Source organism: Condylostylus longicornis, unplaced genomic scaffold, assembly GCF_029603195.1.
Source record: "Condylostylus longicornis isolate FDR11 unplaced genomic scaffold, ASM2960319v2 ptg000030l, whole genome shotgun sequence".
Classification (NCBI taxonomy): domain Eukaryota; kingdom Metazoa; phylum Arthropoda; class Insecta; order Diptera; family Dolichopodidae; genus Condylostylus; species Condylostylus longicornis.
The window spans coordinates 4904754-4976842 of NW_026577999.1; the positions used below are offsets into that span (position 1 = coordinate 4904754).

The window sequence follows — 72089 nt, forward strand, 5'->3', positions numbered from 1 at the left end:
TTTAAATATTTTTAATTTTTCTCTTTCGTAAATTGATTTTTCTCTTTCGTTATTCGGAAATTCAACATATTTTTTTTTTACTTTAATATTTTCGAATTATGTTTATTATTAATCATAATGATTCATTTAATTATCTTTCAGTTAACAAGATCAAATGTTAGTTATTATTACTTATGGTGATTGGTGGTGATCTTTCAACATATTTATATACAAAATACTACAATTGTATTTTCTCTTCTTCTATCATATTTTCATTATTTTTTTTTATATATTATTTTAATAACACATATACACAATATACATTCATATAAAGATAGTTTAATATAATATTCAAGTTGAAAAACAAGTCAATCATCAGTTCACATTTAATGTTCAAGGCGTAAAGTTTAAAATTGCGGTGAAACTACGAAACAAAAAATAAATAAAATAATTAATTTTTTTTTTTTTTTTAAATTAAAATTAAAAAAAAATACAGAAGAATAATTAATAAAAAAAAAATTAATTTAATTCTGTTATATAAAAAAAAAATTATTTAAAATTTTATTATTAAAAAAAAGAAGTAAGAAAATATTTTTTTTTTCATTACTGTAAAAAGTTTTTCTCTTTGTTCAATTTTTAATTTTTAATTAATTAATTAGTGTTGATATGTATGTGTGTGTATGTCCAAATTATTTTGCATATGCAAACATTCATACATATTTTAAATAATTTTGTTGTACGTATAATTTTTGTTGTACAAAAAGCGATTGAAGTTCCTAATTAACATTATTCGTATGTATAAGAAAAAAAAAATCAAGTTTCACATAAATAAATTTATTGTTAAAACAAAAAATTTCAGGGATATATGGTTGTTGAGCACAGAAAAAAATTATAATAATGAATGTATGTACGTATGTATGTAATTGCAATTTTATTTTTTCGGAAAAAGTAAAAGTTTCCTCTTACAATTGAAGTGGTTTCTATTTTTTTTTTGTTTTTTGGTTTGGTTTTGAACCTCATACATGTATGTACATATAAGTAACAATAGAGAAAAGAAAGTAAATTGCGAAAGGTGCTCGTTACTTGTTTTTTATTTGGTATTTTTATTTTATTTTAATTTTCTTGCTGTTTTAATGAAAATTAATAATATATTAAAGAAAAAGCAAATTTATATACCATGACTAAAACAGGTATTAAAAATTTATAAGGTAGATTTTTATTCACATTTATGTAAAAACAAGCGAAGAAAAGCAGAATAAAAAACAAAATGTTAAATTTAATATTATGTATGTGTATTATAAAAACAAAAAACAGAAAATGTTATAAAATATTTAAAAGAAAAACATTGAACGAATTTTTAAAATATGTTTCATAATATCTTAAATAATATACACACAAATGTATTAAAGTGTTGAATAATAATATTAAATAATAAAATTGTATACATTAGTATGTGCAGGTATAGCTACCATATTTATACATACATATGTATGTATGTCCATAAATTGATGTTCATAGTTTAAAAGAAGGTGTGACATACGCGATATTTAAAATTGTATAATGCAAATATTTTATTAACCCTTGAGTTTTAAATTTTTTTTTTATTAAAAAAATGTTGAATTTTAGCTTTAAATTAAAAATTTTGGCTAATATTATATTATGTGAAGTAGGTATGCCAAGAAAACAGCAAAATAAATTTGCCCTTTCTATTAAATTTCCAAAATTTACTCTATTTACATCAATATAAGTAAAACTGCGACATTGGTTTTGCAATTTAATAAAAGACCCATAAATTTCGATTTCCTTTTATACTTCGATAAATAGTTCCCATATTTGAAGTGTTAAATAATCAATTGAATTAATCATTTACGTGGAATATTTTGTAGACTAATTTTAAAACTGTTATATTGGTATAATAAAATATCAATTTGTTTTTTATGTAATCTTTGACAAATAACATCCGTCATGTATAGATAATAGGTCTTGTTATGACTCAATTTTTTTTTTTCATTAAAAATTGTAATTTAAACATTTAGAGTAATTAATTAAGTGTTTACTGAGTACTATATATATTTTAACTATATAATTGCAAACAATACTTTTACATTATAAAAACTAGTATTTTAAATAGTTTATATTGGAATAAATTTGTATATTTTAAATAAAGATGAAAATAAGAGTAACGAGATCTAAATGATAACAAATAAATAACTTACAATATAAAATTCATAATATGTATATATGTATTTATTAGATAGTTATGCAATTTTAGAAAAATTTCCATTGAAATAATCTTGTCATTTTAAAATAAATAAAATTTTTATTTCAATAAATAACTATAACATCTTAAAAACAGAAACAGAGGAACTCGAAATCTGTCATTCAATAAAAATTGACATGAACTGCCAACATTATACTCATTTATTTACTTTATAAAATAATATACAAACAGTATTGGTAAGCTGAAATTTCAAGTTTAGTACATATGGCATTAGTCATATCTTTTTGTAATAATGTCTTTACATATTTCAAAACGATTAATTTCCTATAATTTTATTTGAATGTAATCTGTTTTTTAGTTTCCTTCCTGCAATTGAACACAAGAAACGTTATATAAGCATTATGCGTTTAAAAATGCAAGATGGGTGACAGCACCTTACCTAATTATGAATTTATAAATTTAAAATTTTGATTAAATATGAAATATAAAAGTATGTATATAAAATATAAAAGCAAACTACATAGCTGCATATTAAATTCACTTCAAGGCAAGATGAACAGAAGTTCAATGTTTGATCACTTATGAAATTTTGTTTTAGAGAGGGAGGATTAATTAATAAGTACAAGTAATAAAAGTTCAATGACTATGACTTCAAATATATATTTTAATATTATTTTTATATCACGCTATACTCTTAATAGGAAACTCTTCCTCTCGCTTTATTTTCATTTTATGATTATTTTATTTTTCATAACCAATAAGTGTAAAGCAGAAACTTAAGCATTTATTCAATATATTTTCCTCAAATAAAATTTTTTTATTAAAATTTTTCACGTAAAAATCAAAATGAAGAAAAAAACATTACGTGATATAAATTTTAAAAAATTATAATTAATAATTTATAATTGGGAAATTTTATTTAAATTTTATTCTTTGTATTTACGAACATAATAAAAATATAGTAGAACTTTTAGACTTTGTATCGCATAATATTTATACTGTTTTTGCTCTTTTGAGGTTGTTATCATAAAATCTTATAAACAAATGAATAAACAGGCAATAGAATTATATTTTGAAGATGTAGTTTTTGTATGGCAAGTAGCTCCTAAACTTCTTAATAGTAAAAATATTGAAATACAAATTTCTTTTCTTGAATTCACATGTATAAATGTATGACGATCACAAATCAATTTCTAGTTCCAATAGTTAACACCAGAAAGGCGTTGATTTAATTATTAGAAAATATTTATTTTTTTGCTTATTTTTTATTTCCAATTAAACAGAATTCTCTTTATACAAAAAAGAAACAAGATTTCAATTAATTATAATTAAGTCACTTAATTATTTATCATTGTTCATAATGAGAAGACATTTTGAACAATGACACTTAATCATTCTTAAATCAATAATTTTTTTTTATTTTATTTTTAATAATTGAACATTTTGACCATAATTTCTTAATTAATTTACGAGTTATCTATATATATACAATACATGTAAAATTATAGTACATATACACTCAATTTTACAAAAAATACTCAATTATTATTTCTGATTTAATTCCGATTTTAAAAATTTTTTAGTCAAATTTCTATAGAACCTGAAGATTTAAATATTATGAATTTATTGCATAATTTGAATTGAAGATTATCAAAATGTTTAAACCCTATATGACCTTTAATATTTCTTAATTAAAAAAAAGAGTATTGATAAACTAAAATAATCAAACAGTAGTAAAATGAAAACAAAAATAAATTAATATTTTAATGAAAAAATAAAATTTCACAATATTATTATTTATGCATTTATTAAAATATTTTATGAAATTAAATTAAAAGAAAGTAAACGGTTTTAATATTATAAGTACTTTAATTTTAAATAATATAAAGTTCTTTGTTTAGCTATTCGAAATACCTTCTATCATAGACAAACATTTGAATCCCGTGTCGATAAGTTCACATTTAATACCCTAAGGCTCGCATGATGAATGTAGGTTTATTACAATTATAGTAATGGTTCTAGTAATTAACCATTACTATAATTGGTCTCGTCAATTTATTTTCATAAGTATACCATTTTAATTTGACTTTATTACTAGCGTTAGTTAGTCACCTGTATTTATGTTAATTTTCAACATTTATTTTATGTTGGACGTTGTTTATCAATTTTACCTTCACATCAATATTTTCCTGTTTGAGGATCCTTATTAATTGAGTGTGATTTCTTATATTACCCACTATTAATGACGGAGGGTTCTTTTGTTTTTTAAGTTCAACATTTTCCTTTAATAGAAATCTCTTCACTTTAGTGTTATTTATCCGACGCCTGTTCCAATCTGGTGAATTTTTGACTTTATCTTTGAGTTTCTTTTGGCTTTAAGAGTCCAATCGGTTTCTCTGGCCAACTAATCCTTATCTGTCCCACGCACCACAACATTCATTTTGTTATCCTCAGTTTCAGACTTTGGTTTGCAGATTTCATTTCTCAGCTCCTTGCATAAATTTCTAAATCGCTTATATGCGAATCGAACACTGATTTATTTTCCTTATGCAACACGCTTTTTATATTATCTTCAGAAGTTTAATTTTTGCCTTCTTCAGATTTTATTTCTTTACAACCTTCTACGGTTTTCTTAAAACTTTCTGCTAAGCCCTGCACTCTGGACCATGCAACCATGAATTTTGTTCGAACATTAGTGGACTGGTACCATAAGCAAATACTGTGTGCTTGTACCAGTCTATGGTTAAATACTGTGGGTATTTCTACTTCTCATTCTAGCAGGGAAAATTTTCATAACTATAACTATGCTTATTTCATTATTTTAAATTTGTTGAATTAAAATTTCAAAAATATTTCTTAATCTAAACGTAAATACTTTTTTTTAAGAAATACGTAGCTATTTAAAAGTTGTATGTGTTAAATTTTATTTTCGATCGAATACATAAGCTCGATTGTTAATTACCTAATAACTAAATAAAAAAGTCAAAAAATTAGAAAGAAAAAACGTGGAATTCTTCAAGGTCACGTTTGACCTTTTTGTTTATTTTTTTTTTTGTTATATTATCAGAAATTTTAATCATACTTTATAATACATCAGGTTCTTCGTTTGTAATATTTTAATTCAAGAAACATATTCCATTTTTTTCTGTCATCTATTTAAATAAATTACTAACTTACTAATAATATATAAAAACTTGTTTGGACCGAATTTATTTAAAATCAAAGAAAATATTATCAATTTCACACATTGAAGTATTAATTAATATTAATTGAATTATTGCTAATGTTATATTGAAAATCGCTTCGGTTTTTTAATAAATGATAAACACTGGCAACTAACGTCTTATAGTTTCAGTCTTGTAATACCAATGAATGTATTAGTATAAGCGTATTAAAAATGTACCAGTCCTTTTGGACGGCTAAGAAACAGACAACTGATAGATATGGACTTAACTATATTATATGTTTGATCAGAGGAGAAAACTCGATTTGGAGAAACTATGCCTGTCAACACAGTCAACTCTTATTTTTCTTGCTTTTTTTCAATATGTTATTAACTCTTGGCAAAAAACTCTTTTATTATGAAAATGAAATATTTTTAATTAAACTTTAGATTATTTTTGTATATCAAATACAAGTTCTTAATTCATATTAACTGCAATTGTAGTTGCGTGTTAGCCTAAAAGTATGCAAACTCAAAACTCAAAAAATTTATAATCCACCTCTCATGGTTGTATCACTATTTAACTCAATGGTATCACTATTTTACTATAGGGTCTAGCTTTATCACTAATTATTTTAAAATATATAAGAACGTGCTTTTTGAATAAGAAGAAAACTACAATAACTGGCAAGACTGCAAAGCATTTTTGTCAAATTAGTCATTTGGTATTTTTTTCAATATTTGCGAAAATGCAAATAAGATACATATTTTATTTATTTGTTATACATGAATGCAAAAACCAAAATGAAATAAGATAAAAAAAATAATCACGTTTTAAATTGTTATTCAACTTATTGGTATAGTTTCAGAAAAAAAGAAAAAAACTTAATAATATATACCGCAAAATTTCGAATGTCAATTTATTGTTAGCACAAAAATTTAAGTAAACACTTTGAATAAACTTAAGTAAGATATAGTTTATTTTATTTCATTGTTAGTTTAACACGATATAGCAATTTTATATTTGTATAAATCCTGCAGTATAACTTTTACCATCGCATTCAACTACAGAACATTAGTTGTCCGTGTTTCTTAAAAAGCCCAAGCGAGTTCCAATATGAATATTAAGCGAATAATGGCTTCTATTGCAATTTGAACAGAGAATTCGGATAGCTGCATTAACACTCTAAAATATTATTTGAAATATTTCAAAAACAAATTGGGACAACATTATGAAACAGAGTGCAGAATTATAGTTTTCACATACATACTTCAAAAATTTAATCCAGCTGACTCACTAAGATTTGATTTTATAATCTAATGCTGCCATAGTGTAGTATGTAATTTGCTTGGGCGAGGTCGCCTGAAAAGTTTTTACTTGTTTTAACAGCAATTATTGTGTGTTTTCTAATAATTATAGTAATGAGTACTATCAAAAAACAATCGAAATATAATTTTATAATTGCCAAATTTTTCTTCGAAAACTTTTATTAAAATATGACATACCTATATATACACAATGAATATCTATGTGTAATATTATAGTATCCATGTATGTATATATGAATAACACGATTAATTTTTAACACATTTTATTTTGTACAAAAAAAAATGACGTCATCTTAAAATACAATATTAAAACTGATTTCGAATTCTCTCTCTTGAATTTTGCATACAATACAATACATGTTATAATAGTTTATATATAAGATTTGCTCTTACTAATTGCAAGTAAGTTTACATTACTATATACGAAAGTAAATAAACCAGTACTATACAAATGCATACATATGTTTTATATTTACAAATAATATTTATTAATGGTTTTTCCATTTCTTCAAGGAACTTGTTTAAAACTAGTTGATGAGCATTTTTTTTTTACTTAAATATTTATTATTCAAATCAGCTTAAAGCACTGATAATAAGGGAAATTGGGAAAAAACTACAATATCATTTTTAAATTTTAAGATTATGAATCACGTCGGATAACGTACCATGTTGTCTGTAAATTTGTATAGTACGCACAAACGTATATGCAAAAATTGAAATGTCATTTCTAAAATTTATTACAGATTTTATTAATGTGGAACACTATTATATTTATTTTTTTACACTGTAAGGTTCAATCTTACAATATGTATTTAGCTCATAACGTCATTATGGCATAAAATCAATAATTTATTGTAATAAACCCAGATCACACCACAATTAGTTGTATTAAACGGTTTCTACATTTAAACGATGTTTAATTTACACTATTCTTATATGTCTTTCAATTGCATACTTTTAGGATGTGAATGAGGCATTATAGGAAACAATAATATAGCAGAGGAATCGGTTTACTAAGGTTTATTCATGTCTAAGAAACATTAAAACATTAGACTTCGACAGCTAACAGTCTATAGGAGAAAAATTTTACTAAAATTTAAAGTTTCAGTAGTAACTTTATTTAAGTAAGGTTTATACCTAGGTATACCGTCTTATAGGTAGGCCGTCTCGTGCTACCTATATGACGTTATTTCTGTTTGTGGAATTTCAAAGTTGTTTCAAGGTTAACTGCCTGGACATGAATGATAGTTTTAGAACTTTAAGCATTTTCAGAAATCTATGGACATATCTTGTATCCAAAGTTACAATAGAGCCAGCAAATTTGCTATGAGTATATGGAAAGTACACTTCAAATATCATACTTTCATTCATACTTAAATTTTGAAAAATATTTAAAAAATCAACCTTGATTTTTAAGATAAAAGTAAAATTTATATTAAATTTATTATAGGCTGGTATTGAGAAAAAATATGTCAAGTTAATTGGGACAAGTTTCTTCTTTTTATTAAATCATTTGCGTGCACAAGGTACACTTAATGTGTTATGTAAATAATAATAAAAGAAAATGTATGTAGCGTCATAAAATAATATTTATATTATATATTTATGTTTATTACTTACATAATGTAATTAAATGCATATATATATATATATTCAAGAGAAAATACCTCATGTACAATACACATAATATAGAAATATAAAACGTTATGTGAAAACGTGTTGTAAACTTTTAAAATATTCTGATTTTATCTATGCTTTTAATATAGTACTGTAACTCATTTATAAGGAACGTTAGAGCTATTATCTGAGATAATGAAATTAACAGATTTAAAAGAATTATTGAATGAGCAATAAAACATCAATGCCATTGTAATATTGCATATATGTGTATATTTGTATGAAGTCGTTTATGTCTGGAAATTTATTCACGCCTTGTAATAATGCAATTATTATTACAGCGAGCAATTAATCTAAAATTCAAAATGAGTTTTTTTTACAATATTTACGTAGGTATAGTTTTTAATATAAGGACCTATGTGTTCATACTTTAAGATTGAGTTCTTAAATCTACTCATACGAAAAATTTAATATCGTAAAAATGATAAAAAATTAACAGCAAATTTTTTTTTTATTTCAGGTATTGCAAACACAAAATGAGATTAATAAGAGGAACTATATCATCTTTGATGATAATTTTTATGGTAACCTCAACCGCCTATTCTCAATCTTTTTCTGAATCCAATTGTTTACTAAATCCAAATGAAGATTCATCAAACATAGTAAAAGCACAAAAGACCGATAAATCAAATTTATACCGAGGTCAACAAGATTTTACAATGTCATTATTAAGAGCAGTTAATATGGCAACACCAAATGAAAATGTATTTTTTTCACCATATTCAACATATCATGCTCTCTTATTAGCATATTTTGGTAGCGCAAATAATACAGAAAGAGAATTGATTAAAGCTTTACATTTGGATTGGGCTGCAACTAAACAAAATGTAAAATTTGCGTATACATCCCAAAAAAAATCACGTAATTATAAAGAAAATGATGTTGAATTTGCTTCAGCTGATAAAATTTATGTTGGATTAGATACACCATTACGAGATTGTATTAAAGATATATTTACAGACGAAATTGAAAATGTTAATTTCCAAGAAAAACCTGAAGAATGTCGTAAACAAATAAATAAATGGGTTAGTGATTTAACAAAAAATGAAATACCAGAATTTTTAAGTCAAGGTGATGTCAGCTCTCAAACTAATATGATATTAGCTAATGCGGCATATTTTAAAGGAGAATGGGAATCAAAATTTGATACAAAAAATACTAAAATGGAAGTTTTTTATACTGGACCAGAAAAAAGATCATTTGTTGACATGATGAATCATAAAGGAATGTATTATATGAGTATGTACCTCTTTTTTATTTTTAATATACAAAAATTTCTCCTAAAAACCATTTTAAATAATAACCTATTTTTCTACTAGGTATAAGCGAACAATTAAAATGTCATATTTTGGATATACCATACAAAGGAAATGATCAAATTTCTATGATGATTTTATTACCACCATTAGTGAATAATGGTAGTAGTTTACAAGAAGTTTTAGATAGATTAACACCAGAATCTTTAAAATCAGCAACCGATGATTTCGAATTAAGAGAGATTAAAGTTGGTTTACCTAAATTTACATTTGAGCAAAGATTACAATTAGTACCTGTAAGTATTTATTTTAAAATTAATATTAAAATATATGTTACATACATATATAATTATAATATATAATTTACTATTTTAGATTTTAAATGAAATTGGAATCAATGATCTTTTTACTGGCCGTGCAAATTTAAAAACATTTTCTGATAGCACAAATTTAGCTTTAGGTGATGCATTACATGTTGCCAAAATTAAAGTTGATGAAGAAGGTTCAACAGCAGCTGCTGCAACAGCATTATTTAGTTTTCGATCAGCACGTCCATTAGAACCAACAGAATTTATTTGTAATCATCCATTTTTATTTTTAATATATGATCATAAATTGAAAGCAATTTTATTTGCTGGTATTTATCGTAGCCCTTAAGTTATACATATAAATTATATAAGAATAATGTAGAAATTAAAAAAAAAATTTAATATATGTATTTGTTTTTAAGATTTTTAATTTAATTTTAGTCATTTATCCTTAATTTTAATTGAATAAATTTGAAATTAATTTTGTAATTAATATGTTAATAATTTTTGATAAGCATATGATTTGTATTTGCAATATGTGAAATTTTTTTTGGTTTTATGCAGCATCGAATATCTAATTGACACTTTTTCATTGTCATTAATGTTTTGGCAATTGTTTTAATCACAAAATTTTATTAATTTGCTCGTGTAAAATCTAGATACTTTAAAATCTAGCATTTATTTTAAAATGTAATTCAGTTTTTTTAATTAATCAATAAAGTAAAAAATTAATTTAAGATTTTTGCTTAAAATTTAAACGGTGCTGCTAGTAACTATGAAAAAGTTTGTAATCCTTTTTAATTATCAGACATTTAATTTAAGTAAAATGAAAGTTATTTTTTGTGATGTAAAAAATTTTTGTTAAGAAGTTCTCTTTTTTTTTTTTGTAAATATTATAAATGTATTTAGATAAAAAAAAGGTTGTATGTTTTTTTTAGTTTTCTTGTTACAGCTTGCTATAAAAATATTATAAACTAACAATAATTTTTATTTAGAACAAATATTTCAGTTTATTTGAAAATTCATTTGCAAAAGTGATCAATTAAAAAGTTATGAAGTTATCAACCCTAATTAAATCGACTGTATTTAAAATTGGGTTGCATTAGTAACCACTTTACAAATGATTATTTCCAATTATTACCAATAAGCAGAAAATTTTAATATTTAACAGAGTTTCATATTAATTCCATATAATTTTGTGTTTTCATTAGCCTCACTTTACATTCATATTATATATTTATGTATTGATTTCAATACATACGATAGACGTTGTATTGGAAAATCTCAAAATTTAAATTTATTATTTTAATAAAATTCTGCGTCTTCTGGTTTATCCACACTTGAAATATTATAAATAAATCAATGGTTTTTATAAAATTTTTTCCATTTTTTTTTTGAATTTATTTGAATATAGTATAATTTATTTATATATATTTTATTAAATTTACAGGAAAACTGTCTAACTCAAAATTAAAAAATTCAAGAAAAAAAATTCTAAGTTTAAAATTTAAGGATTTAGGAACATATTTCGAGTAAATTAAATTTAAATTTTTTTTGGAACAAATTTTAGATTTTAATATTTTTATTTCACTTCGTATGTACATATGTACGTCATATTTACTTTTATTAATATTTTTGGGTTTTTGAAAAACTTAGAGTCAATGGAATTTATCGGAATTCTACGGAATTATAAATTTGAATATTATTAATATTAAATTAATAATAACAAACAACAATCTCAAAAAAACAAAAATCCCAGCTTTGAAATGCTTCTTTAAAGACAAAATAAACAAATGACCACTTTATATGTAGTTCTTATTACTACAAAACTAGTATTAAAACTAGTCTAAATTAGTGATATACACACTTACTATCAATATGCTTCTTTAGCAATGTATGCATATACGCATAAACAAACTCGTAATTTATTTATAATTATATACTACATAAGTAGTATAATGCACCGGTTTTATATATACATAACTATTGATGTTTTCAATTGAATTAAATTGAAGGTTTGTAATGTAGCACATTTCATTTTGACAATTTTAATGAAAAAATGACCGTTTAAAACTTTTTAGAATTGAATTAGAACTTTATATAATTAAAATTAAAAAAAAATTGTTTTAGAATAGCATTGTTTTTAATTAAATTTTCCGTTTTGCACAAGTATATTGTAAACAACAAGCGTTCAAAAAAAAAAGCAAAAATTAAAATTTTAACCTGTTGGAGTACTTTTTCCAATTAGCTTTATATACACACACGTATCAGGAAGTTAAATTCTGCAACGACTTCGCTTACATATATTCGCTACGCTTAGATGAAGGGATAATAAACCTTGAAATGCATAGGTATGTGTGACGGGTTATGATATATAATAACACTGTAGTTCAGACACTATAAGACACAACGAAATGAAAAATATTTCGTTACAGAAAAAAAATTAATTTTTATTAACAAAATCTATTTGCTTATAATAGTTTTTATCCCATCATTTCGAACTCATAAACAAACACATAAACTGGCGAACGGACGGTTAGTCAATATGAAATAATTAAATTATAATTCTTTTTTTTTGAAAAAGAAAATGATAATAAACATAAACGTTAATGTTCTTACATTATATTGTGTGCATATATTATACATATATATGCATATATATACATACGTATATAATGATAAAAGTACCTACTTGTTTGATTTATTAAAAATTTTTACAAAGATCGATGATTCATTTAGAAAATACATGAACGTATACAAACTGCGGCATAATATATGTATATATAGAGCATTAAATGTTTATACCCATACGAAAGTATGTTCAAAGAGTAATAATATAAATTTGCCTCATTGTTTGTAACGCTAAGAAATAATGATCTGAAATATAGTCACAAGAAAGTGTTTGTGAACAGTGTCGAATTTTGAGTTGGTTTTCTCAAAATTCGACCCTGTTCAAAAGTTTGTTAACTATGTCTGTCCTTCCGTCCCACCAAAAACTCAAAAACTAATTCAACTAGATTCTCCAAATTTTAACAATTGATTTATAATAGTAAACTCCGGAACCCTATTTTATTCAGATGATCAAGGCAGTAGTTCGGGTAGGTGCCCAAAAGTTATTTGACTCTCAGAAATTATTGAACCTGTCATATCGAAAATTCGCATAAACGAAATTTATTATTCGGGGTGTTATGTGTAATAAAAGTCATTGAAATTTCTTGATATCTTGCGGTAGCCACGTAACTCCAATAGTATTATTCGGTTATTATATTAGAAACTATTCAACATAAATTAATATCGTAATACGACAACCATTATTTCCGTCAAAACGTCTGTTCGGCGGGTATTACAAATTCGCCAATAGAATATCAAGTTGGTATGGATTACACAGAGTTGAAATGATCAACTCAATAAATTTAGTGTTCTTTTTTTTCGTTCTTTTTTTGAATCGTTTCTCAACTATAACATTACGCTTTTTTTACACTGGACATGTTAAAATGTAGAGTATACGTGTACCTGTATTATATATATAAAAACATATAGTGATTGTATAGTTATGCGTATATATGTATAGTATCTATAAAGGTACAACAATCTTTATCGGAGAGAATTAATTAAAAAATTTATAAAATCAAAAAACTTGTTTTTGTTTCTTCTGTTAAATATAATTTTCTTTTCTTCTTCTTTTTTTTAAGTGTTGTTTTCTATACTCGGAATAGTTTTTTTTATTTTTAAATTTAAATTGTGTCTCATTGTTTATTAAAGCTCTAAGAAGTTAACACTCTCACTTGTCTACTTGCAAAGGGAAACGGAGGTTCAAACAAAAAACAAAACAAGGTACTCGTATCTATAATTTCATTTACAATGAAATTGAGAAAAACCTGATTTTTTTTTTATAAGTAAATTTTAATAATAATTATTATTTATTTTTATAAAATATATTTTGGTATTTTATATTTAAAATATAAGAACTTGATCTGGAATCACAGTTTATATTGCATTTTTGGATTCTACTAGCATCGAAATTCTATTATATAGTTGAGAAGATTTGATTTTATATGAATTTTTTTCTGAAAAATTGATGACGAGACTAAATTTTTGTTTATTTAAAAAATTAAATGTTTTATTGTATAGGATTAAAATTTGTATTTTAATTAAAATAATTATTACAGCAAAAAGTTAAAGTTTTAACATTTAGTTTTTGTTGATTTTGAACAGAAGAATGACACGGACACACAATTTTGTTAATTATTCAAGTTTTTTTAATGACATAAAGTTGTTAATTACCATTAAAAAAATGGAAGTTAATTAAAAAAATAACAAATAAACATTACACTTAGTGAATCAAGTTCATATCGTCGCCTCAAGGTTAAACTGCCGTATCTTACAAAATAATGGAAATTGAACTAAACCTCAAAATCAAGATGAAAAAAACAATCAAATGCGTACTAATGCCAGGAAAAATTATGAAACTATTTTTGGAATTTTGTAAGGTACGACAGTATAATTTGAGGGCGGCGATATACTAAAATAATGTTATTTAAATTTTAGATAATTGATATTTGTAACTAGCTTTGATTAATGGTTTGAAGCCACTATTTGTTTTTGTTATATTATATTGATAATTTGATTGTGATGTTGAAAATTATTTAACACCGAAGAAATTTAATTCTTAATTTGTTTGACATTAATCATATTATTTTGAAATATGTTTAATTATAGTAAATTAAAATTATGATTTTTTATACTAGTAGCATAACTTTAATTTTCATTAATATTTTTTAATTTACTTTTCTATTTTCAGTTTATTATACAAAAATAAAGAATTACAAAATGAAATCTTATCCTTCATTATTATTATTTTTAATATGGATTTTTATGATAATTAATACAATTGAGATGCAAGCATTTCCTGATGATATTGAAACATGTTTAGGAGAAAATGAAAGAACTCCATTAAAAAAAACTGATAAACGTAATTTATATAAAGGTCAAGTAGAATTTTCAATATCATTATTAAAAGCAATTAATAAGATGAAACCAAATGAAAATATATTCTTATCACCATATTCAACATATCATGCACTTTTATTAGCATATTTTGGTAGTGTTGATAAAACTGAAAAAGAATTACAAAATGGTTTATATTTAAATTGGGCTGAAAGTAAAGAAAATGTTTATAATGCATATAAATTAGAAAAAAGAATACGTAGCTTTAAAGATAATAATATTGAATTTGGTTCAGTTGATAAAATTTATGTTGGATTAGATACACCATTACGTAATTGTATAAGGCAATTATTTGCTGAAGAAATTGAAAATCTTGATTTTCAAGGAAAACCCGAACAAACTCGATTAAATATAAATGATTGGGTTAGTAATGTAACTAGAAATGAAATAACAGAATTTTTAAAACAAGGTGATGTTAATTCTGAAACAAAAATGATATTAGCGAATGCAGCATATTTTAAAGGACAATGGGAAACAAAATTTAATATAACAAATACAAAAGAAGAAATTTTTTATAGTGGAAAAGGAAAAACCGCACCGGTTAGCATGATGAATCATAGAGGCAATTTTCATTATAGTAAGTTTTATAAAATTTTAAAACATTTTTTCATAAAATAAAATTTCTTCTTTGATTTTTAGCAATAAGTGAAGAATTAAATTGTCATATTTTGGAATTACCATATAAAGGAGAAAAATTTAGTGATGTTTCTATGATAATTTTTTTACCACCATATACAAATGATGAAAATGGTTTACAAAAAATTTTAAATAATCTAACACCAGATAATTTAAATAATGCAATGAATGATCTTGAATTGAGAGATGTTAAACTTTCATTACCAAGATATAGTTTAGAGGAACGATTGGAATTGACACCAGTAAAATATTTAATATTTTAAATATAGATATATATTAAATATATATTACTTATATTTTCTTTGATTTCATAAAATTTTTTTTTGATTTTAGTTCTTAAATATGATTGGAATAAATGAATTATTTACAAGAAGAGCTAATTTACAAGGATTTTCAAATGAATATGGTTTATTATTAAATGATGCATTACATTTTGCAAAAATTAAAGTTGATGAAGAAGGATCAATTGCATCAGCAGCCACAGGATTATTTGGTTTTCGTAAAGAAAGACCAATGGGTATAGTTGAATTTACATGTAATCATCCATTTCTATTTATGATATATGATCATAAAAGTAAAGCAATTCTATTTTTTGGTTTATATCAGGGTCCTAATTAAGAAAAAAAATGATATTTTTTTTATTTTGATATTAAGAAGATTTAATAAAATATAATATTATAAAATTTTAAAATTTATAATAAAAGAAAACGAAATTTTAGTGATAAACACGCTGTACTGTTTAATTAAAGAACTTTTTTTAAACTTTGTATGTATAGCTGTACGCAGCTGTAGTTATAATATGTTCTACAAAAATTGTGTTTGGAATCTCAGACTATTTAAAATATTTTATATTGATAATGGATATTTGTTAAAATAATTGAATGATAAAATAAATTCTGTTTTATACTTTTAAATTTCTGTTTTGTATAAAAAAAATTTATATGTAAATTTTTAAGTTTCCGAATTTTAATCCGAAATATATGTGGGTATGTACATTATACCAAGTTCCAAGATTTAAAACGGAAGACTTCTAATATACATATAATAAAAATTTTTCAGAAATATTGAAATGAAATGGCAACAACATAAATAATTAGTCTAATTTTCAAATAAATCTATTTATAAATTTTCATTCTAAATATTATAAACAATAATATTATATTCAGTGTTATATTCGTCATATAACATGTACATAAGCATAATAAAAACACTGGAAAAATATTTAAATTTTTCCATTTTCTTAAAAATATTCTGTATATATGTACGAGTACATATACATAAATAGTTCAAAGTTTTTTTTGCAAATGATTTTGATTTGTGCGCAGAATTTTATTGCTTTGGTGAAAATTTGTTTGATAAACTAAAAAATATTTGAGCCTCAGCTCAAATTACTCAAATTTAATTTGCACTTATATCATTTGGAAAAACAACTTAAGTTAAAATTTTATAGATGTTAGCTAGTGCTTCAACTACAATTACATTCTTTTTAATATGCATTGTGCATTAGCTTGAATTTGTCTTTTCATAGACGCACCGGTTTTCCTTTAAAAATTTCTGTTATTAATACGCGTTATTCACTTTACCCTTCGCGGCTAAAATAGCAAAATTATATAGATATGTCATTTTATACCATTTCAAATGATTGTTACACCCTGACTTCGAAATAACAGTAGTTCGGCAATTAATACACAATTCAGTTTATGAGTTGTTATTGCTGAAGTATATACAGTAATTATATATACAGTGTATATACTGTAATTTTGAAACCATTCTTTAAATCTATATGCTAAAAAATTTTTAATTTACGCATAATTTTTAACTAATTTTCCATGCAAATATTGTGCACTTTATATTATGTTATATATTATTTTATATAAATGTAATTTATGTAACATATATACAGTTATATTATATTATTATAATCGCCAAATTGAACACAATCATTGATTGTTTTAGTTTTTTTCTTCTTTTCATTCTGATCTATTAAAATTAAATTTAACTCAATTAAAGATTCTCTGAAATTGATTTATAGATTTTTTTATAGTTATGTATACCATGTATATATACATATATACATATGATATATATTTTATATGGTATACAATTAGAATCTTAAAATTTGACTTAAAATTTTTATTTTTCGTTTTTGATTCGCATGAAATTTATAAATAAAATAATAGATTTTCGAATTTTACAAAAATGCGATTTACGATTTATTTTCCGAATTGGAGTATGTTCATACATACTCGTACATGCGAGTACCTCTAGATTTTAATATTTTGTTGATATTGCTATTGATTTAAATATTATTGTTGCATTTACAGAATCATATTTTAGTTTTAAAGAATTTGCAGAAATAATATTGCAGACACAAAATAACTATAACTTTAATATGTCGAATTTTGTAAACTTTACTCTAGTAAGTATTGGAACCAAATATTGTAAAGTGCTGAATTTGTAATCATTGTATAACAATAAAATGGGTTGATTGTCGTCCAGCATAGAATATGGTAATGTACCGTATCATTATTCCATATAAAATAATATATTAATTCAGTTCTGCACATGGGTGTGTGCTAACACAATACGCATCACTTATAATAAGGAACAATCAGAATATTAAGACTTTAGCCTAATTTAAGAAATAGGAACGGCATATTTAACAATGAATGCTAATTCTTTCTGGCAAATTTTTATACAATATTTTGATTAGTAACTAACAAGTAATATCCTATTGCTTAACGCCAACTTCAATTTAATTTCATTGAATTTGAATTATTAAAATACTTTGCCTTTTTCTGACATAAAAAATTTAATTTCATTTTAGATATTAACGGGCAGACGTTGAAGAAAGTTTTCATATGTACGTAATCGTTTTATAGAAGAAAATAAAAATTTTTTTTTAAAGAAAAACTGAAAATTTTTTGCAATAAAAGTAAGATAAATTTGTATATATGTTCATACATATAAAAATAAAAATAAATGTTTAAATAATGTATAAATCTATGAAAATAATTTTAATTGTTCTTGTAAATTCATTAATATTATGGAACCAATCTAATGTTTTAGTGAAGGTCAATGGCGAAAAAAGTAAATAAATATATACTTACATAATTTGTTTTTTTTTTATTATATAAACAATATATGTATGTATGTATAATGTAATAATATTTTAATTTTTTACAATATTTTATAGTATGTAATACAACAGATGTAATCAATGATAATATAGAAAAATTAAATGAATTAAAAGATTGTGAAGTTATTCATGGTTCAATTACATTAGCAAAAATTCAATTAGAAAATATTAATGAATATTTTACATCAATACGTGAGATTACTGGTTATTTATTAATATATAGAGTTGAAAATTTAATAAGTTTAGAAAATTTATTACCAAATTTAACATTAATAAGAGGTGAAGAAAAATTTCTTCGATATTCATTAATTATATATGAAAATATAAATTTATTAAATTTGGGTTTAAAAAATTTAATGCGTATAACAGATGGTTCAATAAGAATAACAAGAAATCCTCAATTATGTTTTACACAAACAATTAATTGGATTGAAATTCTATTAAATATGAATAAACAAGATTTTATATTAAAAATGAATCGTAATGAAAAAAATTGCGGTTATTGCCGTGAATTAAATGATAATGAAAAATTAAATGTTTATAATGAAAATTTTTGTTGGAAATATGATCAATTTCAAAAAGGTAAATATTATAGATTTTATTATTAAATTCTTGTTATATTTAATTTAAAAAGTACAACTCGAAATATCAAATTATTAAGTCTTATTATGCACTTATAAAAATAAAAATTAGAACAAAAATTCTAAACCTACACTGTCTTAAATTAATTAATTGAATTGTTTACTTTGTATTTGAGGTTAGTTTTCTTTTTGAGCTTTGCACTAAAAATTGATTATTATTTTTAGTTTTTGGTATGAATATTCGAAATTATTTTTTTGAAATGTCAACACAAAATTTCACTCAGAACTCTTTAGAACCTTTTTTCACTTGTACTTACAAGAACGGAATTAGTGAATATTGTAGTACATTCATAATTTTGCTGAATTTTCAGCATAATACGAAAAATTTAAAGTTGATTTTTGATTGCTGATCAAATGTTGATTTTTCGTTTGACCCTAACTTAAAATCCAATCATCTTCTGTTTGAAATTGAACAACATAGTAAATTTTAGTTTTGTGTAAACAAAACATTGCAGAATATTCAACAATTGCTTATTTTTCAATAAAATTTGACAGATTTTTACAACTATTGCTAAATAATTGCGGATTGCAAAATAATTGTAGTAAAATTGATCTCATTTTTTAAAGCGTAACTAAATTTATTTGAATAAGTTCTTACTTTAATGAGTTATTTAATTTTAAATGACTCATTAAAAAATAAAACGAAGTCCATCGATTTGAACCAGAGAATATTCAAAATCAGTGTCCGCCTATATTCGAGATATTCATTTCTTTACGAAATATGCACCTACATAGTTCAAAACACTTCGAAAATTAAAACAATTAGAAAACATTTTTTTTATTTTAAGTTTGTAAGAAAATCGATGGTGAGTACAAAGCAGATTCTCAGAAATGTTGCACAGATGATTGTTTGAGCAGTTGTACTTTAGATTTTGGTCGTAATTCAAGTTTCTGTTCGGTTTGCTCAAATTTTAAAGATCCGAATGGGAAATGTGTATCAAGCTGTGGATCAATACTATATGAGGTAAGTTTTTTTTCCTATAAAATTGTAATTCATTTGTGATTTATAATCAAGAATATAAAATAATATTTCCGAAACATTATACATACATACATATATGTATGTAAATATGAATTGTCATTATTAATTACTACTAAAATAATATATTCTTACTTTAAATTTTAGTTAAATAATCGACAATGTGTTACCGCTGATATATGTAAATCATTACAATTAATACCTTTTAAAGAGAAATGTATTAAAATTTGTCCAGAAGGATATATTCAACCAGATGGAAAATTAGAATGTATACAATGTCCAGGAAATATATGTATGAAAGTATGCCAAGGAAATTTAACAATTTTTACTGAATCTGAAGCGAAAATTTTAAAAGGATGTACTAAAGTTGATGGATATTTAGAAATTGAATTAAAACCAAAAAATAGTAAATATAAAAATTTTGGATTTTAAAAAATTTATAATAAGTATTAAGATAATAATATTTATAGCAAAAATAATTACATTGCTTGAAAGTCATTTATCGGATATAGAAGAAATAACAGGATATTTAAAAATTTCCAAGTCACCACAAATAAAAACTTTGAAATTTTTTAAAAATTTAGCAACTGTTGATGGAAAATATCTTTATGAAAATCAGTAAGTTTATTACATCAGACAGTTTTCTTAATCTGTTTTAGTAAGTCCTATAATGTAATCTTGTTTGCAGATATTCTTTATATATTTATGATAATTTCAATTTGGAAATGTTATGGGATGAATCACAAAAAATATTTTTTATGAATGGAACTGCATTTTTTCATTTAAATCCGAAATTTTGTATTAAATACATCTCGAATTTAACTTTTAAAAATAATATTAATTTAAATGAAATCGAAGCCGTTTTTGATATTTCAAATGGCCATGAAACATTTTGTAAGTGCATATTTACATAATAAAAATATAAATATACATGTATGATCAACAATTTTACAAAATTTTATTAATTTTTAAGGTGATCGAACAAAATTTTTTACAATTGTTGAAGAATATAGTGCAACGGCTGCAAGAATAAAAGTAGAACCTTTCATGAGTAAAGATAACAAAAATAATTTCTTAGGATATATTTATTATTATATTGAAGCACCTGAGAAAAATGTTTCAATGTTTGATGGATTTCATGGTTGTGGACATGATAAGTATAATAATTTTTCTTTCTATTTGAAATATATAAAATATTTTTTGTTTTCAATATAAATATATACGGAATTAATTTATTTTTAGTTGGCAAATGAGTATTTCATTGGGTCTTAATATAAGGTATGTTATTAAAAATTTGAAACCAAGTACACAATATGCATATTTTGTAAGAACGTTTACAATAATGGATTATCACTTGAAATTGAATGCTTTATCGGATGTTCAATATTTTAGAACAAAAAATATTGATGATAGACCACTTCCAATAACTAAATTGTTCTTTAATGTTATTAATAGTACAGCAATAGTAAGTAAATGAAATGAAAACTAGTAAGTTAATAAAATATAATTAATTTAAATCTGTTTAGACAAACTTACATATATGTATATGCATCAGATATGCAAAAAAAAAAACAAAGTGCAAAAATTTTGTAAAATATAGAATTATTTTACTAACTGCTATTTTTTTTAAGGAGCTCTTTTGGTGGCCTCCAAAATTTTCAAATGAAATTGTAATGGATCCTACATCTGCAAATGAAACATCACGTTCATATTATATACTACTGAATTATACAATAATAACAAATTATCAAAGTGATAATGCAGATAAAACAATGAACTCTTCATCATGTATTTTAGAAAATTCATACAAATGGCGTGGATTAAATCCAAAAGAAACTGATTATTATAAAAGAGAACAATTTTTGGTGGAAGATTTATTGCCCGATTATCTTTTTATTCCAGCTATTTCATTTTTTAGGTAGGTAAATAAATTATATTTGTTTTGTTTATTATTTTCAAATTCATTTAATCAAACAAAACTTTAAATACTTTTTAGAAAAAAGGAAGAGGAACCACCGCATGACTTTCCAGTTGATACCAAATTTAATAAAGACCGTTTAAGCGGTTTTATTGCATACATAAAAACTATAGAAATGAAATTTCAAAAAGAACAAGATACTGGGATTGCAGATTTCAAGTTACCAGAATTAAATAAAAATGTGACGATTTTAAAAGAAACTTGTTGCACAAAAACATGCATTTGCATAAATGGAATACGTTCAAATTACTTAATTAGAAACTTGAATCCTAATACTTGGTATAAAATTTCGGTTAAAGTTTGTAACAAAGAGGATATATGCAGTTTTGCAACTTATTTAAAGGCCAAAACTATGAAAAGTGTAAACCAAAAATAATTTAAAAAGAAAAAATTATAAGCATACTTACGTACCATTGTTTTAGTAGGTTACAGCTTTGCTAACAGTATTACATTTTACCAAAATCATAGAATAAATTTTAGTAATACTTTTAAATTGAAACAATAAAGTTATGGTTTATATTTTTGAATTTCCATTTTAATTGTAATGTATCCGCATTTATTTGCTGATGCCCTAAAAATATACATATATGTATGTACATATTCTTATTTAGATAAATGGTCGACACATAATATTTGTTTTCCATTTACGTTTTAAACTACTCATGAGTAACCAAAGTTTGACATAACAACACTACTTCCAATAATTGCGTAGATGATATCTAGGTTATGTTATTTTTGTCAGTAGATGGAAATAGTATTCCTAATCTACTACACATGGATTTTGTGTTTTCTGGGCTATTTTGACATTTAATTTTAATATTTGAAATGTCTTTTTTTTAATAAATTGACATTATTGAAGAATAAAAAACAAAACCTTGTGAAAAAAATGGAATAATATCCGTATATAATAATGAGTACATAGATTGAATATGTAAATCGAACGCAAATTATGTAAAATCATCTTAAGGTATTATCAAATATCGTAAATATCTTGCTCTCTGGGAATATTTAACTGTCAAAATTTAACACATTATAATATTTCAAAATCATATGTAGTTTGACAGTTGACATTCAAGTAGTTATTATAAATAGAATCTAGAATCAAATAAATTCGATAATAATTTTATTTAAAAAAAAAAACAATCTATTAGCTTAACGTTTATTAATATAAAAAATGCATTACAATAGAGGTGTATTAAGAACTTTATCTTCCTTTAAGTATTTTGTTCGTAGTGTAAATTCTAATTCAAAAAATCTTACAACACAAAAAAAGCCACCTAATATTTACTTCCTAAGTAATATACTAGGTAAAGCTTAAATAATCAAGTTTAATAAATAATGCTTAAAAGTTTTTAAACAATTTTCTTATTTTAGGTTCAAGCCCAAATAAATGTGCAAAAATTTTGGAAGAAAATGAGAAGTTATTTGATGTTAGTCGTAAAGATATTACCAAAACTACTGAATTTCTAAAATCATTAGAATTCACCGTTGGTGATATTGAATCTAAACCAATGATTCTTTATGTAAATGCAGCAACTTTAGAAAATAGATACGAAACCTTACTGGAGAGTGGTTGTGATCCAGTAACGATATCTATATTATTTAAATATGTTACAATTATGAATAAAGAAGTTTCAGTTTTAAAAAAACATAAAATTATCCGAACTGATTTTGATGTACAACATCAATTAGAAAAAATCTTCGATTCTGACGTAAAAATCAAATTAAATGAAAAACTAGACGAACAATTACCATTAAGAGTTTTTAGAGAAAAAATTTTAAATGCATATTTAGTAGAAAAGTTTCATTTTAACAAAAGCCAATTAGAAAGACAGTGGAAAGTATATGGTAGAATCCGTCATAGAAGTTTTAAATCCATATTGAAAATGGTCAATATATTGACTGAAGAATTAAATTTTCCCTTGGAGCGAATTATCAAGAATGGATACTTAATTTATGGTGACCCAGAAAATTTAAGGAAGTTACTTGAAATACCGAAAATTGGATCAGAAAATTTTAAAGACATTTTGTTTAAAAGACCGAAAATTATTATGTCATCTTACGAATCGGTTTATAATACCATTAAGCATATAAGAGATTTTGGAATACCAGATGAATCTATATTAAAATGCCCAGATATATTGACATTAGGTTCAAATACCGTTCAAGAACGATTGAATGAACTTAAAAATATTGATGAACTTCAGGTTTTAATAAGTAATCCAAGGATATTAAGATTGGTGCATTATCAAAATAAAGCTTTACAACGTCTTGATTATTTAAATAATATGAGAGTTAAATGTGTGTCGCTACATATATTAAGCTGCGATTCCGAAGCTTTCGTTAGGTAGGTAATTTTTTTTTTTCAAAATTGTTTCAACATTTTTTCTTTTTTTAATATTTCATTGTTTTAAGGTTCGTCCGAGAGGGAACTGATAAAAATAAGGGAAAAGACTTATTAGTATATCTGGCTAATATATTTAACTCAACGCAAAAATATATTCGAGATGAATTGTCGAAGCATTCAAATTGGAGCCATATAACTGTTTTACAGGTTAAAGAATGTTTGGAATTATTACAAGCGAATAATTTTAATCTATCAGATATATTTCCCAATATTCATATATTATTATATCCAAAGTAAATATAGTTATGCGTGTTTTTAAAAAAACATATCTGATCACATAATGCGTTCTTTATCAAAAAACTTTATCGTAAATTGCAGGCATAAAATTGAAGAAAAACTGAAAATTCTTCAAACAGATGAATTTTATAAGGAAAATCAATTGAACACATCATATACATATGTGTCTTACAAACAAATATTGACTTTATGTTTGTATCTGATGGAAATAGAATTTCATTTTACTGGAGATGGAGTTTGGGCTGATCAATATTCTAATAATGTAAGTCTTATTAATATGCAATAAATGAAAACTATTATTTATTTATTTTTGTAGGTTGAAAATTTTAACAATCTGATACCAGATTTTTTAGAAAGTAAAAACAATTTGAAGCGTGGGGAATCAGTAGATAATAATATTAAGTCCGAAGCTATTTTATAATGTTGAATATTATGTAAATAAATTTTGTTCATGTTTCCAAAAAACCTTCCTAATTTCTACTCATATTTAAGCTGAAAATATTTAGTAATTTTTATTTTACCTTTATTATTTTTCAATTGTGATTTATATAATTTTATATTTGTATTGATTTTCTGCTTTTAATTTATATTTAGCATTACTGTACGTATAAGAATATTATGAGCTCATACAACGATTACGAGTATATTTAAAGGAAATTGAAAATTAACCTTGAGATTCTTCAAGCTGAAGTATTACAAGTTTCTACACGTGATATTTTCATAAATGCAAACAAAACATAAAGCCTTCAAAAATAAGCTTTTATTTCAAAACATTTTGTTTAGTGCACTACAACTGTTGCATTTTAAATTAATTTTGTATAATGTTCTCATTAGTTCATCCATTTAAAATATTAATTTTCAACTAGCACACTTAATTTTAAAATTTTTACAATTAATTTTTCCTTTTGCAGATGTCGGAATGATAATAATTGATGATTTTATTATTTATCTAATTTTTGGCAAATTATTCTAATAATTAAGGTTTTACTTTCAATTAGTTTCGTCGTTATGGGATCTAAAAGCGAGCTTTACAGCTTCAAAAACAACTTCAGGTTCAGGAGCAGCATCAATTTCACGAACTTTATTTAGCTTTCGATAATGTTCAATTATAGGCAAAGAATCATTTACATAAGTAGAAATCCTTTTTTTCATACTCTCTTCATTATCATCGGAACGTCCAGAACCAGCTTTTCCACGAGCTAAACAACGGTCAATGCAAATTTTTTGATCACAGTTAAAAAATAAAACGAACATAAAATTAACTTTATCGGACATTTTTTTATTCCATCCGTCTAAATTATCTTGATTTCTTGGGAAACCGTCAATTAAAAATTTGTATTTGCCAAATTGTTTAATATTATCCTGCATGGCATTGTCTATTAGAGAACATGTTACCTCAACAGGAACAATTTTTCCATTACGAATGCATTCTTCTATCATTTCACCATATTCAGAACCTTCACGCGATCGTTCCGCTCTTAAGAGATCACCAGCTGATAAGTGTACGAAACCAAATTCTTCAACGATCAATTGACATTGGGTACCTTTACCTGCACCGGGACCTCCCAAAACAAAAACAACTTTCGGTTTTTCGGTCATATTTCTCTGCAAAACAGATTTGCTAGTTGTTGTAAAACAATTTTTTTGATAAATGTTGCTTGATCCGGCAAGATGTAGGTTTAATAAGTATTTTTGTCCGCTACTATTACTTTTAGTGCTTAACCGCACGCAAATTGTATTATTGACTAGATATTTTTTAGCTTGCGTTAAGATTACTCTGACAAAATTATTCACCATTAAACTTATGTCTTTACTTTAAAACTAAAGATAGCTATTATAAAACTTTCCGAAAGTTGAAATTGAAGGTCAACTTACAACAAATAATGATTATCGTAATTATTCTTAAAATAATTTGCTTATTGATGATTTTTAATATTTGAGTCACTTAGAAGTTTAGATAAAATTTTGACAATTGACATTTCGATAAATATAATTGACAGATCATTAATAAAGTTCCCAATAGACATATTCTTATAAGTAAAATAAGCATCGAGAGTCGAAGTCAACTCTAAGAGTTTGGAATATAATAATGAATTGTAAGAACGGACATTAACAATTTTAAAATCTTTTCAAACTTTTTGATTTAAAAATAAAAATTTTTGGAATTGCATTTGTCTTATTACGGCAAATATTTGGAATATCAACATATTCAGTTCTTCTTTTTAGTGTTATGTCTGTTATGCGTGGCCCAAATGAATGAAAATTTAACTTAAACTTATTAAAATACATAGTTGAATATGTATTCAAAGTTATAATAAAATTGAACGATACAGTTAAAAACATATAGTAAACCAAATGTCAAATATTGAATTTAAGTACTATATTACCATAAATAAGCTTTTGATAGTATATTTATAATTTGAAAGTAGTGATGGTAACAAAAATCACAAAATTATCTTACATTAATCTTGTTATTAGTTAAGCGATGTCCTTTTAATTTTACGTTTAGTGTAATAAAGTTGTTGCGCTGCGCTTTCCTGATGAACTGTGTTTTCAGCGCTGTTTTTATTTTTACGTTATTTTGACAATTGAGTGTAAATTCGAAGGAGGTGTTTGTGTTAATCGTTTTAATTATTTTAATTTAAAATTATTTTACTAAAAAATAAATGGAACAAAAATATTAAGGAAAAAACTGTCAAATTTTTTTTTTGTGTAAAATGGCTCAGCCATTGGGTGGGTGGATTCACAGTTTTGCTGTGACTGAAACCAATACACACAAAAAGGGCTACACAATTTATAAAATAACATCAATTGTAAATTGTATTATTGTTTAATTTAATTCGTGGTTTAACTTACCTATTACTATTTTAAAGGTATTTCCTCGATCAGTTCCAGAAGCGCTCACATGCATTTCAGTATGGAAAAGATTTCATGATGTAAAGAGATTGTACCGCGATTTGCAAAAGCGTCATCGGAATTTATCCCTAAATGGAAAGGTTCCTGAACCTAAAAATGATTATTTTAAAAGATTTGATCCTGAGGTTATCAAGGCAAGAAAAGAATATATTCTTTATTTATTAGATTTTGCAGCTCAACATCCAGCATTATACAAATCCCAATCATTTTTGTCTTTCTTTGAAAATGGCTATAGTCCAAATAATTCGCCTTTGCATAAAGTGAATAAAGTAGGAAATATAGAAAAAATTTGTGATAAACTAGACTTAACATACGAAGACAATATAAGCCTTATTGACCCTAAGAAAGATGATAGTAAAATTGAAAATGACAAAGTATGTGTAAAAACAAAATTAAATGAATTAACTGCTTTTGAAAATATTGATAAGAATACTGAGAAAATAGAAGAAGAAAAGGAACATGCAGATAACACAGGTCAAAATTTATCAGACAAGGATGAAACAACAGTTGAAATTTCTAAAACACCAATTTTAACTCCGATGGTGAGTATTGAGGAAGGTGATGTGGATTATATTTATGAGGCAGCTTTGGAATTCAGCCAAGCTGTTCAAGCTGAAGTTAATTTGGAATATCAAGAAGCATACGAGAAGTACAAAAAGGGAATTGAAAAATTGCTAGGGGGATCCAAAGATGAAATGAACGAGGAAAGAAAATTTATTGCCAAAGCTAAAGTAGCCAAATATATGGCCAGGTCTGATGAAATTTATGAAAAATTTATTTTACATCGTGAAAACGAGAAAAAGGTGAATGAGGTTTTTATAATTTTTTTTATATTTTTTAAATAACTCAATTGTGTATAATTTAAGCTTTCGTTCCAATTGTCTATTGATATGTGTGAGGATTCAACAATTGAAACAGCTTATTTGGAGCGGCCATGGAACCAATTATCACGGTTTAAGGTTATGCAAATAATCGATTCAGTCCTTCAAGTTCAAGATGTCACCGATAAATCAACGTATATTTTAAAAGGAATAGAAAAACCGAGTTATAATTCAAAAGCTCAATCGATATTTTTACCACAAGGGGTTCCATATATGGTAGAGTTGATAGGATATTTTCAGTCTGCAGATAAAATATTTTTACTTTTGAGACAAGCTAAAGGAGGGAAATTGTTTGATTACATTAAAATGTACACTCCGAACACTGTTGCATCAATTTCTTTAAATGAAATTTTTGCCGAAATTGAATCTGATACTACACAAACAAACATTTCTGTGAACGAAAAAGCATCGAAAGAACAGTCGGTTCCAGAAATAGAATTTACTTTCCCCGATCCGGATTTTGAACAAGTTTTGGATGACTTTCAAAATCTTAGTGATAAAGACAGCAGTCATTTGAAAATGATACAAGATATATTAAGTGAAGATCAGAAAGACAATAATGTGGATAATGTTGAAGCCAATTCACCTCATGTAAGTAATTGTAGCGAAAGTATTCCCTTTGATAATCTTTCACAAGATATGGATATAAATGATTTAGTTGATTGCTCTCAAAAGTTATTACGATCCGTTTCAAAAACATTGGATAAATCAAAAAATACTGAAACCGAAAAAATTTATGATAACAAAAATGAAGCGATTCAACCAATAGACGATCAAATAGAAAAATACAATATAAAATTGAATGAAAAACAAACTCTGACAGTGGAGAAAGGAGAAAATTTAATAGCACCATGTTCTCCACGAATGAAAATCAAAACAAAGTTTTCTGTTCCAGAAGTAAGTGTTAAACAGTGGGCAAGAGAACTAGTTGTTGCTATTGATAGTCTTCATTCGAAAGGTGTGATTTTAGGGTAATAAATATGTTATTTTTATTTTCTCATTCTATAATAAAATTCTTTTTATTTTTTCTTAGAGATTTACATCCTGATAACATATTGTTGGGTTCAAAAGGTCAATTACTTTTATCTTATTTTCATCAAAACGAAGGATGTGATCCTAGTTCAAATTTTATTTACAACCCTCTAGTCAATGAAACATATTGTATTGCACCTGAACGACCACTAACTATGAAGTCTGATTGGTGGAGCTTTGGTGTTGTATTGTTTGAACTTATTACGGGATGTGTACGTTTTCACTTAATCAAATTATTTCTTTTACACATAGTTTTTATATTTTAAAAATTTAAATATATGTTTTTATTTTTGTAGTCATTCAGATCATGTCATCCTGGTGGAATTTATATGTATTTTGAAGTACAATTTCCAAATATAGATATTTCCCATGATGCTAGAAACTTATTAGAAAGCGTTTTGGTACCAGAGCCTGAAAAGCGTTTAGATATATCTTCAATTAAAGCACATCCATTTTTTACTGGAACATTATGGAACGATTTATATCAAAAAGGTGTTAATTTTATGTAAAATAAGTAAAATATATTATATATATGTATGTACTATATATTTACATTCATATAATATATGTATGGGGTTAGTGTCCTATTTTGAATGTTAATTGTAATTTATGAGTGTTAATTTCTCGAATATATTATTCGATTTTATTTTTATTATACCAAAATATATTATGTTCATGTATCTAAGAAAGATATTATTGAATAACTTACATTATAAATTATGACATACATTTAATAGTTACTTAAAATATTCAAAAAAAGAAAAAACATCATGACTTGTACAACGGATATACAAAAAATTTTGAAATGAAGAATTTAATTTCAATATTATAGTTATATATGTATGTATCTATGAAATTATTTTGATTTCATTTTATAAACTCATTTTTTTTTTTTTTTGCATTAATTATTTTATTTTTCATTTTAAAGAAGAAATTATAATGCAATAGTATAATAATTATTATAGTTGAGTAATTTCAGAAATTTTATGTTACCATCACAAAGATTTATTTTTATCTCTAGAATATTATAAAATTTTCAGTATTGTAATTTTTGTTCAGAATAATAGACTATATATTTTAGTTTGAGAAATTAAATTCCATTTTCAATAAAATAGTAATTATACACAAGTATATAAATAAATTATTTAAATAAATTCTTATTTTTGTTTAAAATTTCATTCAAAATCTTTGTCCAATGCTATATTTTTAGGTAATTTGGAAGATTATCTTTTAATATAAGAGCTATTAATGAATAATGAAAGTAATATCATATTTTCTATATACATTGTTAAATAATTCTTCAATATTTTCTTACAAAAATATTAATCAATCGCAGGTTGATGATTACATCAATCGCAGGCGTTATTAATACATGCACATTTGAAAACTAAATATTGTTTGAAAAATAGTGTCGTTTCCTATGTAGAGATTACGAGTAAATGCATATAAATATATTATAATATTTACATGAAGGAAATACGTTCAATGTACAATTGTTCACTGTTTACAATTTAAACTTTAAAATTATAAAATACGAATTGCTTGAAGAGCCGCTAATATTTGATCTAATATTATTGAATATTATTCTAAAACAGGTAATAAAATTTAGAATATGAATAAAATAAGGAAGAAATAATTATATTGTAATAATAACACATAGGTATGTTCCTATGTTCGATTAAAATAGGCAATTAATTTAACTTATTTTTTATTTTGTGACTTGTAATATTCTTATTTTAAAAATTATACGCAGATCTACAAACTATCATTTATGTTTGGACGAGATAAAAATAAAAATGTACATATTTATGTACATAAAGAAGAAACCGTAATACAAAAGAATATTTTTTTGTTTGTTTCCTTCAATGCTGTTCGTGAAATGAAAGTGATAATAATACAATGGTTCATCTTGACCGATAGCTTGGTAAATTTAAGCGCGCATATAATACCCGCACACACAGATGCACACACAATAGACTTTCCCATTAAACAATTAAATTCAATTGAAATCAATTAAGAAAAAATATTCTAAAAAATATATATATATTTATATAATAAATAATATGCAAGCATAATAAAATTGTATGGTGTGTAAATTCATATTATAATAGAATTTATTTACATATTTGTATATTCATAAAATATACATAATGATTGTATACGCTTGTATTTTTAAACTTTGGAATTTGTCTAAAAAAAAGTTTGAGAAAAAAGAAAAATGTAAAAAAAATTTTTTTCTCAAAATAAAAGTGAATAATGAAATCACATAAACTATACAATGTGATATTGTATTATGTAAATAAAAAGTTGAAAACAAGTGTATACCAAAATAAGGGGGAAAAGTTTTGATATTGCTAGTCGAATAGGTGGTAATCTTATATTTCATTTAATAATTACAAAATTTGAATTCAAATTTATGTTGAATTTTCTACTAGTACCCATAAGATTCTTCTAAAAAATAGTTTAAAAAGTCGAATCGAATATATTGCAAAAGGTAAAAATTTATTTCCAATACAAAAAAGAGATTGACCTTCAATTCTCCCAAAGAAATAAATACTTAGAGAATTGATTTGGGTTTTCTTGAAATACTGACTAATCAAAATTGAAGATTTTTTAAATTTTTAACTTTTTCTATTGTTACAGGTTGAACTATATTACAACATGGCTTAATTTAAATAAAACTCATTGAAAATGACCAAGGAAATATTTGAGAAACAAATAATAGTTGGCTTTCGCATATTTGTAGCACAAAGTACAAAGGCGATACGATAAACATTATTTAAAAATGCGGCGGATTGTACAAAATAGTTTTACTTATATATAATGTATTCGAATAATTATGTACCTACATACATACAAGTCTATTCATTTACTAAAAAATTTCTTTAAAATTTCTTAAAGTCATAGCACTATTTAATTAAGAATGACAAGATAACGAAATAAAAATATCAGAAAATTAAAATATTTATGAGGACAAAAATTTTTCTTTCATATTATAATTTTTTTTTTTTTAAATGCTTTAAAAAAATAAAAATTATATAAAATCATTTTCAGTTTTCTAATATCTCTAAGGCTATGGAAACAGTGGTATTTTATTAGTTGACACTTTGCTAATTTAATTTCGCTTTAGTTTTTATTGTCGACGTGTTAAAAATTAGATTTTTTAATTTTTATAACGTTATTTATTCTTTAATTATGTATGTTATATTTTTGATATTAATATCATTGTAGGCTCTAAGGTTTTAAAATTTAATTATTCCAAAGGTTTAAATTCGAATGAATTTTGGAAGTGAGCGGATTAATTAAAGGCTCGAATGGATTAAGGACAAAGAAGACAAATTTATAAATTTTGCTTCCGCTGATTTCATTATCGTTTAAGTTTTTTTAATTTTAATTAGAAGATCAAACCATTAATTGACGGATTCGATAAATAGAAATAATAAAGATCATTTTCGGCGAAAATGTTATTCTTAAACAGTTGTATGTATTGATAACAGGAAAATGTGCTTCTTTACGAACCATTCTTTTAATTTAAACTTCAATATATGTAGGTAATTGTTAATTTTTTTTCATAATAAGAGATTCTTATTAAATTTATTAAATTATTTTTTAAAAACTTTTTAATATTTTTTATAAAAAATGTTAAACTAATTTTATGACTGTAATTAAATATATTTGTATAACATTCTATAAGTCTATAACAACTTGTATACACACACATGCCCCGCATTTTATACAATTCGGATTTCTAGAAATGAAATCATGAAAAGCTATACAGCAATTAAAGTAAAAGTAGATTACAATTTCTACATATGCTCCGCAAAATTTCTTGAACTTTCAATATTTTTTCTTTTCAACAGAAAAAGTTTTTCATTTTAAGATTCAAAAAGTATCATACTCGTACTATTTATGAACCATCGCATTTTTGTATGTAAGTATGTATGTAGCTATTAAAATCATATTTTTAATATTTTTATAAAATTTAATGAAGAAGAATTTTTTTTTTGTGTGTGAAAAGATTAAGAAGATTCTTTTCAAAAAAAAAAATAATTAGGTTAGCTAGCTATTATATAATATTAGAGAGCATAACTACATGTTTATTTGGCCTCCATATAACAGTGATCCTTTATTTTGTATATATATATATATATTTACATATGAACATAGGTTCAAAAATAGAAAAGTTTTTATTTCGAAGTTTAAGTATGTTTAAAAAAACTTGAATTCTTTTTATTAGTTTCCTAAATGTTTAACAACTCAAAACTGGATATGCTTACATAAGGATTTTATTTTTTCTTAAAAGTATGGCTTTTATATTTTCTCCCATAGTTTATTTTTCTTTTTATTTTTTTTTTAATAGTTAAAGTAAACTTTTAACATTTCAAATGTGCGTTGACTTTCAATTAAAAAAAATTATAAGTACATACAATATTATTACTAGTATGTATATGGAATCTAGTATGTATATGGAATGTAGGAAATGTAGGTAATATGAGGACAATATTAAATGTATGCGTACCAACATTGAGAAGAAACCAAAAAAAAATAAAAATAATTAATGCAGCTTGGAATTAAATGTTATCATTCTATTATGGTAACAGAAGTAGCAATAGTTGGCAAGCAGAAATTTAATAATTGATCCATCTATTTTGAAACAAGTTGAAACTAATATGGTAATATAGTACGTATAGTACGCAGTCATGTAACAGGAACTCCCAATGCGAATTGTTTTACTGCAGTTTGCACCATTAACTTTTGCTTATTCGTTCACATAAGGCAAATTTTCTGCGACACAAACTTAATTTTAATGTAAAACAGTGATTCTTTTTAAACTAGAGGTCCGACTACGAATTTGTATTATTAATTGTAGTATTTTAAAAGTTTTGTAAATCGTTTTTATTTTATCAGCCTTCTATTTGATATCTTTGAACTTCAAATAGTAATTGTGAACCAATGTATTTACATTAAATTCCAAATGGTTATTGTATAAACACAAAACTTATTATAAAGAATTAACCTCAACCAAGAATCTGTAAATAAATTTTAAAAACAAATAAATTAAACACGGTCTGTTTGAAAACGCAACTTCCTTATAGTGGTGAAATACATAAATTCTGATATGATTGTGGTAAAACATGATCAAACATTAATATTGTTGGTAATAATTTAATCGGTCTTTTAGACTTATTTTCAAGTATTTTAGATTTCTTTTTTAATTAACTGCGGTCACCACCCAATACTGTACAAATGCTGATAGAGAACACTATTAAACAAAACCAATTTTGCTTTATGGCATTTTTTGTATTTTAGGTAAATCTTGTTTGTATGCAATTGTATTGAAGACATAAAAGATTCATATGCATTTTCCAAGTCATTATTTAACTATTATTAATATATATATTCTTACACACTTATGTATCTATATACATATATACATACGCTTTGAAATATTTATTTACTTATCGCTAAGCCATTTTTAAAATAATGTCCTTTAAATACGTTTTCATTTATAAAACATGAAAAATATAAAAACAAGTGTTTTTTTGTTTCTTAGCAAATTTTTGAAAAAAAAAAAATTGAAAAAATGTGCTTATTAGTTTTACTCTGTCCGTTGAAGAAAAGTGGTCCGTTTGTCAGTATGTGTTTGTTTAAAAATTTTCTATCCCTTTTAAGAAAAATAGCCAAAATTTTATAAATAAATAGATCTTTGCAAGGAAATTTTTACTTATCTCCTCATTTTTAAAAGTTGTAGCCCCTCAAAATCTCAACCCCTCAAAAAACAACATATTTTGATTATTTGTTGTATGGAAACCACGAACATTTTTATATTCCGCAAACGGAGAAACGTAGCATGCTTTTTCAAACGTGGTATACAATAGCTTAACAATGAAATAATAAAATGGCGGTTAAAATTAGCACGTTATCTAAAACCTGATTTTTTTTTTAATTTTAATCGTTTTTATTTTAGACGTTAAATTGTAGAGAAACACTAAAAATGAAATTCAGTAACTAAAAAACAGTTTTTTTTGTTCAGAGAAAATTTTTTTAAATCCTCCCAAGTTATTGCCTCTCGAAATATTTATATAATATTCGAATTTCCGGTGATTTATATTTCCGAAACTGCAGGTTTTTCCAAATTTCTTTGTATTAGTGAAATGTAACATTAAAACGTATACTGATTTTTCTTAACTCATTTACTTAACCGTCAAATTCGACAATTATGTTAACGCTTTCAATATTTTTTTTTCGCTATCCTAAAGTTATGCAATAATATGATATATTTTGGTATATGAATGTAAATAATTTAAAAAATGAAGTAGTCTTTTCATTTGTCCAAGCCGGGGAAGTGCTGATTTACAAACCAATGGTTTTACCCAACTTAATTTTTTCTTTTCAAATAATACGTTCCACAAAAGGTATTATTTTCAGCATGCATATTGTAAACGATAACCACAGACAGAGAGAGAAAGAGAAAGAGAGAGAGAGTTGTGCTATAATAAACTGTACAAGTTTTCATATTTGTTTTTTATTTATTATTTTATGTCCTAAATCCCATTTTTGTTTTTGTTCTCTTCATAATACTTACTTAAAACTATGGCTAACAGGATAATATTAAGAGAGTTGTTTATTTTTTAAAGTTTTCTGGAAACAGAAAAATTATATTTATTTGTTTTTTTTTTCAAAATGCACTTGCTTGTGCATACACATGTAGTATGTATGTACCTCTATTATATACACATTACTCAAGTGCTATTAACACCACATACAAGTATGTCCTTATTATTATAGACATTACCAATGTAAATAGATATGTGCATATTTCACTAAGAATTTATTATCTCTCGGGTTTTTTCAACAAAAGAATAAAGTTGTAAAACAGTTAAAAGAACACTTAATGAAAAACGGAAAACCTCAGAGTACAAGACGAAACTAATAAAAAAAACTACAAAAAAAAAGGAACAGACAAAAGATAAAAAATAAAGGATATTACCATAGTGTCGTAAATGAAAATATCTTGTAAAAAAAAAAAAAAACTTGTATATGTTCTCATAGTCTTATCTTTTCAGCGGTTTTTAAGGTTTTCCGTTGGTGTTTTTACTTTTATTTTTATGCATACTTTTTGATTTTAAAAACGCCAGGTATTTAAATATTGTGGTGTATAAAGCTTTTAATATTTAAAGTCATACCTTATTAGAATTATTAAAAAAGAACATATATTTTAAGTGGAGGAAGAGCCGATTTGGTATAACATTCCCATCTAATTTTAAGATGACAATGAGATTATCTAAAATTCTTACCGAATAAGCTAAAGTAATTGCGCTTGTCTAGAACCAAATTTATATTTCGGACCTGAAACCAAAAATATTAGATACCGATATACGACAAAATTTAAGAATAAATCTGCGACAAAGTTTGATAATTGAATGCAATTTATATAATATCAGACTGCAAAATTATCGGATGGAGCTCAGATCTTATGTCAAAATTTAATAATTTTTCTACAAAAATCAGCTAATCACTGTTCGAAACTCCCACAAGAATATAGCTATTTCAATTTTAAAAAATCATACAGTAAACCTGACGAGAATAAAGTTCTATTATTTTGCGGGTTAGAAATGAATTATTAAAAAAAAACCTAAATTCTGTGGTTACAGGGAAAAATTATGTAAGTTGATTTTATTATTTCAAATTTGTACCCTATATAATATTCGGAACTCTTTATTTGATTCCGAATTACGAATTAAAATATTAAAAACATAAATCTTACAATTTCAAACTTGATTTACTCATTTGTATTTTTATAAGATTTTGTTAAAATTTTTTAAGGACCGAGAGTGTATAGTAACTGCAATTTACGTAGTAATTTTAAGTACTTTGTATCTGCACCTAGTCACACATCGATCATTTCTACTTATTACTAAAGCCGCTCATTTGTTTAACAGTTTACCTTTCGACAGCAGATATGAAACAAGAATTAAAAAAATTTGCGATGGATGTTAAGAATTGGCTTTCGATCATAGTTCAATAAATTCGATCTTAGTTCGAATTGAGTAATATATATCAATTGTATATAGTAAACTTTTTGATTATACATAGTTTTTCCATAGCTTTTAGATTAGTTCTTATTTTAATTTTATAGTTTCAGTACAAAAAATTGCTAAAGTAATAAAAAATCTTTAACTAAATTTAAGAAATTTTAGGAAGAAAAAAATAATTTTTTCTACTCCGAGTTTTACATTTGAATTCTTTCTCTACTTTGAGGATTCAAATCGAAATTAAAAAGATTTAAGAAGCGTAAAAATAATTTACTGATTTAGTTTTTTTTTTTATTCAATTTTGTATCCTTTATTTGTGGTGTATTAATTCTGAAATTTTAGTAAATTGTTTTTCATATTTCTCTCAGTTAATTTTATAATTAGCATTGCTACGCAATATAGACTCTTATATATATAAACTATAATGTTATAGAGGGATTCTATAATTAATTAAATTTGACCTCTATTTGAGCACCTTTTGTTATTAGTTTTGGTATAGTAATTATAAAATTATTTTTTCTTTTAGAAAACTAATTGGAATTTCAAAAGTAAGAAATGAATTAATAATTTTTTTTTAAGGTTGAGATTGCAATTGTATATAAAAAGCTAAGTAACCAATTTATGCTCTACCGAATCGAAATACCCGCAGTTACTCTAATTTTATAATTTTAAATAAAGAATTTTCCTAAGATTTTGGTGAAAATTTCTGTATTTTTTTTACAAAAATATTAAATTTTAATACAAATAGTTTTTATTAATTTTTTTTTGCGTATATATAACATTTTGGGGGGTTATTGACATTTTAATAAGTCCCTCCATTTAATATTGTTATTCATCTTTCAGACTGTTAAATTGCTATTTTATATACTAAATGCATAGAATTACTGTAATTCTGCCAACCATTATAAGGAGAAATATTTGAATTATAATAATTTGTTCAAAGAGGGATTGTATGTGAATATCTGAATTTAAATATTTAATTACAATTACAATAACACCTGTCTATAATAAAGCTGTTAACGTTTTGCATAAAATTTAAGGATTTTTTTTTAAATTTTTTGTTTATAAATTAATTATTTTTTTTTATTTATTTTAAAGAAATAATGCAAGGTATTTAATATTTTTCATTTAAAGTATTTTCATTTTATATAAAGAAAATTAAAACATTTTAAATAAAGAAAAAATATATAGGTCATTTGAACACTGTCGGAATGAATTATAAAAATTAATTAATTTTTTTTTTTCTGATACAAAATTCATGAACACATTTTAATAAAAACTTTATGAAAACCCAAAGATATACAATATACAAGAATATAATCATAGATTTTTTTGAGAAAAAAATAAATTTGGGTATTGCTCTTTTAGTGATCAGTTTTTTATTCACCTTGCCAATAGATGTCAGTATTGACTATAGGAAACGTAATAGAAAGTGTATATGTTAATTATTTCATGCCAGTCCGTATGAAATAATTAACAAATAAAACAAAATTTCGAATATTAGCTCTTCGGCATTCCGAAATTTGGCCAAAAAACAATAAAATAATTTGAAATTATTTTGAATTTCAGGAACGAATACTTGAAAGATGAAAGACGGGAGTAGCGTGACAATAACGGGATAAATTCATTATGTTTACTGAAATATTATTGAGTAATCCATTGAAGCATGAGAAATCTATTAATTTAAATTTTGTATATAAACTTAAAACGAAAGGCAGAACATAAGTTCCAAGTTCTGGTTGAAGTTTTTTGAAATGCATTTCTCGAATTTTTTTTCAGTTTCTACCATATTTCTCGTATACAGGGTTCCTGGTACCTCTAAGTGAACTGCTATATACCATTGTATATAGCCCCTCAAGAGTAAACAAAACTTTTGTATGAAGACGGTGTTAATAGGTGAAGAAATTCTAAGTTACAGGAGCTTAAAGCCTGATCTCGACTGATTTTTTTACTTTTTAAAATTTTAAGTATAAACCCGTGCCTGTGTCTGATATGTGCATTATCAAATATGATATGGAAACCTAGAATAAAATCTTTTATTCTGTTAAGATTTCAGAAAAACATGACTTGAAATGTTAAATTTTCATTTTTAAAATCTGTTAATTTTCTAAGTGATGCAACATTGCAGTTTTCTCTAATTTTATCAGAATTGGCAATTTTGTTAACTGAATTTTAATTTAGTGTACGAGTCATCTTTCTATTTGTTCTGATTTTGGAGTTATTGAGAAAAATGACGTACTGCAAATGTTATTTTGCACCAAATTTTTTTCTTCAATAACTTGAAAAATTTTATACAGCAACCGTTCACAATAGTATCACTCATCTGTTATGCAAATGTTCAACATAATAACCAAGTTTCTCTTACATTTGTAAAAATGAATGACCCGGGGAATATCATATGCCGTCCTTGATTAATGCAACCCTGTAAGTTAGTTTTCATACCCTGTGTATCCTAGGATATACATACAATATTTTCTTATTTTTAAATTTTGATTATTCCTGCTATTGAAAAATTTCTTTTATAATTTTAATACTATTGATATGCAAATTTATTGAAAATGTGCATAATATTTATTTATTTTTATAAAAATACGAGTATATATATAAATAAAAATAAAATGAAAGATGTTTCAATTTAATGAATTAATTATTGTTAAATATTAAAGTATAAAAATGTAACAAAAATAAAAAATACATTAAAAGTTTTACATTACATACACACTGTTATACGAGGGTCACTATTTATATTTCGAGTCCTGGCAATACTAGTGCTACCAGGTGCAATCTGACACTTCCATTGGAAAGTTTGACATTTTTTAGGACAACTTCACTCAGAACGTTTTGTCATTCGAGCGCGAATTGTTTTGTTTACAGTGACTTGAAAAATTCATCTCGGTCAAAAAATGGAATTGTCCCGTGAAAATTTTCGTGCGATGATTTTTTACGATTTTCGGCGCGGATTATCGAGACAAGAGTGTCTCGATCAACTTGTTTCGACTTTTGGTGATGAAGCACCATCAAAAACCACTGTAAATCGCTGGTACCAAGAGTTTGCTTTCGGACGCCGTTCGCTCCAGGATGAATTTCGTGAAGGTCGGCCAATTTCGGTCGTTTTGCCGGAAACCATCGATGCTGTGCGCGAAATGATAATGATGGACCGGCATGTGACATACTGTGAGATTGAGGCATCCTTGGGCATTAGTTCCACCAGCGTACATAAGATATTGCATGAACATCTTGCCGTGAAAAAGGTGTGTTGTCGATGGATCCCAAAAAATTTGACGATTGCACAAAAGAAGGCTCGTGTCGCTTGGAGCAAAGAAGTGTTGAAAAAATTCAATCGCGGTGCGTCAAAAGACGTTTATAAGATAGTCACAGGTGTTGAATCATGGATCTATGCATATGAGCCCGAAACGAAACAGCAATCGACCGTATGGGTGTTCCAAGACGAGCCAAATCCAACAAAAGTTGTTCGTGGAAGAAGCACATCGAAGCAAATGATCGCGTTTTTTTTTGGTATAACCGGTCATGTGGCCACAGTACCTTTAGTGGAACGTAGGACGGTCAATTCTGAATGGTACAAAATGCGTGGACAACGATTTTCAACACCTGAAGAAGCAGTCGATGCGTTCAAAAACCATGTTTTGGAGGTGTCTCAATCGGAGTGGAAAAAGTGCTACGAAAATTGGTTTCAGCGCATGCAAAAGTGTATTGATCTTCATGGGGAATATTTTGAAAAACAATAAAACCATTTCCAATGATAAATGTTTGTTTTTTATTGCTAGACCCGAAATATAAATAGTGACCCTCGTATTAAGCATACTATTCATTTGTGATAAATTTAATTTTCAGGAATTTTATAAATTATATATTTTAACATAATATGTATTGGAAAAGATTTTCATTATTATATACATTATAATATTAATATTGTAAAGAGGATTATAGATTCATTTACATAATAAAATTTTTTTTTTGTAGGTATAATATGTATTCGTATACGCGCATTGTGCACTTATGAATTTTTATAAAAGACATTAAGATATTTAATTGAATGTTTCGCAGGAAGGTCAACGTATATACATATATATATATATATATATATATATATATATTTATCATGAAAATTTTATTTTGGTAGAAGGATGCTTTAACACTTTAAAACAAAAATACTGAAGAATATTTTAACTTTGTTCCGGTTTCATAGAATTGTTCTGGCGGCTTTATAATGATTGGCGTGGTGAGTACTCATTTAATACAATTTAAGTTTTTAATGAATCTTTTTCATGAATTCAAAAATTTCAAATATGATCTATATAAAAGTTATTGTATAAGGTAATTTCGTGGGTACCTCTTATGAACGTCTGGTTTGAATCTATCATTTATGTCCAACTATGAAGGTGTCATTTGTGAACGTCGAGGTCACCAAGGTAATAATTTTCTTTAAGTCTTTATTCTTAGTTAACTTTCTTAATACTAACTTATTTATTATAATTAATGTACAATATAATATACTAAAATATATACTATATATAATAGTATATTGTGTATATTATAGTATATACTACTATATGTTATACTATTTTTAGAGAAATGATACTTTAATGCGGTGAATTATCGTTAGTCTACCAAATGTGGTGAATTACCGAATTGAAATAATGTTTTAGGTGTTGTACCGTTAGATAACAAGAGAATATTCTCATATTTATTCTTTCGATAAATTATGTTGAGTTCTTATGTTATCATACTGGGTGTACCTTTTTATTGCATATAACACATTTAAAATATTTTATTTGTTAATATGAAAGTGATATTATTATAAAACAATAAAATGTGAACACCAAACCTTGCCACTGTAGTAAATTTCATTTAATGTATTTTATATATATATATATATATATGTATAAATAATCAAAGTGTTGAGACGGGAACTTTCGAAAATTCAGAGCATAGTTACAAAGTTGTATTATAGTTATATGCAATAAAAAGTTGGCAGTATACCGGCAAACATCAAACTCAATTTTAGTTATACTATATTAAATATCGCAAGAAACAAATTACAAATTCAGAACTTCTACATCTGGAGATTATTACAATATTACAATATAAGAATTTTTTAATTATAAAATTCAAAAATGTTAATTTTGTCGTTTAGAACATATTATAATATTAAACCAACAATATTCTATATAATTTAATATTAATGTTAAACAAATCATTAAATAAAATTATAAAGGACATTTATAGTGAATTAAATTTTTAATGGGAGATGAAATTTTGCTAAATTTAGACTAATTCATGATCCTAATTTAATTTTAATTTGTTATATTAGAATCATTTTAACCTAATTTTCCATATATATATATACATTAAGTAAGACACGAATTAAATAAAATCAATTAATTAAAAAAAAAAATTAGCTAAAATAAAATCTTCTCACTTTTAAATTTCTTAAAATCTTCTTTAAATATTTAAATGATTTAATTTATTTCCGGAACATTCATTTACAAGTATATTAAAATATACTAATATAATTATAACAAGAATATATGTATAATGAATTTATATTTGTATATTTTGTTTATTCAAGTTTCCTTTTTATTTTAAGTTTGATATTCAAGATTTTCCTAATTTTCACTTATTTTTTTCCTACTTCTTTTTACAAAATATTTTCAACACATTAATTCAATATATATATATATATATATATATATATATATACATATATATATATATAAAAGAGAACCTGAAATGCTAATGTTGAAGAATTTACGAAGATGTTGTTGTTGTTGTTGTTACTTTAGAGAAAGAAAACTATTTTATATAATAATGTAGAAATGAGGGAATAAAATCCTTTTTTATATTCTTGATTTTTTTTGTCAAGATTTTCTCTTTATTTTTTTCTGTATTTTCTCTTACCTTGATTTACTCCAAATTAATAAAATAAAAATGTCAATAATGTATATAAATAAATGTATATAATCATATGGAATATCTATAGAAGTATGTAGAATAGTAGGTACTTTGAATAATTCAACATATTTGTACCATGTGTTTTAAATGGTTTTATGCTATTGCATACAGTACCGCATTCATCGTAAATTTATTGTGAATAAATTGATACTGAAAAGTAAAAGTAAACGCAAGACTTTCACCTTGTCTTGCCAACGTATTCTTTCTTTGAACTGCGACCTCTATTAGTTTTTGGATTTTGTTAGCCTTCTGCTCTAATTTTCGTGTGAACAACCTTAAACCCTTTGAGGTACTGGGAAACATATTTGTGTAGAATCACTCATGCGAGATCCTCCTGCAGAGGAGCCCATTCACACCGCCCTCTGCCCAGAGTCTTGAATGGCTTAAACTATCATTTTATCACTGCGCGTGGAAATCCATATGTTCTTATTCTAATTTCAACCAATCTTTGATTTGTATCCCCATATCTCTTCATAGGAATTTTGCTGAGAAAGTGTGTCTATAGAAGAATAAAAACTGTTTGTTTCTCATTATTTATGTAAATAATTTTCGAGATTACCGGAGGTTATTTTATAGTTTCTGTTGCGTTCGTTTCGGATTTAAATCCAGCATTTAATGATTTTTCCTTTCATTAGTTATCATTAATAAAATGAGTTAATTTTATGTTTTGGTATAGAGCCCTTCCTGCTCTGCTCTGGTCTTGAATAATACTCGGCTCCGCTTGAGTATAGCCAATTGTTAAGTCGAATTTTAATAATAAAGTTTCAGCCATTTCCTATATTAAGTATTTTTATTTATTTTTTTTTCTCTATAAATGTAAACTATGTGCGTTTGCATCACATCCGATGATAAGTCACCCCACCATTTCCTACTACGGTGCTCTATCAGTTTTCATAATATCGGTTTTGGGTCAAATGACACGTTTCTAACAGAATGCGTCCATAATTCTACTATTTTTATGGTTTTGTATTTGGCCCCTTTTCAATTCAATGTTATTGTGACCGTCGACGTGCAGAACTTCTTAATTACGGCCCTGTTTACCAGCATTTTTTTAATTTAGAATGCTCGTACAAATAGAACACATATAATAATACAAGTATAGGTAATATACTTGTATTATTATATGTGTTCTTGTATTATTATATGTATTATTATATTTATTTTATTTAATTATACCATTTAAAGTTATTTAGGTAGCTTTCAGAAATACATACATATAATTATAAATGTACACATATATGTATATATGTTGTATATTATATTGTATATTTTAATTTATATAATATAATCTTAAATGAATGCTTCAAATTTCTATTGTCCTTTACATATACAATATATTTACAAATTTTTATTTTATTTATTATGAAGAAATAAAAATAAAATGCAGAAAAAAAAAAAAATTTTTCTTCTTTGTCCTTAAGGACTTCTTGAAAAAACCAAAGATTTATTCAAAAGAAATAAAATATAATCAAATTTTACATATATGTACAAATGTTTATAACTACTTACGTATAATTAATTTTAATACTCATAGTGTATACCATGTATGTACACCTAAATATAACGTATACAATTCTTGAGTGGCAGAAAGCGAATAAAAATTCTCTAATGGGTGAACTTTTTGTTATATTATGTATAACAAATAAATGTTACGAACATGTTTTTGGAACCCATAAAATATAGCAATGTAAACACGTATAAATGTATGTATATGCATGAATTGTTATCTGATTGACCAACTGCTTTAAGATTAATTGTTATTGACTAAATCTGTCAGCTTGTATATAATTTAAATAAGAAGGAAGCTAATTTCCTATTTAAATTTATATCTTTATCTAAATGTGCTAAGTATTAGTTCTAACATTTTAAGTAGAATATTGTTAGAGATAAAATTTATTAGTGTTACTTTTTCCGACGTTTCCCGATCGGAAACATTACTTGATATAGGTGTTTTGCCTTATATTTTCAGACATGATCGGAAAAGGCTATATTTAAAGGAATTTTGTTTTGACATTTCGATAAAATGGTCAAAATAAAAAAATGGAATAAGAATTCATTTAAGCTTTAGTTTAAAACTTTCGAACTTTGGAAACTATGTCACTATTATTAAATAGAATAATTTGAAAACAAAGAGAAAATGTAGTCATTGATCTTCTTTGGGATCCTTTAATTCATATTGTTGATGATCTGTATAGTATACCAGTTACTATTTGATACGGTAAATTAGAAATTTTTCTTAATTAATAAAACAAAACCGGCTAAGTGTGTGCGGCTATGTATTTAAATTTATTTAATTTTGGCAACTTCCAAGCAGTCTTCGAGTATAGCCTTCCATAGTTAAAGTAAAAAAAAAAAACAAACTAAATTTTAGAAAGGGTTTGGAAGGAAAAATTTAGCAGAAAAAAAATCAAAGAAATGAAGAAAAATCTGAATCTTTTTTTTTGATTTCTTTAATTTTTTTTCTGAATACAAAATTAGAAATTGCCCATAGTCGAGACATCATAGCTTAATTCATTCTTATACGTATTAATATAAAAGCTTATTTTATTTTTATTTATTTCCACCAGAATAATTACTTCCGTTTTTCAAGGAAATCTTAAAATTTATATCCTTTTTATTTAGTTTTACATCATTTCTTTTCTGGTCTGTCTTGCTAAATACTTGTATACATTCTTGTATAACAGTATTTTATGTATATAATGTGCGTATGTGTATTTATATGCTCAATATATTATTAAATAATTTATTTTCATGATAAAATATATAAAGTGCTGCTAAGGATTTAAACGTTCCTTTTTTTTCTTATTAACTATTGTTGTTACACCTTTAGTGTCGGAACATCTTCAAATTTTCTCTTTATATATCTGTACATTAAGCACATTAGATGTGAACTTCGTTGTTATATAATATGTATATATATATATATATATATAGATATACCTTAATGACTTTAAATATTATAGATGATCTATTTTATGTTTAAGAGTCATTAATTTTTTGGTGTTGAATTAGTTAAAGAATACTTTTTTGATTTATACTTAGCACATGTTCAATTTCTATGTCTAGGTGTTTAGAAAGGGCTTAAAGTTTTTGCAAAGTTTATGCAAGTGTATAAGAATGATTTTTATAAGTTTGAATTAATTTGAAGGTATTTGTACTTAATTATCTACGTTTTCCAACTTTTTTTTAACAAGAATTTTTTTTAATGTGATTTTATAAATTATATACTTCAAATTATTGGTGTAAGGTTTTAGGACATTAAAAGTGTTATTGGAAAAATTCAACACAATAAATAACAAATAAAAATTTTTTGTACAAATTTTTGGAAATTTAAGAAATAATGAAATTTTTTTAATGAAATAACTAATTTTTTTAAATTTAGTTATTGTACGGCATGGAGTGCAAAATCATATTGTTACGTCCACGCGGTGTACTCTGGAAACGGCAGAGAGCCAAAAGGTGAGAGAAATTTGCAACGGCGGGACTGGATTTGTAATTTTAATTTTAGCCAAGCGCGCTGTAATTTTAATTAGCCTTCCCATGGTATTGGGAAGTCATCCACGGATAACTGTTTTTTCTTCGCCACTCGGGGGAACAAAAAATGAAAGTATTTTACAGCATGTGAAAGTATATCCAAGATGCAAAGAATTCTGCTCATAATTTCAGAATATGTAGACAAGTTACAATTTTTATTATGTAACACTAGAAAACTTATTGAAAAATAACTTATTGAAATCTCTCCTAAAAAGAGCTATTTATACAAATTTTTTATTTTCTTCAAAGGAACGTTTTTCTAGAGATTGAGTTGTCAAAAAATGACCCACATTTTATTTACTTCCCTTAGGACATTTATGTAACATCTTATGTAACATATTTCACAATTCAGTCGATTATGTGTTGTAATACAATTGGGAGTAGGCCTAGGGCCTGCATCTTGTTTAGTAAAAACTAACATATCTTCCCATTTCTCCAAGGATCAGATAGTTGCGTTGGTGAAGATAAGATCCCCCCCGGGGTTGAACAGAGTTTGTTGTATGCTCATCCTATGTCCCGGCTGATTGTGCCCATCCAAAGGAACAATTGAAGGACCTAGTGAACTTCTGTGGAAGGAGAAACTTCCAGCTGATAATAGGAAGTGATGCCAATGCCCGCCACACCGTGTGTCGAAGCAGTGATATAAATAAAAGAGGTGAGTGCCTACTTGAATTTATATTAATTAAAAAATAACGATTTTGAATGAGGGCGATAGGCCGACATTCATAAACGCAATTAGGGAAGAGGTTCTTGATATCACCCTTTGCACTGAGTTTATCAGTAATAGAATTGATGGATGGAATGCTCAAGTGAGACACTCATGCCTGACCACGAGCAGATTAGGTTTGATATTTTGGTCTCCGGGGGCCTGGCAGAAGAAATGTATCAGGAGCCTCAGTCCATGGATTGGAGTCAATTCGAAATGCTCCTCATGGAGGGGGTTGGCTCCATTCCTGCTTTTGTCAGAACAACGGTAGCGGAGCAATGGGAGGTGCCCGTGGTGGAATGAAGAGCTTTCAAGGCTTAAACAGAGGACCAGAAAGCTCTTCAATAGGGCTAAGACGTCGGGTTCGTGGGAGGAGTATAAAGACTCACTCACGATATACAATAAGGAAATAAGGAACAGTGCACGGCGTCACAAGGTGCTTTCCAAAAAGTATGTTTGCGGGCTGGCCTGATGGCTCCACGACCGAGAACGGAAAGCAGACGTTGGAGCTGATGGCCTAAACGCACTTTCTTGACTCGGAAGTTCTTCGGAATCACTCGGATGCTGACATTGAACCAGAGGCATCTTGGCCCAGGAGAGATGACTGGCAACGGTCCCGTACGGTCTTCACAATGGGCAGGATTAGGTGGGCTGTGTTTTCGTTCAAGCCCTTCAAATCTCCAGGTAGTAACGGTAATATATCGCTGAGCGTTGTTGAAAATTTTTCGAGGTAGCTATGCATGGTGTTATATCTCCCAGGCATGAAGGGTGGCGAAGGTGATGTACATTCCGAAGGCAGCTATGCGTGGTGTTACATCTCCCAGGCATGAAGGGTGGCGAAGATGATGTACATTCCGAAGGCAGGTAAGCCACCAAGCAACCACCCAAAGTCTTTTCGTCCTATCAGACTTACCTCTTTTTTATTGAAAACAATTTAAAAGGTGGTTGATAGGTTTATAAGGGACGACGCACTGGGAACCAATCTCTTGTATGAGTCTCAGTATGCCTATCCATTAGTAAAGTCTACTACGCTTGCTCTACAGAGTCTAGTGGGGGTCCTCGAGAACTCACTGGAAGTGCGGGAGGTGGCAGTTGAGTGCTTTCTTGATATTGAGGGTGCTTTTGATAACACCCCATATCGTGTCATCTGTGAGTCGTTGCACAAACGTGCGATTGATGCGACCACGAGCAGATTGGTTGGTCGGATGTTACGGGATAGGATCATTAAATCCACCATAGCAACGACACACTCTTACTCTGACATAGCAACGCTCAGGGGCTTCGGGGCTCATGTCATGCCGACGATGTGGCTTTCTTCATACGCGGTAAATTTGAGGGCACTATTTCTGACCTTCTGCAGCAAAATTTACGTGTTGTGGAAGGGTGGTGCAGATGAGTTGGGTTAAATATAAATCTCAGCAAAAGCACTTTGGTTGCCTTCACCAGGGAGCAGGGATAAATTAACGAGCCCAATTCTGTTTGGTGAACGTATAGGTTACTCTAGGGCGGTGAGGTACCTGGCGGTAAACCTAGATGATTGCCTCCTGTGGGAATACCCACATAGATAGAGTCATCAGGAGGGCTATAACGGGCTTGTGGACGTGCAGGAGCTTCATCGGTGGGGCCCGGGGCATAAGTTGTAGGGTGGCTATATGCGGCCGTTGCACCACCACAGCATCTCCATATAATGAAGGAGGCTCTGTTAATGACTTACCGACTTCTTTCTGACGAGGACGAGATGGGGCGAAAATTGGCCCACAGGACTCACAGGGAGTTTATTCCTGTCTGCTACGGTACAATTTCCGGGGGCGGCCTGGTAATTGAGTTTGGTTCAAGCGTGTGGTATGCGGACGAGTTCAAAACGGAGTCGGGTGGGGGTTCGGGTCTGTACGGTATCCGCCCGAACATGCGTATATATGTGAGCATGGACCCGTATTGCACAGTGTTTCAGGCCGAAATACATGCAATTGAGATCTGTCTGAGAATCAGTTTGGAAAGGGGGTATAGGAACCGTACCATTATGTCTTCTCAGACAGCAGAGCGGCATTTCTGCTGTTTCAGTCGGCCCAGGTTACATCCAGGCTTGCCTGAAGCTACTTTATTGCACTTGTGGAATTCACATCGGTAAACAGAGTGAGACTTATTTAGGCGCCTGGCCACAGTGGACATGCGAGCAACGAGGTTTCCCATGGATTGGCACGAGCTTATCTGGGGCTGATTTTGTGCAGCCGGTGCCTTTCTTCGCCGTGTGGGCTAGGCTCGCCTGCCTGCTTGCGGCGGAATGCGATATTCACTGGCGGGGCACGAAGGGGTGCCGTCAGAAGACGATGTTTCTTCCAATATCCTCGACAAAGTCCACTGCGGAGCTGTTGGGGATGGGCAGGAGCTAAGTTCGCGCCATTGCGAATATTTTCACGGGCCATCGCCCGGTTAGATATCACCTTCATAGGCTGGAGAAATCGGGTTCTGCCCAGTGCAGGTTTTGCAGGGGCGGTGATAAAACTGCCGTACACATACTTTGCGACTGCCTGGTACTGGCTGTCCGGCGGCGCAATTGTTTTGGGCAGGGTTTCTTAAGTGTTCAGAAACTGTTGTCTAGCTCCCTTATGGATATCTCCGGTTTCATACTTGGAACAGGGATATTATAGGTGGGGCGTAGGGAAGGAACAATAGGTCGCGAATGGCTGTGGTGGCCCGGGAGATACTCCTGTCCCACTCGGTTCCCTTGAAAAATCTACAATCTACAATGTTCTGACCGAATCAAATTTTTTTAAATTTTTAAAAATTTATTAGATTTGCATTAAATATTGATTTTACATTGAATTTGTATGTATAAATTGTTTATGTAATTATTTCTGATAACAAACTGGCAACATGATAATATTGAGTGTAAAATTTGCAAAAAAAAAAAACAAAAATATAATAACAATAACCAAATGAACATTTTTGCAATCTTGTTGAACAAAAATTTTTATTATAAATTTTCTATTTTGTTTTTATGTTTATTTTTGCAATTTTTACAATTCTATGAATTTAAATTTACACATAATAAAATTAAATAAAAAAAAAATATGTTGCAAAGAAAAATTTGTTCTTCAAACGACATTTTAAAAGTATAAATTACCTAGAAAGGATTTATCCTTTTTCACATAAATATAGACATACATGATTATGTAAGCTTTATGTAAAGTAGATATATGAAAGGTATTCTCATAAATCATTTTAAAGAGATATCCTATAGTAAAAGGAGAATAATAAAGAGAATAATCAATGAAAAGATTTTTATTTTTGCTCAAGAGGTATGAACATTGATACTACATCCCTTATTAGATTCAAAGTTGATTGGCACCAATGCATGTATCCTGAAATTTTTGTATTGTACCATAAATATGAATCACAATTTAGTTTAGTTTCAGAATACAAAATTTGTAAGCAGTTAAGATGAAATTCAAGTTTTACTAAATTATACAAAATTGAGTTCAATAAATAATTCTATGAAAAAATATGGTAATTGTTGTAGCAGCTATACATAGATGTTTATAGAAAATCTTGGTATCTTGTTAAAACCAGATTTGGAATAAATTCATCCATTCCATTTAATTTTTGTCAGAACAAATTGGTTCGAATCAATAGTTCTTATTGTAACTTATTCTTGTAGTTCTTATTGTTAACAGTTTTTCTATCTGATTTTCTCACATTTCGCCTTCCTCTCGCCATTTGAAAGAAACAAGAACACAGAATTATGCTGTACGAATCTGAAAGTGACTGCAGAACAATTTTTGTTTAAAAAAATATTTTTTATTGACGCCGTCAAAAAGACGATTTAGAATTTTATAATAAAATTATTAAATGACTTGTGAGTGTTAATAATATTGGGGAGGTTATTAAATAAAACTGACATTTGAAAAATCGATTTGTCACTAAGCGTTACGCGTGTAATGACACTAATGATTTGAAATCATTCGTGTTCTAGAATTCAGATGCTTCAATTTTTAAAAGTATCGCTCCTCTATTATAAAGCTCAAGGTCTCTAACCGGTCTGTAATAGAGCGTGTAGTATTTCTAAAATATTGCAATTGAAATTTATAAAATTATAAATGCAAATTAATTTTATATTGAAGGAGTATTAAATTTCCAAATAATTTTTATTAAAATTTTCAAATTAACTTCCGATTTATGGATTTTATTTCTAAAAGATCCAAATTTTTGAAAAGTGAAAATTTTATGTTTAGTTATTTGAAAAATGTATTGAACTAAACAAAGTTAATTTTCCATTTAATATGAGACTACAATGTTAATCTAAGAAATTTTCTTTTAATATTGAAAACTTGTACCAATTTTGTTCATGCATCTATGTCGCCTAATAACACAGTTTCCTAGTTTCTAGAAGGAAAAATTTTATTTTTATTAATTTTCCTTTTTGTTATTGTCCTCATTGCAATGCACATGATTCTTCTCTCTTGATAACTCAATCAAGGAATTTATTTACAAAATTATATAAGAAGAATATATGAATTTAAATAATAAAACTAAAATGTGAACAGGTGAAAATAATAAAAGTATATAAAGTAGATATTAAATGGAAATAATTTTTCTTTCTTCTATAAATTTAAATGAATTTTCATATATAGAATATTTTAATTTCTAACAATTTAATTTTATAAAACATTTTTATTATCTATGCATGAACATGAATTAATTAAAAGCAATTTGAACACAATTTGTGCTTCAATATTTTAAGTTTAGACGGGTATGGCGCATCAGAAGATTTCGTTTAAAATATGCGAAGTAAAAATTATGCCCGAAATATTTGAAATGCTTGAAAGTAATGTTAAATGTTGATATATTGTCTGACGATTTAAAGAACTATGCCGAATAGTATTAGAATTCTCAAAATTATATCGCTCGGATATTAATATTTGCGAAGAGGGCTGTATTCCTTTTAAATACGCATTCAATTGAAGTAAACTATCCTCACTGAACAAGTTAATAAATTAGGGCTTCCGCATATCATCCATGTAACAAAATTAGCGTTTGCTCGTAAAAATCTGGCATCTTATAGTACAATGAATTTTCAAACAGAATGAATTCTAAGAAATATTCTGCTTTGTTAAGACTTTTAACTATTTTTAATTAGAAACTTGATGTCTATGAAAAAATTTTTTTTTAAAATCAAAAATTTTATATAAAATTCAATATCACGTTTGTATTAAAAAATTGAACGTTTCTGACGTTCAGAGTGCTCAAATTTTAATTAAGCAACTTGTGTTTAAGTTTTCTATATTCATGTGTGTATATATACATGAATCATAAATTTTGTATACAGAAGCTATATTGTATACATTGTTATTTTTTTAAAATTTTCAGAAATTCATGAAAATTCACAATATCAAATAATTCTTTTTTTTACGAGTATTATTAAAGATTCTCAGTGTTATTTTTCAAAATTTTAATTTGAGTTTTAATTTTAAGAATATTAATGAAATAAAATTTTCACTATATAAAAACATTCTAAATTCTTTTTAATTTGATTCTTGGATTTAGAAACTTAAAATAATCAACTCTTTTTGTTATACTTATGTATAACAGAAGAAACTTTTGGGAAATGTAATTTTCTTCATTAGCGTTTTTGATAATATTAAAAACAAATTATTTATTAAAATACCTTCTATATAATTTTAATTAAAGAAATAAATTTATTTTATTTATAAATTAATTTCCTCTTATGCGTAAAGAAAAAGAATAATTATCAATTAAGAATTATTTATTTTAAAACTCTAAGATTCTAAGCTGTATAATCTTAATAATTTAATAAAATAATCTGAGATTAAAATGGCTTCTATTGGTAAGTAAATTTTTTTTGAAGAAATTGAAGTTCTCGTTTTTATTTTTGAAAAAACAATGGGCTACGTAACGCAATTGGCAAAAGACTTAATATGTTTCATAACTCTGGGAGGAAAATGCGAATAAAAGCAAAAATAATTATTGTTTAATTAGTTTTAATGGTACAAGTTACTGAAAGCTATGTTTGTGTTAATTACGTTGGGCCATGAGAAGAGACGGAAATGGAATAAAATTTTTCCGAACATATACGAACGAATTAACAAATAGTTTACGTTAAGTTTAATAGTTTATATTTTATGGGTTTATAAATTATCCTATGCAGCTTCCTATAGCTAACCTAGAAAATTTGTGTTACAAAATAAACTGATTCGGGTAACGGTTAATTTTACGAGACATTAGATTTCGGTTTTGTTTTATATTTTGCTTGTTTTGTTTTATATTATAACTGTGCTTAAAGTAAAGCAAACATTCACGTTCCTACGAAATTTGAGCTTGTGATTAAAAATATGGAACTTATCTTTCTGAGAAATCAGTGTTTATTTTCATGTTAAATTTAAAACCTATATTATATTATATTTTTTGATTTTTCAAAATTTTACGGCCTCAAATTTTATTAAAATAATTTTAAACATTGTATAACTCACAAATTTTTATCTTAAATATTTACGACTACCTTACATTGTATAGGTGCAGTATCAAATAAAAGAAGGTCTTTGACTTGTTCTTAAAATAATTAATATAAAAGGTCTAAACCAATATTAGTTAATATAAGTAAGTTATTTTAAAAAGTACTATTGTGAATATTAAAATACAAATATTAATAATAAATTATTAAAATTAAAAATTCATTTAAAATGAATTTTTAATCACATATGTGCAAACATACATAGTTATTTTTTGTTTTATAAAAATTCATATAGGATTTCATATAGGGACGTTATGTACATACAAGGATAAGAACTTACTTTGAGGCCATTAACCGTTATATTATCTTTCTATAAAATATAAATATTTAATTATGATATACATATATAAATAATTTACATTTCTATTCAAAATGGTGAACATATAATATTTTTATAATATTAATATTTTTATTCTATTTAAAATTCTTATTTCAAGTATGTGCTCTATACACACAAATGTTATACATATGTGCAGTGAATATAGGAATATGCAGGGGTGATCAAATATCTTGAGAGTTCGAGTTATTCATAAAAATTTAAAAACTTTATTAAGAATTTAATTTATCCAAAATTCTAGATTACAAATTATATCTGGTAGAAAAAGTGATACAAATTATTTGGGAGCATATAGGGATTTCATTGACATCTTCATCCCATATCACTGGGGTGACCGGGTTTTCGGCATCCTTATCGATTCCACTCTAAGTGCATTTGGGTAACGTTGTTTCGACGTTTTCTTAGAGTGTGTCAGATACATCTTTACTTTTTGCTTCGTGCAAATGCTTATCGATAGGTTATCTTGCCTGTTATTATCCAGAATTCTCCATTGCTAATAGTTATCAGGCAAAATATTCTGTCTGATAGTTCTTGATTTTAGCCATGTCTCGCTACCATAAGTCGGAACTGTTTTCACACAGTTCCGACTTATTTGTGCCCTCAATACTAATAATTTTTTAAAACATAATTACAATTACAAAAATTAAAAGGAAACTTGCTTGCATTTATCGAAAGCAACAAAAAAGTTTTCAAAGATATATATGGCTTGTCACTCTCGTGTTACAGTTTGGTCACCTCTGATGCTAATATACTATAATATGGAAATAATAAGATTGCATTCAGGAGATAGGTAGATAATAAAATAGTTTACATTTTGAAAATATGCAAAAGGTTTATAATTTTATAACATTTTGTACAAATATTGAATTAATTTATATTATAGGAGCTCTTTGCCGTCATATAAATTTTATATACACATATATAAATATATGTACATAAGGACGAGTCAAAAGAATAAGATAAACTAAATGAAATATTTTTTGTGTTTCGAAATTATTTTGTAAGCATATAGGTAGTATAGTAATATGCTCTTCATATGCTATTAGAGTTGATTTAATTGCCTTGTTTAGGTAAATTTACTTTAATATTAAACAATTCATTACTCTGTGCATTATATAAATCTCATGAGATATTTATATACCATGCGATAAAATTATATTACTTCAAATAGTCTTTATTTTACTTTTTAGAAATAGAATATGTTCTTTTTTCCTTTCTTTTTATGTAAATAACGATTTTTAATTTTTTAAAAGGATACTTACATTATTTTGTTGTAAGTAATTTCCGTTCATAAAAATAAATTTTATAATTGTATACAATTTATACAAAAAAAATAATGGAAAAAAAATTGCCTCAAATATAAATTTTTTTAATGGTTAAATAGAACACATTAATTTTTTAATTCTATTTCTATTTAGATTTTCCATTTGGAATTTGCAATCTTTAATAAAGTTATTGAATAAAAATATTTGATAGTTCATTTATATTAGAATCAAAGCCTTATGTATTAATTGTAGTAATAATATTTAAATATAACAGTAATTATTTCTAAAACATACGCGTTTATTCAATAAAAGTTGCTTGAAAAAGTATAGTTCCACAAGAAATGAGCGATTGAATAGGCAAGTTGTCGAATAGAACAACAATAGAAGCCTAATAAAATGTTTATTTTGTCTGGTTTCAGAGTCTGCAAAAAAAAATAATTATTCACATGATCGGATTAATTGAGATATTTTTGAAAAAATGAGTCCTAGTGGTAGTCGCCAGTGTATAAACTACAACAACCCTGAATTTCTCTGCACGCACTGAAGATGCCTATATACTATTCACTACGTACTATTCATTATATACGCGGCTAATATTAATCACAGTGGGAAAAATTTGTGATAAAATAAAGGTTTAATTTCGCACGAATAGATGACTGATTTTCTAAAAAATATTGGGAAATTTCTCTTAAGTGTTGGTTTATTTATGGTGAATGATCACAAAAATATCAAAAAATGGAACGTATATAGTTTGAATGAAGCATCTTTGACACCGGATAAAACGTCAAGTTAAAGTGATATTAATATATTATTTTAAATTCGGAGAAGCCGAAACTGGAATTTTGTAGTTACACTAAAGGTAATATTCCTTATAATTTTGCCTGCCATCTATATGTCAATAGACAGTGAGAAGTCATCCAAGAAATATTTCTCTTTTGATATTTACTTTGCTACATTCAAGTCATTTATCATGGTTTCTATCATGGAAGCAGTTTTATATGATTATCTAAGTTGAACTGAAGTTCCCGATGTCAAATATATTGGCAGATTTTCTCTCAACTCACAGAATTGTTATGAATTATTTTATAATTTGCTTTTAATTATTTATCTATATAGTTACTCTGTTATTTTACTGTTAGCAATTATTTTTAATGTATACATACTTGTACGATATAAAATACGATAATAAATTTAAAGCAAATATATTTGTATAAATTTTTAAATAATTTGTGTTAGAGATTTTAAAATCCTTAATTGACTTCCTATATCTATCTATATACTCGTACATACATAGCCCTATACTCATACAGTAAATTTAAAAAGTATTTATATACATATTTTGTTTTTGATTTATAAAATGAAATTTAATTGTTTATTCTGATATTTTTAGAATTCTATTGGTTTGTAAACATATTTTTGATGATGGGATATGAATAGGCAAATAGAGCACTTAATTAAAAAACTTTTAAATAAAAAATATTACATAATTTGTTTTACAAAAAAAAAAAAAAAACATGAAAGTAGTACATTTATGCCAAGAATATTTTAATAAATAATAAAAAAATATTTTTTAATAGTTTATGTTTTCGCTTTGAATGTACATAGATACATGCAATATGGCTACGACAATTCATTAAGTTAGAAGATTGATAAGAAATCTATTAAATTTTATTATTTGTTTGCATTCTAAAATTAAAAAATAGTTTTTTGCAATGCAGGTCTTAAAAATCATGAGGCAAACATAAGCGAACTTGGATTGCCGTCAAACCTATCAATAGTGGCGGACTTTAATCCAACCTGTGAAAGACTGTGAAATAAAAATTTAACAAAGTTGTCAATTTACCAAAAGATGTTTGTTATTTGTTATAGAAATGTAGTTCCAGGCCACAGGATGTTTAAAATTCATATGAAGCAGTTTTTATTTTAGTGACATAATAACCACCAACGCAAGCATGTATATGTACATTATACGCGGGTCACTTACGTATTTCAAGATTTTCATATTTATATAGATTAAAATGAAAAATTATTCATTTTGTATAAAAATTTTATAATTTCTCAATCAATAGTGTTACATATAATAAGCGATGTATTTTAATCACACCGCACCGCACTCTACATTTCGAGTTTATTTGTGTTGGAGAAACGTATAGAAGGTGTTTTTGGTGAAGTATTGGTCTATCTTTCCGCATGTCTGTTATTGTATACTTAAATTTTATTTAAAGTGGTTTGGAAATTTGGAAATTTATATTTGAGGTAAGGTGGTAAATGTGACGATTTGATCAATTTTTGGAATAGGTTTAATCTCACGATACGACTTTTCGAAGAGATCGCTTTCGTTTTTTGATCATATTTATTCAGATTGTCAATAATAGCAACTTTTTTTTATAAATTCTGTAAAAATTTCATAATTTTATTTTTTTCGTAGAATCACGTAATAAATTTTTCGGTGTCTCAGTAAAACTTCACAAATGTTTCAAGTTAAAATATTTTTGCCGAAAAATCTTGTAAATTTTGTGCTCTCTTGTCATACAACTACAAGCCGATTTATTACCACAAATGCAAACATAATTTGGAAAGCATATAATCCTGTCGCTAATGTTATGCTGCTCATGCTTAGTTTTCTTTCTAAAATTATCTTAAAAATGGTCAAATAAAATATTTATTCTACATGATAGAAATACGTAAAATTCTCATATTCTATATATGTACTTCTTATATAAGTTTTATAAATAAGTTTATGAATTAAACATAAATGTTAAAAAATATTTTAAATATTAAATACGCAAAAGGAGATCTAAAAACGAAGTCATATAGCAAAAAAATTTATAATGTAATTCTCATAAGGACTTCAATGAAAAATATTCTCAAGTTAAGAAAATATTATTCAAAAAAGAAAAAGTAAAAAATTAAAAAAAAAAGATAGAGGCACAAATTGGGGATATGGTGTAGTAGATTAGCCTAAGAAATTACCTTGTTGGCTTATAATATAATATAATATTTTGTATGTTTAGTAGTTGTTTAAATATTTGCTAATTTTTAAAACATATGTGTATATTTGTAGATGGGGATTAAACAAATCATTCTCTTTGAAGATTTATTAAGGTCTTATATGCATATACACATAACGTATAAAGCGTTCTATTATATTGTGTTGTGTTTTTTTTTAATATGACTATAATTTGTGACTATAATTTGCTATATGGTATATTTGTGTAGAAAAATATAGATGAAATAAAAATAATCTCGTGTATAATTTTTTTAATTCTTAAGGACTTATCTTTTATGTCCCTCTTTAAATTTAAATTCCAAAGGTTTTCAAAAGGATGATTTTTTTTCTTTTTTTAATTTTCATAAGTTTATTTTAAAAATTAATGAGATCTGTTCTTTTTTTTTTGTAGCCCTCCCAGTAATATATGCACGTGTATATACAGAAAAATACTGAATAGCTTATGGCTTTTGATTAATCAAAACGGATTGGACAAACATTAGAAAAAAAAGAGAAAAATAGAAAAGGAGAAATTCTTGTTAAAGGAAATTTTTGTTAAGGATTTAGAAAATGTTTCATTATACAAAATATTTTTCATTAATAATTTACTAAATTAATAAGGTGTTGAGTTAATTGCATTTTCGTAAGAGGAAAATTTAAAATATTGTACAAATTAAATTTCTCCCTTCTGTTTATTTTAAAGAATTTATTCTTAATTTTAAAGGTAACAAACAACTACAAGATTTAATAGTTCTTATAGATAGCCTATAGAAACGTGGTAAATATAATAATATTAATATAGTAACGGTAATAATTACGATGATATAAGGGTCAAAAATTTTTAAAATTAAAAAAAAAATATGCTTTCAGCATAGATATTTCTTTCAATTTGTCAATAAAGTTTGAAATGCCATCCAATGGGGGACTTAAATTTGAATTAAATTTATATTTTTTATTTATTTATTTATTTCTCTGAAGAGCAAGGTCTGCTCGTATAGAGTGTACAATGTTTAATAAATAAGTTAAATTTAAAATTAAGAACAAATGGCAAAAAAAAAAAATTAAAATAAAAAAAATAAATTACAGTATTACAAAATGTTTTAAAGTTTTTCTATAGAGTAGTAAATACAGAAGAAAAATTCTATAAAAATTGTAAATAGTTATTAAATAATAAGAAAAAGAATAAGAAACATTCAATTGATTAGAGAATTAACGGATTACAAAATTTAGATTTAGTTTTATTGACTGAGGACAAATTTGATTTATCTATTTATTTGGAAGCATTTTCGGATGTAAGTTGCATTATTAACCAAGATGAGTTATTAGTTGTACGATTTTAAATGAAATTTGAATGATTTATTTTTTATTGTTTTCATCCACGTAGGAATTTTAATGTATTCTGATACAGCAGCATTATATATTTTACTGGATCCACCCTTGTCTGTTCTGTAATTTGTAGCAGTTCTTGTTGCATAGCTGTGGATCTGGGTTCCTTATGTAAAGTGAGTGTTTGTTAAGATGTGTTTTTGTAAAATATTGTGTATATATTCAATTTGTAGCAGTTTTAGTTGACGATTGACATGAATCAGATTAAGCTTTCCATATAGTTGGTCAGATGATGTTCTTAATGGTAATTCATATAAATTTTTGATAGTTTTGTTTTGCAATACTCTTACTTTGTCTAAGTTTTTTCGACCCAGGTCCCCAAAATAATGATTCCATAAGTTATAACGCTATGAAACATACTATAGTAGATTTGCCTTTTTAAATTGTCAGGTATGATTGAAGATACTTTTTTAAAAATAAAAGCTATTTTCCTGCATTTTTTACTGAGTTCGTCTACGTGATAGTTCCAGTTTAATTCATTGTCAATTTTTAAACCAAGATATTTATAGGTTTTAACCCTTTGAATGACGTTATTGTTATATTTTATATTAAGCCTTTCGTTGTCATTTGTGTTAAATATCATGTACTTTGTTTTAGCAGTATTTATTGTCAATTTGTAGCGATTTATAAGTTCAAGAATTTTTTTATTATCACAGTTAATTTTATTTTGCATATCGTCATAATTGTCGTCAGCGTATACAACAGCTAAATCATCAGCATACATATATATTTTACCATTAAGGACAGTGTTGGCGATTTGATTTATGTAACAAAGAAATAGTGTTGGCCCCAGAGAGCTCCCCTGAACAACAACATAGTCTATATCTTCAACTTTACTTTGTAGATTTCCGTATTCTGTGTATTGTTTCCTGTTTTTGAGGTAACTTACAAACCACTTAAATTCGGTTCCAGTTACTCCTAAACTGCGTAATACTTTCAATAGAATATTTCGATCCACTGAGTCAAAAGTTTTTTCCAGATCGAAGAATACTATGGCTATAGCTAAGTATTGACCAAAGTTTCAATTATTTTTGAGGTAATATTATATTCGTCACCATCCTTATATATGGGGACAACATTACTAATTTTAAGACAGTTTGGAAATGTACCAGTTTGAAAAGAAGTGTTTATAAGCGACGTTAGGAATGGAGAAATTTCTTTCTGAGTTTCTATGAATATATTCACTTGAAAATTGTCATATCCCGCTGACTTAGTTTGCTTTAAATTTCGTATGCAATTTTGCACTTCAGATAAACTGATTACATTAAAGTAAAATTTACTGTGTTACTTGTATTTTTAAATAGAATACCTCATGTTGAATTACTTTTGCTAATTTTTTACCTATGTTACAATAATAGTTGTTGAATTCATTTAATTTTCCGATTCTGTCATTATTGGAATCGTTTTCCTTGTAAAATTTTTTAGTATTAAGTTTTCTAAAGCATATTATGTCTTTGATGTTATTCCATGATGTTATATTCTAGAAGCTTAGGCTCTGACAAATTGTATAGGTTTTAAAAATGATGAGTTAGACAAAAATTCATTTTTACGATATACGTTATGTACGAAACTATGAAGCCCAGTTGGCAAATAAACGGTACGTGATTTTTTAATTAATTTTTAAAATTTTAAACAATAAATTTTCAATAAAATTAATTTCTTACATTATACTTAAGAATCGAGAATTTAATGTAAAATTACAAAATTAATATTTTTTTAATTAGTTAACAAATTTTTTTAAATTTAACATTTTAATAAGATTTTACTAATTTTTTCCTGAATTTTTCGTAAAAACCCTTAGGTATCTGCATTTACTACAAATAATTAATTTTTCAAAAATGCTTTAATCAAATGAAAATTGAAAAAAGAAAATTTGCTCTTGTATTTTTTTTTTTCAAAAGTTCACCTATTTTTCTCTATCTTACTGGGTTTACATCAATTTTGGTAATTGAATTATTTAACAAAAGGATTTAAAATTAGGTCAAATGCTTTACTCAATATAAAGCGAATTAAATTTCTTATTCATTCAAAATAATTTGTTTAAAATTTATTTTACAATATTTAAATTTTCAAATTGATTTTTATGTAAAATTTAGATTGAACTTTATATTATATAAAATGCACATCCTGTTTCAATACAATTATTATTATTTAATTGAAATCAAAAGATTTGCCAAGGATATAGATAAAAGCGGTCATATAATATCATGCTATCAAATAAAATAATGAATAAATAAAATTCGTAGCTTTTACAAAGAAAGATTTTTATACAGGTACAACTTTTCACATCATATGTAATCATATTTTGCTGACTTATTTACAATACTTATTTGTTATGCTTTGGTTCTTCTTATAGTAATCCAGAGAAAGTAATTCAGGAAAAAAATCCTTTTACGATGTGCAACATGACCGTATTTGGTCATATGATGAACTTGAAAGTGTTCTTTAGCAGATTTGAAGATTTGATCTTGAAATGAATTTCAATTTGCAGCTGAACGTTCAACTTAGTGGATTGATCCTAAAAGTATGCAATTTTGTGATTACTATATTATGTTTTGACTTACATCGAATGAAATTTTTTTGAATAAATGTAGATATATATGTATATTTTTGCGCGTATATTTCATTGTCCCTGAATGTATTCAATCAATAGATACATTAATATTCCATCAATCACTTTCTTTAAATTAAATTGATTGTTTTATTGAATGAATACGAGTACAAGAATGGATAAATGAATGAGCGAATGAATGAATGAATGAACGAGTAAATGAAAATTGAATGAAGAAATAAGAAAATTTTCTTTAATATTTTCCATTATTTTTTTTTTTTTTGTTTTTATTTTTTGAAATTTTTTTTGAATTTCAGTCATTTTTCTTTCTTGATTTTTAATTTGCATTTTAAATAAGAGGATTTTTGTTCTCTATGCTTTTTTCTCTATTCTTTTTTCTTAATCGTGTATATGTCACAGGGGTGAAAACAAAATAAAAAATATTTCAGATTGTTAACAAACATAGATATTTTATGTACAAATGTGTGTTTGTATATGTATATGTACATAAATGCATCCGCACTCAAATTAATTCAAAATTTTTTTGAGAAAAGCAAAGGAAAAAACATGATTAAAAAAACAAGAAAAAGGAGAATAGCAAAAAAAAATAAATAAATTGAAAATGAAAAAATTAGGGCAGAACTGATTTTTATGAACACGTACGGATAAACTATAACACAAATATGTATATATGTGAATAACATTATCTGTGATGATTAAAAAATAATCAGAAATTTTGTTATTTCCGGTTTGATGTTTTTATAGTTAAACAACTTTATCAACTATGCTTATAGAATCTGTCGAATATTTTATTTAAAAATTAAATTTCTTTTAAATCTTACGTTAAAATCTGTCTTATATATTATTTTTCTGTTTCAGATAGTATCTTGTCGGGATTATAAACGTTATTCTGGTGTAAACATTGAGTAGGGTCAAAGATTCTCGGGACCTGTCCCCAGATGAGATCAGAAGCTAAAAAATAATCGATCTTTCCTGAACCCACCCTTTTAATCCACGTCTGGGCTGGATTAAGGTGGAATAGGATCTGTCCTCGGTTGGAGGCCCAGACAAATAACTAAGGCGTCGATACAACGACACAGTTTTGTAATAAACTACAGATTCGGGTTGATATCACTTAAAGTGTATCGAACGGACACGAGGCACGAGAACGAAAAGGATGCTTAAGAAGTTGTGTGGGCTCAGGATGAAAAATTACAAGCTGTTCTATACAAGAAGCGGTGTAGAGGTAAGATCATGCATGTTTATTAAAAGAAATTTAATTGCTTTTCTATTACCTCTTCACAGCACTGAAGACTTGACGGCAGTCACCTTTCAAGATGGTGCGAGTTTTATTCAAGTAAAACTCACACTGTCTAAAATAAGAGCTCTGGCTAAAAAGGCCGATCTTTTGGGACCAACACCATCATTGGGAGCGACATGAACGCACATCACATCGTCTGGGGGAAGCAAATATAAGGGAGGGTCACTTTTGGAATTTTTTTTGAGTACTAACCTTATTTTATGCAATAGAGCCTTAAAGTCTAACTTTATAAGTTATATATATAAATCTTGCCGCTCAATCTGTCGTTGGCATGGTCATGAATTTGAAAGTTTTGCAAGAGCACTGACTGTGGGTTAACAATGAACCCTCAGACAACGGAGCTGGTCATTTACAGTACCAATGGACCGAGCCAATACTCGTGGAACGGGCTCAACTTTTCGCCGGAAGCTAACTATTTGGGCCTGATCTTGGATTCATATTTCAGGCGAAAATAATTGCAATTAGCGAGGTTATGCGCTATGGCTGATCGGTAACATGATTTTCGTCTCTCCTACAATAGGCAGCAATAAGGGCATATCAAATAACTGAAATATTTATAACTAGCTTTACTTCTTTAATCGTAGTACTCTTTTAAAATAATTAATTAGTCAAACTACAAATTTATAACGTTTTTAGATTTACTCTTGATTAAGAGTACTACAACATTACTAATATTCTTCTAGCATTATAAAATCGTTGCTTGTACATACAAATATATTTTAACAAGCTTACATTTTGATATCATATGCAAAAATTGTTTTTAAATTATATACGTCGTATATTCCTTTTCATTTAATCCTGCGAACGTATATTTACATGCACACATATTATATGAAATATATTTTATTTCACAGTGATAATCAAAGAAATCATTAACAATATATGTGATATCAAGGAAATCATTTAAAATTCAAGAGATTTTCTCGTGTTTCATTTTCTCTTTAACAGAAAAAAAAATAAATTTTTTTAATTCTATTCAATTTGTGTGTGTAGTCATAGATGCACACAATAATAAAATAGATTTGGATTACATATAAAGGAAATTTATTTATTCACATATACCTTGTGCATATGCGGTGTGTACGATTCATTTAAGTAAATTCTCAGGAGTACATACCTACTTATATTGAATAATATTTTTGAAATTTATAGTTCTCTACTACTTAAGACATTATATTGATTTCATATTTGTACTCAATGTATAATATATGCACACCATTCGTCATAATTAGTGCTTAAAAATTAGCAAATAATAGTATATAACAAGCTATGTGAACGTTATTAATGTAATCACAATATTTCACAATTTAAGCGAATATAGATTTTTAAATTTTTATCTATGCATATCTATACCATACTCATAAGGGCTTATAATGAATTATTTCAATATTTCATTTACAGTTTAAATTAGGCAAAAATACATAATTTACTTTTATAAGAAAGATTTATAATTAATTATTTTAATCTTAAAGATTTTGCAGTCTTCGATGAATTTATTCACTATATTTATGCCTTATTAATTATCATATTGAAAATATTGTCACTTATATTAAACGCATTTAAGCAGTTAAATTTTTAATTGTTTTCAATTATTTAATTCCATAACTTAGATAATAATTATGTATAAAATTTATTTGAACACTTAATCTTTTTAGATGTTCTTATACGAGTAATGTATGCTAGATGTGGATGATAAAAACTTTTTTACAATATTCTTAAGTATAAAAATTTAATACATATGTGAATCTTACATAAATTATAACTCGGATTTTGAATTATAAGTTGTTTATTATTGGTAGACTTCGAACTAAAAGAATGATAAGGGTATTTAATATATAGATGGTAATATGCAGTCTTTACAATAGTATAAAAATTAAATTTATTAAACTTTCAGGCTTTCCTATATTTATACTCGTACGAACGTATATTCGAAGAGTATACTTAATTTGCCCTAGTATACGTAGATCCAATGATAACTAAAAAACTAATAGAGCCAAATTTACCAAATTTTCAGAAATGATTTATTGAAGTAAATACCAAAACCCTATTTAAATTGGTTTTGATCGTGGTACTGGTTCGGGTACCTGCCATACAACTTCCAAATTTATTTGGCTATATCTTAGAAACTATAAAAGCTGTGAATTAGAATTTTACACACGCAAATATATTAGTAGGGCCAATGTCGTTGAAATTTCTTGACTCCTTGTGGTAGCTGTCGTAGAACTTCAATAGTCGTTTGGTCATATCTTAGAAAATATTGAAAGCATAATACTGAAATGTTGCATAAATTGGTATGGTAATACGGCAACTTAAAGCCGTAATAATTAAAGTTTTTCGCTGTATATTGTATATATTTCCGGTTAATGTGAATTGTATTTTATAGGTATTTAAAAATAATTTGCGAATTGTCTATTTAGATATGTTTTAATTTTTCAGGTTTTGCATATACATACTTAAATGGAAGGACACCACCCTAATTCGAATTTGTGAGAAATATGCAATAAAGGCGTATATCTATTGCACTCCATCAGTTAGTTTTTAATGTTCTTAAGACTTTTCTAAAATGGACTAAGTGTTTGTGCTCAAAATTATAACAGATTGTGCTTATATATACAACATTACTCCTAGGAGGAGCATAGGGTAAATGCATGATATCATAGATAGTCATGCTTTGGTTTCATTGCGTCATATAGTTTTAACTACATAGGTGGACTAGCCTGTCGTAGTTTTTTTCTTTTATATTAAATATTTAAGGTGTTTAGTTCTTAATATCTTTAGAGTTTTTCAGTTTTTAATATCGAATTTTATGAATATATGAAAATTACTATTAAAATTTTATAAGTATTGTATTTTAAGTTATAATATTGAATATAATTTTTATAGTGATCTAACCGGGGTTTGAATCCTTCCCGAGATCCTTCGATTAAAGAGCCAGTGCCATACCCATTGCACCAATGATCAGCACTGTTAAATTTGTTAACAATATATAGATTATTACTTTTTATTAATTTAATATTTTAAGAAATATTTTATAAGTTGAGGATCAAAAATAGAATTTTATATGCAATTTACACAAAAATATTCCTTGTAAATTTTCTGTACATAAAAATTTTAAATTTTAAAAATATATTCAATATGTAGTAAGCATTTAAAATTTTAATAACTGTGATAAATGATTTTAATTAAACATTATGTACATTCGATTTCCCATACTTATAATACGAGTATTCATACGTGATTTACATACGTGTGCGTACGTACGTGTATACTTATAATATTCATACTCGTATTATACGAATTTCAATAAAATATAATTATTATAAAATTTGAAAACTATCAAATAAAATTTAGTATTTCATTAAATTTTTAATATACACACAACTCCTTGAATTCATTCAAAAACCAATCTACTATAAAGACCATTATAAAACAAAACAGAAAAAAAAAAATTATTAATTTTAAAATCATTTTCTATAATTTGAAACAAATTAGTGGTTTTACTAATAATAGTAATTTTTTTTTTTCCATTTTTGTTTATTCTATCAGGGTTTTTGCTTCTATTTTAGCTCCTGATCTTTATTTGATTATTAGATTCAGTTTTTTTTTCTCTCTCCGGTATTTGAGTGTTGTTTTTATTTCTAAAAATAAATAAATTAGATATAAATTGTTTATTTTAACAAAATTTAATTGCATACTAAAATAATAATAAAATAAATTTAATACATAAAATGTGTTTTATGAACAATATAGGTGATCCTATATTCATTCCATATATTTATATATATATACCCTAGAATAATATTGAATATCCTTAAAATGAGAGATAAGAAGTCAAAAAAAAATTCTATTATTATGTTCTACCGCATGTATTTGTAATAATATTATTAAAATTAGGTTTATCATGTTTTAAACAGTTTTAAACACATTTTATAATTTTATAAATGTAAATATGTAATACTCGTATTTAAATATATTTATACATAGTTATGTGCCTACATTTATCGATTTTTTTTCATATATCGGGTTAAGCTTTATCGAAAATTAATGACATAATGTGCATTTTATCTAATCTTTTTTTTTTTGGAAAAAAGTAAAAAGGATTCCCTTATATTATTAAAATAATAATGCTGTTATATAATTGCTATTTGAACAATACATATATACAATTTAATATTATTGGCATGTATTCACATGATATTCCTATGCGTAAAGATAATAATTATTAGAATATTTTAATAATTTTAAATATACATGTATATATGTTTGTATATTTATATTATGTGCTCCGAAAGTATAGGTACACCCTGAACTATTTTTATCCAAATATAGAATAAATTAATGTTTATAAATTTTTATCATTTATTTAGAAAATTATCAAATAAGTTTTTGGTATCATTTACTATTTGGCAGACTATAGAAATGGCAAGGTTTTTTTGTATTAAGAAATTTATTGAAAAGTCAACTTGTCAACTTTGCAACTTTGAGAAGTGGCAATTTAACAAAAATATTATTATAATGAACAAAGCAAAACAGCCTAACACATCAAACATATTGTGCATAATATAGATTTTGTCGAATCAGATTAAAATTTCATGAAAGTTTAATGTGTAAATGTCCGTGAATTTTGTTTGACAGAAAAAATATGTTGCCATACAATTTTCTTCAAACAAAATCCATAAATAATTTCTGATGTTTGGTAAACGCTGCCTAAACGCTGCCTAATGAATTAAATAAAGTGAGAAGATCTGTTAATGTTGTAAAAGTAATCAGCACCCGTGAACCAGATTATTATAACAAAATTAGCACGGTAATATGTGTTTAGACAATTAATGGTGGTGAAAAATAATGCAAATCAGAGATTTCTTAAATAATTAATTGAAAACATACGGCGAATCAATAGAAAATCAAAAAGGAAACCAGGTGTATTCTAAAACAATTTAAATGATTTATTTTTAAATGTGTCACATAATAAATTAGGATTTTGAATAACTAATATATGCAATAATAATAATTTTAACACTTTATTGGTGACGAAAAAAATTATGAAAAAAATTATTATTGGTAATAATGGTGCTGATGCGTTTCACAGCCGTAAAAATATTTTTTTTATTAAATAAAATTTTAATCGGTTTAAAGTTAAAAACTTATTTAAAATTTAAAAAGAAAACTAATTTATAAAATTTCATTAAAATCGATTTACCCGAATCGGAATTGCAAAAAATTTTCGGAGGATGTATTTCAATTGGAAATCTTACATATAAAATTTTGGTAAAATAAGAATGTATTCCTTATTAAGCATAGCGTTATTTCGAAATAATATCAACATAACTAATATAGATTTTCATAATGTTTATTGAATATTTGTGATGAATGACAGAAAAATCCGAGATGTGAATGAAAGAATAAATAAAATTTATATGAAGAACTAAAAAATATGATACCAGTAAAGGGTTAGCAATAGCAACTGCATATCGTTTATTATTATTACAGAATAAAAAAAAATTCGTAATTGAATTCAATTCAATATTGTCATTTTAATTATTACTGCAATTTAATACTGTAACGCTACTGTTGCAATTATTTATACGATATACATATTTATATTGTAATACTCCGGCAGGATAAAAAAATACAAACTTTCAGAAAAAAAAGTCATTATGAATTTTTAAATATCTATAATTATTATTATAGTTTAAAATAGAATTAATTTTGGTTTAGAAATTAGCTTTTAATTTATTTAGTTTTACATTTATAGGACATCATAATATGGTACCTACATATAAAAATACATATATATGTAATTGGTACTTATTAATTTTAATTTTTAAAATTTTATTAGTAGTATTTAAATTAAACGAAAAAAATTTTATAAAATTGTAAATGATATTTAAGGAAATTAATAATAAAAGTGTAATTTAAATTAAAATTATTAGGAATTAAGTACAGAAAATTTAAAAACAAATATTTTAAAAATAATTGCAAAATATGCAACGATTTGTAATTATTTCGATTTTTTGCAATATCCGTGAGCGATAATAACCTTTCAACAATTCACAATAAATTGATAAACAATTAAATTGCACCTTTAGTTATAAAACTTTCAACTATCTGTTCATTGATTGCTATTAATATTTTGCGCTTAGAAATTTGTTGGAATTACAAAATTTGTTTGAATTACAAAAGAGTAGGGTGGAAAACCTTTGAAACATGTATCAACTTAAAAATTATGAAAATGACATTTGGCACTAAAAAACATCAAACCGACATAGAGTTTAAGAGAAAACCAATATCAAATTATGAAATATTTAAAAGAGCACAGAAGATTGATGCTATAAGAAACTTCGTATATATTGTGTTGTTGCTTTCCTTCCTTGTTCGTTCTAATTTGTATGATTTTGACATTAAAATAAGTTTAATTCACGATGAGTTGATATATTTCAAGTAATCTTTAGTGCTATACAACATTATTTTTCATTATAAGAATGTGTGTATGTGTATTTCAGTTTTAAGTTTGTGTGATATGAAAAAGTTCTACTAAAATAAGATATTAACGGTGTTTCGGAACGTATCGCATGTCATACTAAAATCTAGTCTATCCAACATTTTTTTTCCCCGAAAACTCCGAATATTATCTAGAGTGTGAAAATTTAGTGTTGTTGAACCTGTCCTATAGGTTATCCGTTTTCGCAATAAATTTCGCAATAAATAAGTTGAATTAAATAAAAAAGTTAAAAAAATATTGAAAATAAAAAAAATAAAGAACAAAGTGAAAATTTGAAAAGTGTATTGAAAGTGTTACTGTTTTAATTTTTGTCAGGTAGTGGTTCCTCCTACAGAGTAATTGCAATATGTACTAGAGTCTCAAGTGCCTTGGATATTTTAAAAAAATTTTTAGAATTTTTTGTGGTAAATGTTTTCAAATATGTGTTATTGAAGGAAATCAAGAATTTTTTCAAAAGCAACTGGTGCTATTCTTGGATCTTACATTGATATCAGATGTTCACCAAGTCTTTATGACCAATACATTACGCGGAAATCGAAATAAATAACAAATATAACTGAATTATGCTAAAATGAATAATTTAGACATAAAAATTCGATTAAAATGATGCACTGATGTAACACTTGTAGACTGATTAAAGTACGCACTAAAATGTTTTCGGCACGTGTTAGTGCGGTGTCTCCAGATGTAGCCTAAATCTATATAAATATTAATTTAAAATTTATATTTAATAAAGTTGGGTCAAACCAATGGTTTGTATTGTAGCACTTTTCCCTTCAACAAGTAAAAATTCTGCTTTTAAATACAGTCTATGTGTACCTACCACACTATTAAAACTATTTTCATTCATATTTAACTATTTCTAGGATTGCCTATATTTAGGATGACGCATACGAGTATATGCAGTCTTTGAAATAAATCAAAAATTAATATAAAAAGGGGTTAACATAATGCTCGATTTTAAGGGTTAGTTGTGTGAGTTAAGAAAAATAATTATATTTTTTAATTTCATGGAATTTACCGTTAGCTTTTTGCGTTTATAAAAATTTGAAAAAACTTGCGGTTTCGGAAATATGAGGTGTCAAAAATTCAAATTTTACGAATTTCAAGAGGCGATAACTTGAGAGGGGGTGGAGATGGAAAAAAATTTTCTTCCAACGAAATGAACTGTTTG

At 25.9% G+C, this 72089-nt stretch overlaps 6 protein-coding genes across 7 annotated transcripts; 5 read left to right on the plus strand and 1 right to left on the minus strand.

Annotated features, from left to right (window-relative positions):
• The first annotated feature begins 363 nt into the window (after nt 1–363).
• On the plus strand, nt 364–10844 carry LOC129607863 (serine protease inhibitor 88Ea-like). Its single transcript, XM_055519092.1, has 4 exons — nt 364–559; nt 8830–9608; nt 9689–9921; nt 10001–10844. Exons 2-4 carry the CDS (start codon nt 8846–8848, stop codon nt 10280–10282), a joined length of 1278 nt encoding a protein of 425 aa, XP_055375067.1. The 5' UTR covers nt 364–559; nt 8830–8845; the 3' UTR covers nt 10283–10844.
• A 2849-nt stretch (nt 10845–13693) lies between these two features.
• LOC129607962 (serine protease inhibitor 88Ea-like) lies at nt 13694–16425 on the plus strand. The gene is made up of 4 exons (XM_055519238.1): nt 13694–13767; nt 14735–15517; nt 15580–15818; nt 15910–16425. The coding sequence occupies exons 2-4, from the start codon at nt 14764–14766 to the stop codon at nt 16192–16194; spliced, it is 1278 nt and encodes a 425-aa protein (XP_055375213.1). The 5' UTR covers nt 13694–13767; nt 14735–14763; the 3' UTR covers nt 16195–16425.
• Nucleotides 16426–18511: 2086 nt separating this feature from the next.
• LOC129608122 (insulin receptor) lies at nt 18512–22852 on the plus strand. The gene is made up of 11 exons (XM_055519448.1): nt 18512–18666; nt 18773–18919; nt 19085–19297; nt 20145–20320; nt 20483–20741; nt 20806–20953; nt 21024–21229; nt 21309–21492; nt 21578–21800; nt 21967–22253; nt 22332–22852. Exons 1-11 carry the CDS (start codon nt 18570–18572, stop codon nt 22687–22689), a joined length of 2298 nt encoding a protein of 765 aa, XP_055375423.1. The 5' UTR covers nt 18512–18569; the 3' UTR covers nt 22690–22852.
• Nucleotides 22853–23414: 562 nt separating this feature from the next.
• On the plus strand, nt 23415–25411 carry LOC129608026 (transcription termination factor 5, mitochondrial). Its single transcript, XM_055519328.1, has 5 exons — nt 23415–23620; nt 23688–24660; nt 24729–24953; nt 25039–25219; nt 25274–25411. The coding sequence occupies exons 1-5, from the start codon at nt 23488–23490 to the stop codon at nt 25376–25378; spliced, it is 1617 nt and encodes a 538-aa protein (XP_055375303.1). The 5' UTR covers nt 23415–23487; the 3' UTR covers nt 25379–25411.
• A 286-nt stretch (nt 25412–25697) lies between these two features.
• LOC129607979 (UMP-CMP kinase) lies at nt 25698–26914 on the minus strand. The gene has a single exon (XM_055519261.1). The coding sequence runs from the start codon at nt 26752–26754 to the stop codon at nt 25948–25950; it is 807 nt and encodes a 268-aa protein (XP_055375236.1). The 5' UTR covers nt 26755–26914; the 3' UTR covers nt 25698–25947.
• A 617-nt stretch (nt 26915–27531) lies between these two features.
• LOC129607938 (ribosomal protein S6 kinase delta-1) lies at nt 27532–38454 on the plus strand. 2 transcript variants are annotated; one of them, XR_008696860.1, is made up of 6 exons: nt 27532–27770; nt 27831–28676; nt 28740–29725; nt 29788–29998; nt 30083–30361; nt 38402–38454. XR_008696860.1 is itself a non-coding variant. In XM_055519205.1 (5 exons), exons 1-5 carry the CDS (start codon nt 27675–27677, stop codon nt 30293–30295), a joined length of 2352 nt encoding a protein of 783 aa, XP_055375180.1. In that variant the 5' UTR covers nt 27532–27674; the 3' UTR covers nt 30296–30540. The 2 variants fall into 2 exon arrangements, 1 of the variants encoding a protein (XP_055375180.1); XM_055519205.1 differs by lacking the exon at nt 38402–38454 and having other exon boundaries at nt 30083–30540.
• Nucleotides 38455–72089: the final 33635 nt, after the last annotated feature.

Bases quoted from the DNA above. Each gene is read 5' to 3' on its own strand.
- LOC129607938 (XM_055519205.1), top strand. From the start codon at position 27,675: ATGGCTCAGCCATTGGGTGGGTGGATTCACAGTTTTGCTGTGACTGAA. The intron at 27,771-27,830 runs GTAAATTGTATT...ACTATTTTAAAG, and splicing joins TTTATAAAATAACATCAATT to GTATTTCCTCGATCAGTTCC. The intron at 28,677-28,739 runs GTGAATGAGGTT...GTATAATTTAAG, and splicing joins ATCGTGAAAACGAGAAAAAG to CTTTCGTTCCAATTGTCTAT.
- LOC129607979 (XM_055519261.1), bottom strand. From the start codon at position 26,754: ATGGTGAATAATTTTGTCAGAGTAATCTTAACGCAAGCTAAAAAATAT.
- LOC129608026 (XM_055519328.1), top strand. From the start codon at position 23,488: ATGCATTACAATAGAGGTGTATTAAGAACTTTATCTTCCTTTAAGTAT. The intron at 24,954-25,038 runs GTAAATATAGTT...CGTAAATTGCAG, and splicing joins CATATATTATTATATCCAAA to GCATAAAATTGAAGAAAAAC. The intron at 25,220-25,273 runs GTAAGTCTTATT...TTATTTTTGTAG, and splicing joins CTGATCAATATTCTAATAAT to GTTGAAAATTTTAACAATCT.
- LOC129607863 (XM_055519092.1), top strand. From the start codon at position 8,846: ATGAGATTAATAAGAGGAACTATATCATCTTTGATGATAATTTTTATG. The intron at 9,609-9,688 runs GTATGTACCTCT...TTTTTCTACTAG, and splicing joins TAAAGGAATGTATTATATGA to GTATAAGCGAACAATTAAAA. The intron at 9,922-10,000 runs GTAAGTATTTAT...TTACTATTTTAG, and splicing joins AAAGATTACAATTAGTACCT to ATTTTAAATGAAATTGGAAT.
- LOC129608122 (XM_055519448.1), top strand. From the start codon at position 18,570: ATGTATAAATCTATGAAAATAATTTTAATTGTTCTTGTAAATTCATTA. The intron at 20,742-20,805 runs GTAAATATAAAA...TAATATTTATAG, and splicing joins TGAATTAAAACCAAAAAATA to CAAAAATAATTACATTGCTT. The intron at 22,254-22,331 runs GTAGGTAAATAA...AATACTTTTTAG, and splicing joins CCAGCTATTTCATTTTTTAG to AAAAAAGGAAGAGGAACCAC.
- LOC129607962 (XM_055519238.1), top strand. From the start codon at position 14,764: ATGAAATCTTATCCTTCATTATTATTATTTTTAATATGGATTTTTATG. The intron at 15,518-15,579 runs GTAAGTTTTATA...TTTGATTTTTAG, and splicing joins TAGAGGCAATTTTCATTATA to CAATAAGTGAAGAATTAAAT. The intron at 15,819-15,909 runs GTAAAATATTTA...TTTTGATTTTAG, and splicing joins AACGATTGGAATTGACACCA to TTCTTAAATATGATTGGAAT.